The sequence below is a fragment of the Pelophylax lessonae genome (assembly GCF_965119305.1).
Source record: "Pelophylax lessonae genome assembly, chromosome: 10".
NCBI classification, from domain to species: Eukaryota; Metazoa; Chordata; class Amphibia; order Anura; family Ranidae; genus Pelophylax; species Pelophylax lessonae.
In genome coordinates, this window is record NC_138777.1 from 167,295,223 (window position 1) to 167,367,311 (window position 72,089).

General features: G+C 44.9%; 1 protein-coding gene across 1 annotated transcript; it reads right to left on the minus strand.

Moving 5' to 3' along the window:
• Positions 1–2,133: 2,133 nt before the first annotated feature.
• On the minus strand, positions 2,134–51,164 carry ROM1 (retinal outer segment membrane protein 1; the record flags this gene model as incomplete). The annotated part of the gene is made up of 3 exons (XM_082269974.1): positions 2,134–2,635; positions 48,508–48,754; positions 50,584–51,164. The coding sequence occupies 3 exons, from the start codon at positions 51,162–51,164 to the stop codon at positions 2,423–2,425; spliced, it is 1,041 nt and encodes a 346-aa protein (XP_082126100.1). The 3' UTR covers positions 2,134–2,422.
• Positions 51,165–72,089: the final 20,925 nt, after the last annotated feature.

Here is a 72,089-nt window from a genome sequence, read left to right on the forward strand (position 1 = left end):
AAAACTATTTTTTTCACATTCTGCTATATAACATTCTCAAAAAAAATGTAAAAATCAACATTTTTTTAACATTTTCGGCCAATTTGTTTTCTTCTACATATTTTTGTTAAAAAAAAATAGCAAGTGTATTTTGATTGGTTTGCGCAAAAGTTATTGCGTCTACTAACTACGGTTAAGATTTGTCATTTTTATTTTTTTATTTTTTTTTTTTTTACTAGTAATGGCGGTGACCTGCGATTTTTTTTTTTTTTTTTTTGCAGGACTGCAACATCGCTGTGGACACATCGGACCCCTGACTGACACTTTTGGGGGGACCATTGACGTTACTACAGTAATCAGTGCTAAAAATATGCACTGTTACTGTAATAATGACACTGGCAGGGAAGGGGTTAACTCAGTAAGTGATCAAGGAGTCAAATGTGTACCTAGGCGCATGTTTCTAACTGTATGGGGGCGGGGCTTGTGAAATGATCACAGAGACCTGTGATCCTACGTAGAAGGATCACAGGAGCTTTGGGATCATTCCAGAGAGAACGGTCAGCTATGTTTACAACAGCTGACTGTTCTCTCTCAGCGGGGAGTGTTCGGGTTGTCGGGCGGCAATCGGAGCCGCTGGCCCCGTGCATCGGAGTCCCCGCTGATGAGCGTCAGCGGCGCGCACTTGCTTCTTAGCTGCAGGCATGCGCAGGAGGGGGCCACCCTGCCACAGTATAACTGCGGAGGGCGGTCGGGAAGCCGTTAAATGGACTGTAGTGTGTTTCTTCAAAACTGAAAACACGCTAAAAAATGCATAGGTGTGAATCAGGCCTTAAAGGTAATATATTTGCTGAATATAGTTTAATTTAATTCATGGGTTGTTTCTCATAGAAAGTCTAATATTCAAGCAAACGGAAAAGCCATAACAACCTACCTGGAATTCTATGCCATCCTCTTAGCTGCATTATAAACATGGCAGCTCTAATGTGATTGGTTGTGGTAGATTACACCTCTACCTTCTGCTCCAGTTTTTATTAATAGGGCCCTCTTTCTTTACAAAGGATATACTGGCCAAAATATTATTCTTTTTAACTTGTCTTCATTATTTATTTGTAAAGAGCCAGTCCTTTTTATGAAACTCAAATTGTCTCCTTTTTGCAATCATGTGGACTTTGTGTGCGGACTCCTTAAATAAATAATTTACAATACACAATCTTGTAGCTTTTCTTTATTTCAAGCTTGCATTCTATCATGCAAATGTCGCGTAGTAGTTTCCTTCTTTTGCAATGTATTTTTCTGTGTTAAATATGTTGGTCTTCATTATGTGTCACAATTACTTACACCTATAATCTGAAGGAAAGTACATACTTTGTTGCCCATAGTAATATACATAAAGGAAAAGTTCACTATGCCAAAATAGTAAAATAGTGTATTTTTTCAATGCAAAAACCTACAATATCAGAATAGTGGATTTACTTATAAACAATATAAGGAAAAATCGCATAAAATAATATTTTTTATTAATACACATTAAAAAACACCCAATATAAACCTACAGTGAGACCCACTTATTCCTACTACATGTTAAAACATCATGAAATTCCATTAGTAAATACGCTGTATACTGAAATATTGCTAATGTAATACATGACTATTATTGGTTTGATACATCCAAGATTTTAGTATATCCGCTGCAACGGGGTCCCATTGTTGGACTATATTGCGGGTTTTTACACTTTTTAAAATGGGTATCAATAAAGATTTTTCATATTTTGTGACGGTTTGTTTTCCTTACGTTGCTTATGAGCAAATTCCTTAACCTGATATTGCTAAAGCTAGTTTTGCTGCCACAGTAACCGGATTCTGTCTGTAATATTGCTAGTATGAATTAGAATTTGAAAGGGAGATTATGGTCATTGGGAGATGCAGGGATGCAGCCCCTTTCCTCAAGATTTCATAAATGGGGGAGATTTGTTGGAGATTTTGGACTAAAATGGGTGCACATAGAATCTGGTGAAGCTGTGCATAGTAGCCAATCAACTTCTAGGTTTTATTGTCAAAGCTTAATTGAACCGAAGCTGAAGTTAGAAGCTGATTGGTTACTATGCACAGCTTCACCAGATTCTGTGTACATTCGTTTTAGTAAATCTCCCCCCATTGTGTCTTATATGTGTATGTCCCTCCTCATAGTACAAGACATTGAATTGCAGCCTTTTCTTTATTTTCTCTCTGCGGGATCTACATTTTGGCAGCTACAGCTGGAAGAAGATTGCCTCTCATGAAATTACCCCACTCTCCTCATTTCACTGGCAGCTGCAGACACGAGCAGGACCTCAGGGTCTTCCATACAGAGGGCAGTATACAACAAGCAGCCTTGGACTACCTCTACAGACTATATACAATTAATCTCCAGACTGTGTCTCAGTCTCCCCAATCGGTGATGTGCTTAGCTAGAGCTAGCGGGGGCCTCTCCCCCCCCACCCCCGGCTTCCCCAGCACTGGACTTGAAGAGGGCTTTTGTTTTCTCTAGATTACTGCTAATGGTCTCCACTACACCCTGCTCCAGCAGGAATCCTTCGGAGTCGGTCTCAACGTCTTCAACACCAGTAATCTTGTCCATGGAAGTCTGGAGAAAACGCATGCTCACTAGAACCGAGGCCTGCAAAGAATGAAAAAATGACATGTTTATATATAACACCTAAAATTGGAAAAGGGGAAATCCATGTAAAATTGGAGATGTATGGCCAAGGCTATTTTGGCCCTACTTCTTCTATGGATCACAGGAGTGTAGTTAGTGCTGCACTCCTATGATCCGGTTTCAGCCGACAGGGGGCTAAACTCTGCTGTTGGCTGGCATCACTCCACAGGTGCTGGATCAAACCTGACTTTACAGTTGGGATTCACCCAGATACCTGGACCAGCAGCTGGCTCAGCCGCTCAGCGAGCTGCTGGGGGACTGAGCCAGCCACTGCCACACTCTCTACAGCCCAGTGCTCCAGTGAGCTGTGGAGAGACAGAGCTGGTGATTGACAGTCACCACTCTCTGCTCAGAGCGGAGGGGAGAACCGAGCATTCAGCGTTTTTTGATTGCTCAGTTCTTAGTGCAGAGGCAGCGGGGGGACAGATGCAGCATCGGATCAATGCTGCATCCACCTTGGTAAGTATTCTCAACCCAATATTGCTTTTTTAATGTCAGCATTTCATTTGTGTTCCATATATGTTCCACCATGCTTGATTACATTTGTATCAGCCCTCTAAAGAATAATCTATGGTGGATCGCTCTTTAGAGAGCATTTGACTGCTGCGTGGCCAAGGAATTATAAGAAATAGTGTTTTGGGGGACAGAAATGCTAAGAGAAAAAGATTTTAAAAATGCACCCTACAAAAGAAGATTAGAGGCATTGACATTGTACACTTTCAAATGTTTAGTTGTTTTTACTAGGTATTAGTGTGGTTCTATTCTCTGTCATTTACTTGCAATACCTTGTAAACATGGGCTCACATGTTGTGACTGCAGTTTGTAGTGTCATCTGATCGATTCTCTTCTTTCTATGTATTCATTTGCTTAGCTTGTCTCTTTTCACCAAAGGGACTGGCAACTTTTTGGGTCATTCAGCATCCAAACAACGCTTTGATATTTTTTTGTGTTGCATCACAAGTATAGGAATGCTAATGTGATAAAAACACATTTCCCTTCCTTGCTCTGCCTGATTTTTGCTGTTTCAGATCTAATTACTGTTAAAATGTCACCTGCAGAACACTAGATTGAGAGACCCAGGGATTGTGGGATATATAGTTTCTCTTACGTCCTCCGACAGTCGCCGCCTCTTCATATTCGTCACATATGGGGTATTAGACTTTGCTCCGAAGGAGTAGCTAGGCAACAGAATATGTTAACAATAAAGCTTTTAACATATCCCACCCTCAAGGGGTGGTCCCCTCAGTCAATACCCTCCTACTTCCTGCAACCATATCTCAGTTTTAATGTCTAGCTTGTCAGGAGTGGCTGGCTCTCTCTGTGCTGGGACTTTCTGTCCCAGACTCTTTCTTCTTTTTAAAATTTTGTTTGAGTTTTTCTCTCTACCTTTACTTAGCTGTTATTTTGTCAGCGTTAGTTAGTTCTTCGGATGAAGAGGATCATGCGGACTGGGTCTCGGGCTGATCCCCCTGGTCGCAGGTTGTGGGTCAGTGGCTTCCCAGTCTGCCATCGAGCGTTCAGCCAGGTAACGCTCCTGGCACAGTGAACGACCCATCCCTGTTCGGTGCAGGGATGATTGGTGAGGTGGCTACCTCACTGGACGCTGTGCGGTTTCTTAACCCCCCTTGTGTGCGTCTTGAATGCGACTCTCCCTGCCTCATGTGCAGCGGCTTGTTCGCCTGTGCGGGTCCCCCACGCCATGTGAGGTAAGTGTATTTATGTGGGGACCTGTCTGTCTGGGGGGGTGTCAGTCTGGGACTGTGTAACCTGCCTCTATTCACACTGCTTGTCTCCCTATCTCTCGGCTGCATGCTGTGGGCTGCAAGGGGGGGGGGGAGCTGTATGACACTGTGTGTGTCAGACTGGTCAGTGTGAGAAGCTGTGTGCTGTGGGGCATGTTTTTTTGGCATGTTTGGGCATATACAGCGATCGCTGCGGCGATCTGACATGTATTCTGATATTGGAATGTAATGTGTGTTTTAATGCACTGTGGAGCGGCGGTTTCGGCGCCAAACGACGCCATTTTGCCTACACTCGCTCCGGCCGCATGTTTTACATGCATGGCGGCCATTTTCTTGTAGCCTCCATAGGCTTACATAGAGCGCCCTGGCAGCATCACTTCCTCTTCCCAGGAACACCGATCGAGGCAGCAGCAGCGGCGAGGGTCTCCTCAGGTTTTATCCTTCTGTTCTTGCTATCCATTGCCTGTGTTCAGTTTGCATATTCCCTGTGGGGGTCTCATTGTGCTTGAGTGTGGTGCGGTGGGCTGCGCTTGCCGCGCTTGCTTAAAAGGGGCAGTTAACCCTTTGTTGTCTGGCATTACAGGGGCAATGGATTCTCAGGAGGGCAAATTTCCTACAGTATTGGTGGAAAGCCAGGGGACCGCTGTTTCCCCCCCAGGGGGGGATTTAGCCACTATTGTGGCTGGCCTTGCTGCTCAGGTGCAAATGCTGGTGGCTGCTCAATCTACTAAAAGGCCCAGAGTTGCTCTTTCCTCTGATTCTGAGGGTGAAGGTGATGGGGCTGTTATGGCGGGGGCCTCCTTATCGGGGTCCCGCTCCTCTCTTGATCTAGTGGGGTCTGAGGTGGAGGCTGAAGTTGAGGGGGTTGATAATTCTCCCCCTGGCTCGCCTGAAGAGCTTGCAATCATGGATGAGTTGATTGCTTCCATTAAGCAAACGCTGCGTTTGCAGGACGAAGTGTGTCCCCCCGCTGCCTTGGCGGCTTATGGGACGCAGAGGAAACGCAGGACGCCGCAGGTTTTTCCCTGCAATGATGATTTTCAGCGCGCTGTTAAGGATCAATGGCGCAATCTGCGCAAACCTTTTGCGGTACCAAGTAGATTCAAGCTGCGTTATCCTTTTTCGCCTTCCACTGATGAAAGGTGGTGTGTGCCCCCCCCAGTGGATCACGCAATTGCGGTTTTGAACAAAGCCACTGCGATTCCTGCAGAGGATTCCCCTGTTTTCCGTGATGCCACGGATAGGAGACTGGAGTCTCTTGCCCGTCATACTTATTCTGTTACGGGTTCTATGCTTAAGGCTCTGTTTGCTTCTCTCATGGCAGCCCAGGCGATCGCAAGTTGGACGCAGATGCTTAGGCGCGTCCTAGTGGCCGACTCGGCCTCGCCGGCGACCCTGGATATGGTGGATCAAATCCACCAGGGTGTCATGTATCTGTGTGATGCGGACCTGGACCTGGTTCCGTTGGCTGCACGTGTGCACAGCGTGGCGGTGTTGTCTCGCCGCCTGGTTTGGTTAAAATGTTGGTCGGTGGACCAATCTTCACGTAAGACCTTAGCCAATCTACCTTATGATGGGTCTCGCCTTTTTGGGGAGTCCCTGGATGTGTTGATTAAGGGGATCACCGGGGGTAAGAGCACTCTCTTGCCCCATTTCCCCAAGGCTAAGGGGGCTTCTGGGAAGAAGCATGCTAATTTTCGGCCCCCTCAGGGGTCCTTTCGTGCCTTTCGGCCGCACTACAAGGGCAAACCGTTCAAAGGTCAAGGCTCTGAGAAGAAGCCCTGGTCTGGTAAACAGAAGTCCGGCCAATCCGGATCTGCAGCCCATAACAGTTCGGCCTGAAGGGGCGCCCTCACCCAGTTTTGGGGTGGGGGGACGCTTGCTCGGTTTTCTTCAGCCCTGGTTGGCCCGTGTGCGGGACAGATGGGTTCAGGAAATCGTTCGATCTGGTTACAAGATCGAGTTTCTCTCTCGGCCGGAGAGCAGATTTTTTCCCTCAAATCTTCAACTGTCTCCAGAGCGCTTGCGGGACCTGCACCTGGCGGTGCGGGACCTGAGGGCTCAGGGAGTAGTGGTTCCGGTGCCTCATCGGGACAGGTTTCGGGGGTTTTATTCCAATCTGTTCACCGTGCCCAGAAAGGAGGGCAAGGTTCGTCCGATTCTGGACTTGAAGGCTCTGAACCGCTCTGTGCGGGTTCGCAAGTTCCGCATGGAATCCCTGCGGTCGGTGGTGGCTGCCCTGGTTCCGGGGGAATTCATGGCCTCCATCGATTTGAAGGATGCGTACCTTCACATCCCCATATTCGAGGGTCATCAGAGATACCTTCGATTTGCCATTGCGGAGGATCACTACCAGTTCGTGGCGTTGCCCTTTGGTCTCGCCTCGGCTCCGCGGGTCTTCACCAAGGTGCTTGCACCGGTTCTGGCATTATTGAGGGCCCAGGGCGTTTCTGTCCTTGGGTATCTGGACGACATTCTGGTTCGGTCTGCGACCAGCCAGGGTCTGGAGAAGGACCTGTCTGTCACGATGCAAACTCTGCAGGAGTTTGGTTGGACGATAAATTTTCCAAAGTCGACACTGAGTCCGTCGGTTCGTCTCCCCTATCTGGGAATGATTCTGGACTCGGTGCAGGCGAAGGTCTTCCTGCCGAAAGACAAACTCAGGACTCTCCGGGAGGAAGTCAGGTCCCTCAGGGACGTTCCGCACTCGTCTCTGCGGACGTGTATGAGATGTCTGGGATTGATGGTCTCGGCCTTCGAGGCGATTCCATTCGCCCAGTTTCACACGCGGGGTCTCCAAGCGGAGATCCTGTCCAGGTGGGATGGGCGACCTCAATCTCTGGATCTTCAAATCTCGTTGAGTCATCGCACCAGAGGAAACCTTCTGTGGTGGCTCCAGTCCCCGTTGGTGTCCGGGGGCAAGTCGTTTCGTCCGATCTCGTGGACGGTAATCACCACGGATGCCAGCCTGTCGGGCTGGGGTGGAGTTCTGGGCGTTCTGTCCGCCCAGGGGACTTGGTCGGAGGGGGAGTCTTCCCTTCCGATCAACATTCTGGAATTGCGTGCGATAAGTCTCTGTCTTCATCGCTGGACGGACCGGCTGCAGGGTTGCCCGGTTCGGGTGCAGACGGACAATGCCACGGCGGTGGCCTACATCAACCACCAAGGGGGCACCAGGAGTGCCCGAGCGGCTCGAGAAGTGGCCGACATTCTGTCTTGGGCCGAGACTCATGTCCCGGCGATAACGGCGGTTCACATTCCGGGAGTGGAGAACTGGCAGGCGGACTATCTGAGTCGCCAGACCCTGGATCAGGGGGAATGGTCTCTCCACCCGGCTGTCTTCCAGATGTTGTGCGCGAAGTGGGGTCTTCCAGATGTGGACCTGTTCGCGTCTCGTCTCAACAACAAGGTGAAGAGGTTCGTGGCAAGGACGCGCGACCCTCGGGCAGACGCGTCGGACGCGTTAGTGGCCCCGTGGCATCAGTACAGGCTGATGTACGCGTTTCCACCGATTCAGTTGCTGTCCAGGTTCCTTCGCAGGTTACACTCGGAACGCAGCACGGTGATTCTTGTGGCACCGGACTGGTCTCGCAGGTCCTGGTACGCAGACCTCGTGAATCTGGCGGTCGACGCCCCGTGGCGTCTGCCTCTTCGAGACGATCTACTGTCTCAAGGACCGATATACCATCCTGCTTTACAGTCGCTGGCTTTGACGGCCTGGCTGTTGAGACCGAGGTCCTGAAGGAGAGGGGTCTCTCTCCAGAGGTCGTTCATACTTTAATCAACGCGAGGAAGTCTTCCTCAGGGAAGGTTTATTACCGTACTTGGAAGGCCTATTTTGCCTGGTGTGAGTCCAGGGGGTTTTCACCCCGCACGTACTCGGTTTCCCGTGTGCTGTCTTTCCTTCAAACGGGTGTTGATCAGCGTTTGGCGCTGGCTACGATAAAGGGTCAGGTGTCTGCTCTGGCCGTTCTGTTTCAACGTCCCGTGGCTTCCAACTCCTTGGTTGGCACCTTTGTTCAGGGTGTGCGGCATCTGGTCCCCCCTAGGTGGGATCCTCTGCCCCCTTGGGACTTGAATCTCGTTCTATCTGTATTACAACGTGCTCCTTTTGAACAGATCAGGGAGATCTCGTTGTCTATGTTGTCCAAAAAGGTCGCCTTTTTGGTGGCGATCACTTCGGCTCGCAGAGTGTCGGAGCTGGCGGCTTTGTCCTGCAAGTCTCCGTACCTGGTTATTCATTTGGATAAGGTGGTCTTGCGACCTAATCCTTCGTTTCTTCCGAAACGAGTTTCGGAATTCCATCTTAATGAGGATATTGTCTTGCCTTCGTTGTGCGCGAAGCCTAAACATCCGAAGGAGGTGAGATTGCACTCTCTGGATGTTGTTCGGGCGATAAGGGTTTACCTTAAATCGACTGAGTCTTTTCGAAAGACGGACTCCTTGTTTGTTCTTCCAGAGGGTCCTCGGAAGGGCATGGCGGCTTCGGCCTCTACCATCGCCAAATGGATCAGGCAGACCATTGAACAGGCCTATGCTTTGCAGGGGAAGGTTCCCCCTGTGCCTGTGAAGGCGCACTCTACTAGATCTCTGAGTACGTCTTGGGCCTGTCGTCATGGGGCTTCTGTAGCCCAGGTGTGTAAGGCGGCGACCTGGTCGACCGTGCACACTTTCACAAAATTCTACAAAGTAGATGTTCAGGCATCAGTGGATGCTTCCTTTGGCCGCAAGGTTCTTAGTGCGGCTGTTCCCTAGGGTCCCTTGTTGGGGACTCCTGGCTGTTGGGATAAGTTTTATATCCCCTGGTTTTTTGTCTTTTCCTGGGTTGTTGCTCCTGTTGAGCACTTGTTTTTTGCTGTTGCCCAGCTGGTTTCCTTCCTTTTGGTAAGGTTCCTTTCCTTGATGCGGAGACTGCGTTGCCTTTCGGCGCGGATGCGTTTCCCACCCCTCATGTTTGCACTGCTTTGGGACGTCCCCATATGTGACGAATATGAAGAGGCGGCGACTGTCGGAGGACGTAAGAGAAAACGGAATTTTTGTAAAATCTTACCTGTAAAATTCCTTTCTCTGAGTCCTCCGACAGTCGCCGCCCCCGCCCCTCTTTTGGGGTTTGGTTGTATACTCTACTGCTATTCCACTAAAACTGAGATATGGTTGCAGGAAGTAGGAGGGTATTGACTGAGGGGACCACCCCTTGAGGGTGGGATATGTTAAAAGCTTTATTGTTAACATATTCTGTTGCCTAGCTACTCCTTCGGAGCAAAGTCTAATACCCCATATGTGACGAATATGAAGAGGCGGCGACTGTCGGAGGACTCAGAGAAAGGAATTTTACAGGTAAGATTTTACAAAAATTCCGTTTTCTTCACAGGAAGTGTCTTTTCAGACTACAGACAGAGTTCATGCATTAACCTGTGCAGTGCTATGCTGCATGTCTTATGTTTTAACACAAAGAGAAATTGCTGACAAAGGAATGAAAAGATTTACTCTAAGCTGTTTGTACAGGTCAACTAATGACACCCTGAAACTACATGATAAATGCACATCTTATGTGGTTAAAAAAAAAACACAAGGTGCAGATAGGAAAGTTTTTTTATTCCTTTAATAATATTTACCAATCTGGCGCCAAAATTTTATGTATCTGCCATACTTTCAGGTGCATTTTGGTTTCACCTCTCAGCCAATCCATCACTACTGTATCATGTAGTGACATAGCACCCAGCAGGTGGAGCTAAAGCACCCAGAAGTACACTACATTACCAAAAGTATTGGGACGCCTGCCTTTACATGCACATGAACTTTAATGGCATCCCAGTCTTCGTCTGTAGGGTTCAATATTGAGATGGCTCAACCTTTGCAGCTATAATAGCTTCAACACTCCTGGGAAAGCTGTCCACAAGGTTTAGGACTGTGTCTATGGGTATGTTTGACCATTCTTCCAGAAGCGCATTTGTAAGGTCAGGCACTGATGTAGGTCTCGCAGTCTCTGCTCTAATTCATCCCAGAAGTTTTCTATCAGGTTGAGGTCAGGACTCTGTCCAGGGCAGTCAGGTTCCTCCACCCAAACTTGCTCATCCATGTCTTTATGGACCTTGTTTTGTGCACTGGTCCACATAATTTGGTGGAGGGGGGATTATGGTGTGGGGTTGTTTTTCAGGGGTTGGGCTCCAGTGAAGGGAACGCTTAAGGTGTCAGCATACCAAGACATTTTGTGGGAACAGACCAACCCCCAGATGACATCACGTATGACGAAACATGTAGGGCGTGGTCTACGGCGATGAGGCTATCACACTGCTCGATTCTGGTTGAAGGTTTGCCAGTATTCCTTCAGAAGCTGGGTTAGTGGAGTGAAGCCCGCAGGAACGCCACAACAACATCACTCCTTGTATGCCTGCTTATGTCCAGTTTGCTGTAAGTGCAATTGATCTCTTTTGAATATATGTTATATCTTTTAATACACTATGGGAGCATCTTCTCTTTTCCATGATCCATGAATGTGAGGATTACTAACCACCTTTAGAGTTCATGGATGGAGGTCTGTTTTCTTATTTCATTTTATTACCTACTATCTAATGATCCATCTGAGGTATTGGAGGACAGATGACCATTCCTTATGGATAGATGTTGTACCTGGGTTGACCACCTATAATTTAATGGTCTATTTGATCTGGTAAGGAGATTACCTTATCACATAGGATGTGAAGTTTCCTTCCTGGTTTTCTAGTCACCCTTTCCTAATATCCATCTGTGGTTCCTTTGAGATCGGTGGTGTCATCTACCTCTTTTTTTTTTTTTTTTTTGGATCTAATCACTTTTTATGGACGTTTTAAGAACTTGATTATTTATTATCCTTATTTATCAACATTAATAAAATCACCTTCATTATTATGTTAAACTAATGTTCCTTTTTATTGTCATTAGTGCTACACTATTTGTTTATTTTGTGGGAACAGTTTGGGGATGACCCCTTCCTGTTCCAACATGACTGTGCACCAGTGCACAAAGCAAGGTCCATAAAGACATCGATGAGCGAGTTTGGGGTGGAGGAACTTGACTGGCCTGCACAGAGTCCTGACCTAAACCCGGTAGAACACCTTTGGGATAAACTGGAGTGGATACTACAAGCCAGGTCTTCTTAGCCACATCAGTGTCTAACCTCACAAATGCACTTCTGGGAGAATGGTCAAAATTTTCCCATAGACACACTCCTAAATCTTAGGGAAAGCCTTCCCAGAAGAGTTTAAGATGTTATAGCTGCAAACGGTGGGCCAACTCAATATTGAACCCTATGGACTAAGACTGGGATGCCATTAAAGTTCATGTGCATGTAAAGGCAGGCATCCCAATACTTTTTAGAATATAGTGTATGTTGAATGCTGAAGATTGTTTGGGTGCCATAGTTCTGCAAGAAAGTGAGGTATCTTAAGGCCCGTACACACGTGCAGATTGTCGGCCGAATCTTTTCGTCTTGTTAGTATGATGCTTCTGACAGCCGACAGCGCACTTTCGGCCGAAAAGAATCTGTCGTGCAAGCATTAAAATTTTTGTATGCCGACACCAGAGCGGTCGATTGTTCGCCAGTCAATACAGAATTCAATACAGACAGCAGATTTGCAAGACTGGGCATGCTCAGAGAAGAAAAAACACAGGGAAAGTTAACCATCACATGACATCACTTCTGCAGTCGGCTGTAGTCGGCGGACAAAATTCTTGTGCAGTCTTTTGCACTTTTCAACAGACACGACAGCCCGGGGACAAAAGACGGCCGATCGTTCGGCCGATGATCTGCACGTGTGTATGGGGCATTAGCCGGCTGGACCAGTAAGTATCTTTTATCAAAGTGATAGTAAACCTTTTCATATGCCCACTGAAGTGATTGCATTCCTCTCTTTTCTACAGCTGTTCAAAGTGCACAGTTTACACCACATCTCTGAGCTTCAGGGGGAAATCCAAGGTCACATACTGCACAGCACAAAGCTTAGTGTAATCTGAGACCTGAGTGAAGGGAATAGACACCCCTCCCTTCTACACAGTTTCACTGGAAACATACACATCTGAGGCTGTCAATCACTTCTGCGCTAGGGGGGAGGTAGGGCGGGCTGTCATCATGGATTGTCTGATGTCAAGGAAAACTGTCAGAAAGTGACTCATGGAGATAGCAGAAGAAAGGCAGAGCAGACACTCTCATTTAAAAAATGAAATATGATGAAGCTGCCGGTAGGTATATATTGTGCTAGCACTTACAGATGCATGTATATACCTGGAGCAGGTTTCACTGTCGTTATAGAAAGAGTAAGTTAAACACTGATCCTAATAAGAGTGCTGTTTATAATTTTAAACAAGCTTCATGTAGAGCTGAAATCTGCTAGTAGCTTGCTTAAACTGATAGTCAGCAATTCCACTAAAATCTATCATTAACCTCCCCATTAACCTCCTTATAGTGGAGCTGAAACGTGTATTAAAGGCTTCAACAAAGCTGCTCAAAGTGTGCTGAAAGCTTTGCACAGGCACTGCTCGTATACAAGCTGTATCCCATAGCCTTAAGAGCCGGTTCACACTACTCAAGTCGCCCCAAGTCTCTTGTCATTACAAATTCAATGTAAATGAATAAGAGCCATCTTAATATGCACTACTGAAGTCGCTCCAACTTCAGAAAAGGTTCCTGTACTACTTCAAGGCGACCTCTATCCGACTTGTGCACATAGACTTCAATGGGAGTCGCCTCTAAGTCAGATCCTTATTTATTTTCAAGCGACTGTGATCAGACTTTCCAGGAAGAAGAAAAAGATTCCCCAGGCATTCCCCACAGACAAAGTCGCCTATCATTTAAGTCTCTTCAAAGTCTCTTCAAAGTCGCGCTAAAGTCGGCGCTAAAAAGTCGCTCCTTCATGGGGTGACTTTGAGTCTGAGTAGTGTGAACCGGCTCTAAGGCAATATAAAACCCAAAAGAAAATATTTATTATCCGGAAAGAAAAAAAAAAACAGTTGCTGTAACTGCTTACAGAGTGTTAGCTGGAGTTTTACTTTAATTTGTTTAGTGTATTTAAATCTACTAGTGCATCTAATACTCTGCTCCCCAAACTGACAATGCTGCTGTCCAAAGGTGTTTCTGTTTCTCCTTCATCCAGAGTGTAGACACTCTAATAGGGGAGGTATGTTACTGGCCAGATCACCAGATGAAAACTGATGGAAGAAAGCCGAATGCAGCCACCGCATCCTTCCAACCTGTTGTAATGCCTCCCTTGAGAGGCAGCAAATGACATTCTGTGCAGCTGCTTGCTCTCATTGACAGTCATGAACCAATCAGAGTGGTCGATGATCATGTGATCCCCATGTTAGCCATGACATAAATATTGCATGCAGGGTGGAGGCTTAATTGATAAAAATAAGCCTGCAGATGAGCATTAATACCTTTGAGCAGCTACACTATCAATTTAATAGTGTAATTGTCAGATGCAATTACATTAGTACAAAAATAAATTAAAACCACTGTCATTTTTTTGCTCTATAGGTCTCATTGGATATATTTCCTTATTTCCTGTCCTGTAGACACAATAGGAAGTGATTGATGCAGCCTCCATCAGAACTGTATAAAATATATGTAGCATCAGTTAAATACAGAAGTCAGTGCTGTGTTCCGGCAGCAGTACAGTGACTTCCCATCTGCTGCTGGAACAAAATCAAGTTGGGTTGAGTGCTGCTCATCCTTTCTCAAGAAACCTTGTATTTTTATCAGTGAATGCAAGGCTTCCTCTGATTGAGGTGGAGATCCTGATGTCATCCCGCCCACCTCTCTACCTCAGCCAATTAGAGAAAGCTCTGTATTCATTATTAAAAATACTCAACTTTTCCATTAAATATGCTTTACAGCCTTCATTATGGAAGAACTATTTTAAAATAGTCAGCAACTAGGCAGTAAGTTGATGACAACTTTGTAGCCTTTTCATTAGGAGTTCCCCCTTACATCAGAGTCTGCTTTTACATCAGATTCCCCCATTTATTCAGAGTCCCCTATTAATAAAGTCCCCCCTTCATATCAAAGTCTTCCCTTTTCATGCCAGAATCCCACCTTCACATTAGAACCCCCCTTCATATCGGAGTACCCCCATTACGTTAGAGTCCCCTTCACATCAGAGCCAGCCCCATCACATCAGAATCCCCCCTTTACATTACAGTCCCCATATCACATCAGAGCCCCGCTATTTACTTTACAGGACCCCCTTCACATCAGAGTTCCCCTCTCGCATCAAAGCCATCCCCATCACATTATCAACCCCCCCTCCTTATCACACAAGTCACCACCTTCACATTGGATTCCCTCATCACACACCCTCATTTTACATTATAGTCATGCAATCACACCAGACCTCCCACTTGACAACATTACAATTCCTCCATCACACCAGAATGCCCCCTTCACGCTTGATTCCTCCAATCACACCAGAGCCCCCCTTCACATTATATGTTGTGCGAGCTGGTCACCCCTTCTGCCACGCCATGGGAACAACAGATACTGTGTAGCTGATTAAAATTGGGCACTGTGCAGGCATGCCAACTTGGCATCACTGAGCTGCGCAGTGTCCCCTGGCCCCTCCAATTCCTGATACCAACATATCAGTAGGAGGGAGAAGCAGATACCACAGCAGCACTTGCTGATAGGAATCCTGTATGTGTGCAGTGTGTGAGAGCACAGAAGCCCTCAAACCCTTTGGCCTGTGTGCCCAGCAAACTCAGAACACACTAAGGATATGTCTTTGTTAGGCCTACACAAGTTAGGCCTATTGTACCTAATAAAAAATGACCCTCTGCTGGCCATTATTACACCGGTGTATCCTCTGTGGTCTCCTAATTCCTGTAACAAAATCCTAGCCTGTGCTTTTTGTCTGTAGTAATGACTAAATTTACTACAGACAAAGAGCACATGCTAGGATTTTACTCCAAGTGTCCTAAATTACCGATCTGGTGTCCTACTAAGAAAAGGGGGTGCAGGCATCTGAGAATGTTTCGTGATGGTGGATGAAAACGACCTCAGCTCCTCCTTGACCATACCCACTGATGCTTTTGGCCCCGCCCATGAGGCTTAATTGTAGAGGCCTCAATAATTAAAGTGATACTAAAGTGCCATTTTCCTTTTTTAGTTAAAAATAACAAACGTGATACTTACCTGCCCTGTGTAGTGGTTTTGCACAGAGCAGCCCAGATCATCCTCTTCTCCGGTCCCTCTTTGGTGCTCCTGGCCCCTCCCTCCTGTTGAGTGCCCCCAGAGTAAGCAGCTTGCTCTGGGGGGCTCCTGAGCCAAGCCACTGCTCTCTTTGTCTATTCAGACAAATGGCGCTGCGCTGCTGTCTCAGCCAATGAGGAGGGGAATCCCAGGCAGCCGGAGACACTCCAGCAATATTGCTGGATCTAGATAGGGCTCAGGTAAGTATTAGAGGGACTGAGGGAGGCTGCTGCACACAGAAGGCTTTTTATCTTAATGTATAGAATGCATTAAGATAAAAAAAAACATTCCGCCTTTACAATCACTTTAAGCCTTGGGGGTGAGGCACTTTCCATCCACCATCACACACTGAGCTGTCAGTTCCTATATTGTATGGCTACTTTGTTCTCAGTACTAAATTTAGGCCCAAACTTGCTATTTAAAATGTCCTGCTGATAGCCTCTTTTACAATGCCATATCCCCTACAGTCTCCTAAATCCAGTAGTACTAATCCAGCCTGTGTTCCTTATCTGTAAGAACATTTGGAACTAAAACAGCTATTTAAAATTGTCCCGCTGCTTACCAATATTACACCGCTGTTCCAGCTGCAGTCAAGACCTTATTTGGTCAATGATATCACCCAGAATCCCCAGATCCATTTTGAGATTACTGCATCATCAGGGATCTGTTATTTTGCAACGGGAGTGTGAGGGGTAAACAACAGTGGGCATCAGGTTGTCATGACTGGTGAAGATTACATGGCTGTCTGCAGTGACCAACGCTGATTTATATCACTAGATATAGTGACTGACGCTGGATTACATTGGGTGACATGCAAACATTTTTTAAACATGTATGTTTCTTGTAATGCTGTCAAAGGACTTTTTAAGGTGTGTGTTTATTTGCCTCTTTGTCTGAATGGGTAGGGTTACTAATAAACCCCTATACTCATTCCCTTGGTAGGAGGTGGATATCTGAAACCTTATTATGGGGCTTCCAGATTTAACTCTAAGTCCCCCCCCCCTTATGTTACCCCCATCTCCTTCTTTGGACATCAGAGGTGGGGAAGGGACCGTTGAGCCTCAAAATCGGGACATGGTTTCCTTGCAAGAAGGGGCAGGCTTTGCGGGCCAGTCTTGCAAGGAATCTGCCCCATCAATGTTGTCTGGTCTGGTACAGAAAGGAAAGGGGACCACACGCTCTCTGCCCTCCCTTTCCGGGCCACTCATAAATGTTGTATGTATACCAGCACATGCAGCATTAGGGCTGCCCCCAAGCATGTTATTTAAACAATAACCTAACTTTTAGCTGTAAAAATGAGCAGGAAAAATAATTATTTTTTCCTCCATAGACTTTAATGGGCGGCAGGTTTGGGTTTTTGGACTTCATGCTGGATTCGCCAAACCTTCCACAATTGGAAACAAAGCACACTCATCCATGGTAGTTATCATAAGAATGTATGGTTATTTAATTTAAATTGTCATTCCATTAAGAATCAATTTATTCTTTGGTAGATGCCAGGAAGTATAGCCAAATGATTCTTGTATCTTTCAGGGACTGCAGCGAGAGTTTCCAGGCCTTCCCCCCCCCCCCCCTGCTGTGGCCATTATGAGTAGTAGGTGCCAACTTTTCCTGTTGGACTGTCAAATTATTTTAGGTTGTTAAAAAGGCAATCAGGAGGTTAAAACACCAAAAGTTTCATAGGGGGCTCTTGCCATTGCAGTCACCAAGAGATATAATAAGCCTGAGGATTGATTATGTTCTATTTATATATGAAATGTCAAGCACACTTTTCTATCAGAACTAAGGCTGGCCATACACTATACAATTTTCTTGTTCAACTTTCCTTTAGATTTACCAAAACCATGTAATATAGGGTCAAACCTAAACACTTTCAATTTGTATGCAGTCAGGCAGGCCCTTACACTACATAGTTTAAGGTAAATCTAAAGTAAATTGAATAAGAAAATTGTATAGTGTATGGCCAGCCTAATGCATTTGTAGGATGTTCACAGCCCATGTATACTTGGGCTAGAGTGCACTTTCCACCAAGTAAAAAAAAAAATCCCCAAATGCATAGTGAGGTGTGAACCATTGTTTTTAATTATTTAGTCCACCTTTACACATTTCTGTGTAGAACTTTATTTTTCTCAAATGTCCTGCATGCTACAGTTTGACATACTTTGCTACAAGCATGCCTCTTATATAGAACAACAGTACATTCAAATTCACATTTTCAAGAAGTACCCTTCCACCATCTTCTCTCTCTCTTAATTGCATATAAAAAAATGCTTTACATATTAAATGCAATGCATGGCAAAACACGCAGAACAAATTAGCTTGGGAGTTAGGGTGATAAACCTTTGTTGTGTTAATGGAGTAGATTATATGCTAGAGCAGCAGGGTTAATGCTTGCAAATGCAGGCATCTAAATGCTTCTTGGTTGCCTATATAAAATAAAAATTAAACAAAGTGCATCATTTTACTATAATTGTTTTAAATTGGTGCATACATGTATATTAATTAAAACAACTATGATAAAATAGCTTTTTGAATTGTTTACAGTGAAATGACTCGTAGTATGTATATAACGTGTCTAGTTTTAAACGGCTTACAATACACAAAGTACTAATTACAATGGCACTTTATAATGTCAGTACTAAATAATGACATGTAGCGACAGTTCTTCTGTTTTATATGTTTTCGATGTACATGTCAATCCTGTGTGGCAGATGGATTTTTTGCAAGATGAGCTAATGTTTATTGTATGATTTACCTGGAACTTGGTAACATCGCAAGGTGCCCCATTTCACAGTACTAGATTCTTTCTAAAGCCCCGTACACACGATCAGATTATCGAATGATCTGTCGTTCGTTTTTTTGTGGTATGCTAGTCTGATGTGGAAGGTGAAGAGGTTATTTTCATACGAATTTTCCCGTACGACAGAATTCTACTTCAGAAGTGATGTCATGTGTTGGATTGCTTTCTATGTGTTCTTTCGTCTCTTAAGATTTTTTTCCGTCGAAATCTGTACTAATGAGACGAAAATCGGACGTTGTATTACGGACGACAAAAATTTTATAGCCTGCACATCAGGATTTTTTCGGTCGAAAAAGTCGGAGTCGGCTGTCAAAAGCACCATACTAACAATCCGAAAATCGGCAGATCTGTCGTAAGAACAAATTTTCCCTTCAGATTTTCTTATCATGTGTACGGGCCTTTAGGGTCCTTTCAAACGGTGAGTTCAGTTTTTTTATCCGTTCAGTCACTTTTTTTTTTAAACGGACACGGATGCATTTTTGAAGGGTCCGTTCCGTATGCCCGTTTTTCATCCATCCGTTTGTTGATGAAAAACTGACATAATGTATGTCTTTGGGATTGCGGACGTTAGCGGATGACATCCACTGCCATCCGTTTTTGCGTCCGTTCCGTTTTTTAAACAGAAGAAAAATAGGGTTCTCTTCCGTCTCAAAAAAGAGAACTGAATGTAATGGATGCAAAACGGATGTCAGCCGATAGTCATCCGCTAACGTCCGCAATCCCATAGACATACATTATCCAACGCAAACGGATGGGAGGAAAAACGGACAAACGGTGCGCCCGTGTGAAAGGACCCTTAGCTGGATTACTATTTCCTCTGTGGGAGACAGGCAAGTATCACTGGACTTAACTGGTGGTAGGAAGTCACCTGAAATCAATACATAAAAAATATTGCTGCGCCAAGTGAGCATAAGTAAATGAAGATAAATCAGTGTTGGTAATGAAAAATTACCCCCGCTGACGAAGTTCATTACGTAACGCGTACGGGGGAGGAGCCTGTGCGTCATCACGCCGATACCCGTAAGAATACAGGCAGATAGAGAGTGATTTGATGTGCTGACAGCCCGCACTGCTTTCAGTGCCAACGAATGTAAGTGCATTTCTTATGTATCTGCTGCCTAAATAAATCCTTTCCAAGCGGAGAGCACTAGATCCCCTGTTTTTTATTTCCTATCTTGTTGCTGTACATATCTGGAGAAAGAAGCAGGAGGTTGGGACAGGAAGACCAGGCTGCTGGAATATATTTTACATATGCGTGTTTTGGCTCTGTGGAGTCTCTCCTTGAGGTGAGCTGCTAGTTTGTCACCAGTCACTTGGAGCACTGTTGGAGTGGAGCATGCAGCACCCTTAATCACCAATAATTTGGATGAAGAATTTAGTCACCTTGGCACTATTCTTTATTATATGATTTTGGGACTTTAATACCAGTATTATTTATTTCTAGTGATTTGTACCACCTGATTGGGACTTTTTCTCACTGGATTTATTTGTATATTCACATGTATAATAATATAATAATTTTCATTACCAACACTGATTTATCTTCATGTACTTATGCTCACTTGGCGCAGCAATATTTTTTATGTATTGATTTCACAGGTGTTTTGTGTTTGGCACTAATTGTTTGCAGCCTAGTGCACTTGATTGCATATTGATTTATTCACTTTGGTTTGCGCTGATTATACTTTTTTCACATAAGTCACCTGAAAGGCCCACTTTGGAGCACCATTAGAGGTTCTGGATGGTTTTGATACCTTCCTCAATCCCCTATGCAGAACTAAACATAGGAATTTGATTCTCCTGTCTCATCCCCTTTTACTACTAGATGGATTTATTGTGCATCTAGAAAGTATTCACAGCGCTTCAATTTTTCCACATTTTGTTATGTTACAGCCTTATTCCAAAATGCACTAAATTCATTTTTTTCCTTACAATTCTACAAATAATACCCCATTAAGACAGGGCTCGACAAACCCCGGGCGCCAGGTCACATTGGCGACTAGAATTAGCGACCTGGCGCCCCCCCCACCCACTCACCGAGTGCACGGACTACCGCGCCATCCGATGATTAAGGCCGCGGCTTTTTGGCCTTCTTCAGTGAGAGAACGGGGAACTGGCGCCCTCTTGTGGTGGTCGGGAGTTTGACAAGCCGTCCCCTGCCTGTCCTCAATGCCTGTCCATCTCCTTCCCAAGAGGAGATGAGATGGAAGTTTTTGCAGGCTTCATCTCCCTGTCCACTTACCTTTTGCTTAAAGGTAAGTGGACAGGGAGTGTGATTATTATTATTATTGTTATTATTATTTATTTATTTTCTAAATTATTAAAAAAAATAATAATTATTTTTCTTTTTTTTGAAATTATTATAAAAAATATTTTTTTTTCAATTATTATTATTAAAAAAATAATTATATATACATATATATATATATATATATATATATATTTTCTTTTTCCTCATCGCCATGCCACAGCCACACAGCCGAAGGCCCCTTTCACCCGGGCTATCTGTCAGTTTTTCAGGCAGACCTGATTGGACCCTTCAGTCCCCTCTATGGAGCAGTAATCTGCCGCCATCTGATTCTGTCCGCCAAAAACAGACGGATGGTGGTTCTATTTTCTATCCATTCCGTGGATCGGATCAGATGGCATTGGATGGAGAGAGACAGACAGTCTGTTTCCATCCGATTGCGCTATAGAGGAGAGTGGGGTTCTAGTCGTCTTTATGTGTAAATTTAATATGTTATTTTTTTGGAAATAAAGCTTGGTTGTTTGTTTAAAAAAAAAAAAAACTGGCTCCTAACTTTTTTAGCTGGCTCCTAGATTTCAGGCAAATTTGTCAAGCCCTGCATTAAGACAGCGTGAAAGAAAGTTGATTGAAATATTTGCACATTTATTAAAAATTTAAAAAAGGAAAAAAATCACATGTACATAGGTATTTACAGCCTTTTCCATGACACTCAAAATTGAGCTCAGGTGCATCCTGTTTCCACTGATCATCCTTGAGATGTTTCTACAACTTGACTGGAGTCCACCTGTGGTAAATTCAGTTGATTGGACATGATTTGGAAAGGCCCACACCTGTCTATATAAGGTCCTACAGTTAACAGTGCATGTCAGAGCACAAACCAAGCCATGAAGTTCAAGGAATTGTCTGTAGACCTCAGAGGCAGGATTGTATTGAGGCACAGATCTGGGGAAGGGTACAGAAAAAATTCTGCAGCATTGAAGGTTCCAATGAGCACAGTGGCCTCCATCATCTGTAAATGGAAGAAGTTTGGAACCACCAGGACTCTTACTAGTGCGGGTGGTCAGGCCAGACTGAGCAATCAGGGAAGAAGGGCCTTAGTCAGGGAGTTGACCAAGAACCCTATTGTCAATCAGACATAGCTCCAGCATTTCTCTATGGAGAGAGGAGAACCTTCCAAAAGAAGGACCATCTCTGCAGCACTCCACTAATCAGGCCTGTTTGTGTCACGGAACCATGAACCAGACGTACAACAACAGATAAGTGAAAATAAGAAGGCTTTATTGAAAATCAAGCTGTAAAGCAAAAGTCCAAACGGATGGCAAAACCGAAGCAGAGTCTTTGCGAAGCCAGAGGTCAGGAGCCAGGAGGGTAGTCAGACGAAGCCGGGATCAGGAACCAGCAGGGTAGTCAGACGAAGCCAGGATCAGGAACCAGCAGGGTAGTCAGACAAAGCCAGGATCAGGAACCAGAAGGAGCAGCAGTCTTAGAAGCATGTGAACACAGGAGGACCAAGCAAGGAACTGAAGCCACAGACCTCCTATATATATGAGCTAGGCATCCAGCTCCTCCCAGTGGGAAGGAGGAGCCGCAGGGTGGGAGGCTACAAGAAACCCAGAAACCAAGATGGCCGCCAGCACATGTCAAATGAAGGAGAACAGCAAGAAGGTAAGACCATGACAGTACCTCCCCCTCAAGGGCCCCTCCTCCGCGGAGTAAAGAACGGTTTCTGAGGGAAGCGTGCGTGGAAGGCTCGGAGCAAGGCAGGAGCATGGACATCTGCGGAGGGAACCCAGGAACGCTCCTCTGGACCATAACCACGCCAATGAACCAAAAACTGCACCCGACCACGGACCAGGCGTGAGTCCAGGATATTGCTCACCTCATACTCCTCACGATTGCCCACTTGGACCGGACGAGGCCGGGGAACCGAGGAAGTGAAACGATTACACACCAGTGGCTTCAACAGGGAGACATGAAACACGTTGGAGATCCGCATGCCAGGAGGAAGCGCAAGGGCATAGGCTACCGGGTTCACCCTGCGAAGCACTCGGAAGGGACCAACAAAGCGAGGCGCCAGCTTGGGAGTGGGCACTCGAAGGTTGAGGTTGCGGGTGGACAACCATACACGGTCTCCGGCCTGGTAGGAAGGAGCAGGCGCTCGTCTGCGATCAGCCTGGAGTCTCTGGCGCTGCGCAGAGACCTAAAGGGACTTCTGGATCTGTACCCAAGAAGCACGTAGGACGGAAAGGTGATCCTCCACAGCCGGAATATCCTGGGGAGAGAATACCTCCGGTAACACGGCAGGTTGGAACCCATAATTGGCCATGAAGGGAGACGTCCCAGAGGAAGAGTTCACCGCCGTGTTCCTGGCAAACTCAGCCCAAGGCAGGAGGTCAACCCAATTGTCTTGGTGATCGGAGACATAGCAACGAAGGAATTGCTCCAAGGCCTGATTGGATCGTTCTGTGGCCCCATTGGACTGAGGGTGGTAGGCCGAGGAGAAGGAGAGATGAATCCCCAACTGGGAGCAAAAGGCGCGCCAGAACCTGGACACAAACTGACTCCCCCGATCCGACACAATCTCCTTGGGCAAACCGTGCAACCGGAAGACCTCCCTGGCAAAAATCGTGGCCAACTCCTGTGCAGAGGGTAACTTCTTGAGAGGAACACAGTGGCACATTTTGGAAAATCGATCCACAATCATGAGAATGACCGTATGGCCTCGGGATGCAGGGAGGTCCACAATGAAATCCATCCCCAGGTGTGACCATGGGCGCTCCCCGGTGGCTATGGGTTGCAGAAGGCCCAACGGAAGGTGCCGAGGGGACTTACTCTGGGCACAAACGGAGCATGCCGCTACATATGCGGCGATGTCGGAACGTAGGGAAGGCCACCAGAACAGACGTGAAACAGCCCAGGACAGCTGATTCTTTCCAGGATGCCCCGCGGTCTTGGAGTTATGGTAGGTTCGCAACAACCGAGTGCGCAACTCCTCAGGCACAAAACATCTGCCGTTGGGTCTCCCAGAGGGAGCACCAGATTGAGCCGCCAAAATCTGCTCACCCAGGGGAGAGGTCAGGCTGGTGCGAATGGCGGCCAGGATCTGATTCGGAGGTATGACCGAAGTCGGAATCGACTCCTCCCTGGACAGGTCGGAGTACTGCCGTGATAAGGCATCCGCCCTGATGTTCTTGGAACCGGGTAGGTAGGAGACCACGTAATTAAAACGTGACAAGAACAGAGCCCATCTGGCCTGACGTGGTGTCATCTCTTGGCCTCAGAAAGGTAGGTCAGATTCTTGTGGTCCGTCAGGATGAGGACCGGAACCACCGAACCCTCGAGCAAGTGCCTCCATTCTTTAAGGGCCTGCACGATGGCCAATAACTCCCTGTCACCAATCTTATAGTTGCACTCCGCGGAAGACAGTTTCCGGGAGTAAAACCCACAAGGAAGCAGAGGACCCTCTGGTGTTCTACGCTGAGACAGAAGGGCGCCTACTCCCGTCTCAGACGCGTCCACCTCGAGGACAAAGGGCAACCCAGGGTTGGGATGCGACAGAATAGGAGCCGACACAAAGGCGGACTTTAGAGCCTCAAAAGCTCGGATGGCCTCGAGCGGCCAGACCTGGGAATTACTGCCCTTCCTGGTCAGATCCGTGAGAGGCTTGGCTAGCATGGAAAAGTCCCTGATGAACTTCCGATAATAATTGGCGAAGCCCAAAAAGCGCTGCAGGGAGCGAAGACCACTGGGCTGGGGCCACTGTAAGACAGCCGAAACCTTCTCAGGATCCATGGAGAACCCCTCAGCGGAAATGATGTAACCTAAGAAGGTTACCTGGGATCGGTGAAATTCGCATTTCTCAAGCTTACCGAACAGGTTGTTCTCTCGTAACCGTTGCAACACTCGTCTGACATCCAGAATGTGGGTCTCCATGGATTCAGAATATACCAAGATGTCATCCAAATAGACCACCACACACTGCTGCAACAGGTCACGGAAAACATCATTGATGAATTCCTGAAAGACTGCGGGCGCATTGCACAACCCAAAGGGCATAACCAAGGATTCATAATGACCGGTCCTGGTGTTAAACGCGGTCTTCCACTCATCGCCCGCCTTGATCCTTACGAGGTTATATGCCGCCCTCAGGTCGAGTTTGGTAAAGACCGTGGCCCCTTTAAGGCGATCGAACAGCTCGGAAATCAAGGGTATCGGGTAAGCGTTCTTGATCGTGATGCGATTGAGACCCCTGTAATCGATGCAAGGCCTCAACTCACCGCCCTTCTTTTTCACAAAGAAAAATCCAGCCCCTGCCGGGGACGAGGATTTGCGAATGTGTCCGCGTGAAAGCGCCTCCTTCACGTACTCCTCCATGGCCTCATTCTCCGCTACCGACAGTGGATAGACCTTGCCACGAGGAGGAACGACACCAGGTTGTAACTCGATGGCACAATCGTATGGGCGGTGCGGAGGTAGGGCAACCGCGCGCACCTTATCGAATACATCCCGGTACTCCTCGTATTCAGGAGGCAACAGAGAGTCCGAGGAAGTACACAGCAACTTGACAGGCCCATGGATGCAACTAGCCCCACACTGTGGTGACCACGAGAGGATCTCGGACGATCTCCAATCGAAAGTCGGATTATGCTTCTGGAGCCAGGGGTACCCCAAGACCACCGAGTAGTGTGGAGACGAAATAACCTGGAAGCAGACCGATTTTCTGTGAACGGCACCAATGGCTATCCCCACTGGAAGGGTCTCATGAGTCACGTGTGGCGGCAGAAGGGGTCTGCCGTCTATCGCCTCAAGAGCCAGTGGAGAACCTCGGGCCTGCAGAGGAATGGAATTGGCGGCAGCGAACACACTATCAATGAACAAACCACCAGCACCAGAGTCCACCAACGCCTGGGTCGTCACTGAGCCCCAGACCCAGGAGAGGACAACAGCGATCAGTGGTTTGTCAACACGGGAAACCGGGGACGAGGAGACTCCACCCAAGATCTGTCCCCGACAGGATCTCAGGTGCGAGCGTTTCCCGGACGGTTCGGACATGCCAACCGAAAATGCCCACCGAGACCACAGTACATGCATCGGCCCTCGCGTCTCCGGAGTACCCTCTCCCCCTCGGACAGGCGAGCAAAGCCCAGCTGCATGGGTTCATCCCCAGCCAAGTCATCCCCAGGAGGCGTGGGAGGAGAGGGAGGCACGGGTGGGACAGCAAAGGTAGGCGCCAATCTGTTAGGAGGCCTCCGCAGACTCTCCTTAAAGGAAGGTCTCTCCCTGAGTCTGGTGTCAATCAAAATCAGGAAAGAAATAAGAGACTCGAGCTCCACTGGTAGGTCCTTAGCTGCAACCTCATCCTTCAAGGCATCCGAGAGACCATGAGAGAAAGCAGCGACCAGAGCCTCATTATTCCAGCCCACCTCTGCTGCCAGGGTACGAAACTCAATGGCGTATTCAGCTACGGATCGTGAACCCTGTCTGATGGACATAAGGAGCTTCGCAGCAGAGGCAGCACGAGCCGGCACATCGAATACCCTCCGAAGAGAAGCAACAAAACCGGAAAACTCGGCAACCACCGGATTGTTGTTCTCCCATAAAGGGCTGGCCCAGGCCAAGGCCTTGTCCGAGAGCAGCGAAATTAAGAAGCCCACCTTTGATCACTCAGTAGGAAAGGCATGTGGCAGCAACTCGAAATAAATGCCCACCTGGTTAAGGAAACCTCGGCACTGAGTTGGCTCTCCCCCAAAGCGCTGTGGAAGGGGGGCAGAACCGGACATACCCCGAAACACCGCAGGCGCAACAACAGGTGTCGGGGTAGACTCTGGCGCAACAACCGGAGCGGCAGTAGGAGCGGGCCCAGGAGCAACAACCGACCCATCGGCAACGGGAGCGAAATGAGCCGTGCGTTCAAGCAGGATTTGCAACGCCACGGCGAACTGACCCAACAGGTGATCCTGCTGATCAAGTCTGGCAACCAACGTGGGTAGCGAGGATGGCCCTGTACCGTCAGAATTCATGGCTTGGTCCTAATGTCACGGAACCATGAACCAGACGTACAACAACAGATAAGTGAAAATAAGAAGGCTTTATTGAAAATCAAGCTGTAAAGCAAAAGTCCAAACGGATGGCAAAACCGAAGCAGAGTCTTTGCGAAGCCAGAGGTCAGGAGCCAGGAGGGTAGTCAGACGAAGCCGGGATCAGGAACCAGCAGGGTAGTCAGACGAAGCCAGGATCAGGAACCAGCAGGGTAGTCAGACGAAGCCAGGATCAGGAACCAGAAGCAGCAGCAGTCTTAGAAGCATGTGAACACAGGAGGACCAAGCAAGGAACTGAAGCCACAGACCTCCTATATATATGAGCTAGGCATCCAGCTCCTCCCAGTGGGAAGGAGGAGCCGCAGGGTGGGAGGCTACAAGAAACCCAGAAACCAAGATGGCCGCCAGCACATGTCAAACGAAGGAGAACAGCAAGAAGGTAAGACCATGACAGTTTGGTAGAGTGGCCAGACGGAAGCCACTCCTCAATAAAAGGCAAATGACAGCCCGCCTAGAGTTTGCCAAAAGGCACCTAAAGGATTCTCAGACCATGAAAAAAAATTACAATCAAGGGGGGAATCCTGCGCTAAATAATGATAAAGGTAGAAGATCAAATAATGTTAGCAGCTATAACACTGGACCTATAGAAATCCAAACAATAATGCGTATCAAATAGTGCAGCGCTAAAAAATAACTATGATAAATATATTGCAAAAATCATTAGTGCAGTTGAAGTCAAACAAGACCAACATATGAAAGTCCATGAGAATCATAAATCCCAGACATGGATCTGAGGTAGAGAGAAAAAAGTCCAAAAAGAAGGTGAGGTCCCAAGGTATGGTGAGCAGGAGGAAAACACCCGTGGTGAATAGGTAAAGATGGCTGCTTACCAAAGGGAATGGGCCCCCAACTTAATGGACAGGCCACTCAGGCTTGAGACAAAACCACTCAGGATAGACTCTTTCCTCCACATAAATGGACATGGATCACCTCCAAACACTTCTTAGCTTCTCCAAGGTATAACACACAGCCGTGGTGAAGCTTATGAATAGCTCCGGTGTTAATGGTAAACCAAATAGGAAGGAAGAAGGAAGGAAACCATAGCGTAATCCAGCATTGATGATCACTCGAATTTATTAAAGGTTCTACTTACATTACACAAAACAAGTACAGGCAGACATCATAAAATCGCGGCGTCCCGCGGTAGTGAGGTGAGCCGGCGTCAAGAGGGGCGTGACAAACGCCAATCAAGCTCCATGGTGCCAGGCAGTGAGCACAGGGCCCACTAGAGGACATTGAGCCCTCAGGCCACCCTCATGAAGTCTGTTTCTGATTCATATCATTGTCCTGCTGGACGTAATTTTGTAGTGCTCTAGCGGTGCTCATCCTGTTCCTTCTTGCACAAAGGAGCAGATGCCAGTCCTGCTGGTGGGTTAAGGACCTTCTTTGGCCCTGTCCAGCTCTCCTAGAGTAACTGCCTGTTTCCTGGAATCTCCTCCATGCTCTTGAGACTGTGCTGGGAGACACAGTAAACCTTCTGGCAATGGCACGTATTGATGTGCCATCCTGGAGGAGTTGGACTGACTGTGCAACCTCTATAGCAGGGGTACTGGCTGGTAACATTTTCTTTCTGCAGAGGTCCGAATCTAATTTGTCTGCTATGACTTTCACGTCACAGCCCCCTTTAAATGAATGTCCTCAGTCCCCCTTTTCCTATCACAGCCCCCCTTACATCACAACCCCCTTTCACATTAGAGCCCCCAACATTAGCAACCCGCTTACATCACAGCCCCCCTTGCAATCACCCCCCCAACATCACAGCTCACCCCCGCCTGACATCACAGCCCTTCACCTCACATCACAAACCCTCCATATCACAGCCTCCTTCTCATATCACAGCCCCCCATATCATAGCCCCCAATATCACAGCTCCCCCATATCACAGCCCCCTCTCGCATCACAGCCCCCCATATCATAGCCAGAGAGCATGGAGGGGATGAAAAGCACTGTGGGGAGCTGAAGGGCACCGGGGGGGGGGGGGCTTAAGGGCACTGAGGGGGGTTAAGAGCACTGGGGGTTAAGAGCACTGGTGGGGGGTTAAGAACACTGGCGGGGGTAAGAGCACGGGGGGTTAAGAGCACTGAGGGGGTTAAGAGCACTGGGGGGGGGGGTTAAGAGCACTGGAGGTGGTTAAGAGCACTTAGGGGGGGTTAAGAGCATGGGGGGGGGCTGGAGAGCACTGGGGGCCAGCAAAAGAAGTTGTATAGAAGGGGGATAGGGCAGCTGCATATAGAGGAATTGATCTTTCCTATTTTTCCTGGAGCCACTGAATGCCTGCAGAAAGGAGAGGAGGAGCATCAGGCATTCAGCGGCTGCAGGAGGAATAGGGAAAGATCAATTCCTCTATATGCAGTTGCCCCATTCCCCTTTTATCCAGCACACACACTCGGGCACTCACCTTCTGCCCACTGCGGCTGTGCCCCCCCAGTGCGTGGCTCCCGGGGGGGGGGACAGCTGCTGTGGTCCAGATTTAGGCGCATCTGGGTCCGGACGCGACCCGGAGTCTGCCTATTGAGGACCCCGGTTCTATCTGAACCCGTTTTTAGGATACTAAGTGTAAGGGTGGTAGTAGTAGAAAAGGTCAGCCAGTCATAGACTGCCTAATGCCTTAGTGGTGTAGAAGATTGTTTTTATTGATTGCTCCCTCCAAATAAACCTCAAAAGTTGCTATTGAAAATATTTCAGATTTGTACACTACTGCCTAATTTGTATGCTAGCATTGAAATATAACAGAACAACCTTGCAGCACCTATGTGGCTAATGTTCCATTTAAACATGATCAGCATGGTCCAAGTTGTTTACAACCAGCCCCCCAGGTCTTCTCACTCAGTACTCCATCACAACTTTTCTTTAGTCCATCAAATAGGTAATGGTCTTGAAATTATAAACTAGAAGCAAAAGGTACAATCTGATGGAGTATTGGACATGTGGTCCACAACTTTCAGCCTGTAACAGCATTTGAGGAACCTTTTTTTAGTTGAAGGCACTTTAATAAAATCTTGACTGGCAAAGGGTCTCTATAGCCTACGTTCTGGACTTTCTACAGCAGGGAATAGAGAGAAGGCCTTCTATCCCCCTAAAAGGTGTCACCGCCAAGTACCATGTTTCCTCTTAATCTTGACAATCACTGAGATGCTCACTGTTTGATCAAGCCATCCAACATATGTGTCTACCTCCATGCAGCTTTATTTGGAACCTCCTCAACATTTAAGCTTTCCACTTTGCAAAAGTTAGAAATCCTGTAATGTCTTAGTAGTTGTCAGTTATGGTGAGATTCCGATTTGATTGCAATATCATTCAAAATAGGTTTCCTAAACCCTTCATGTCAAAAAGAAAATTAACTTTACTCGCTCTGTAAATGTTTCTTTCAAAAGTGGTGGATACTAATGTTGGGCGAAAGGTTCGGCCTTGTATGAGTTTGGGCCAAACATTGGCTGTTCGCCCATTCGGCAAACATCATCAGGGTGTTTGACCGTTTGTTCGGCCCGCTGATTTACCACAATGCACTGCGCCACCGCACAGTGTATGGGAAGCTCTAATTGGCTGAAGCAATGAAAGGTTTGCCCAATCAGGGCACAAAGCACTGTCAGAGCCATGATTGGACACTGTCATGATGACTATATCCAATCATGGCTCATTGCTCTTGGTCTCACCCCACACTATAAAAATATTCTCCTCATAGCGGCCAGTGTGATATTGGTGAAGAGAGAGATAGAACAGGGCTCTGTTCAGTGCTACTAGCGACTTAGTATGCTATATTGGGCTATTGTGATTCTATTGTGAGTGTAAAATATGAGTTTAGTGTGAATCTAGTGATAGTGCACTGTGAGTGCAGCGCAATCATTCATTTTTAGTTTAGTGTGAATCTAGTTATAGTACAGCGTGAGTGTAGTGCAACTATTCATTTTTACTTTAACTGTCTATACCCATTCTACACAGGTAAGTGGTGGAGAAGGATCTGTGTGTTCTGGTAGATCGTAAGCTAAATAATGGCATGCAATGCCAAGCTGCGGATTCCAAAGTAATCGTAAGCAAAAAAGTAAAAAAAGTAAGCAAAATAATTTCTTGTATTAAGAGACGTATGGACTCCAGAGAAAGAGATATAATGTTGCCCCTGTGCAAATCATCAATAAGACCACATCTGGAATATGAAGTTCAGTTTTGGGCACCGGGCAACTGGAGAAAGTGCAGAGAAGGGCAACCAAACTGATAAGAGGAACAGAGGAGCTAAATGTATTCTCTTTTGAGAAGAGGAGGCTCAGGGGGGATATGATCATCATGTATAAATACATAAGAGGTCCATATAGTGAACTTGGTGTTGTTATTCACTTTAAGGTCAGCACAGAGGACAAGGGGGAACTCTTTACATCTGGAGGAAAAGAGATTGAATCTCCAAATCCAAGTGAAATAGACTCCCTCCAGAGGTGGTTCTGTCCAGGTCAGTAGATTGCTTTAAAAAAAGGCCTGGATTCTTTCCAAAATGTACAGTATCTCACAAAAGTGAGTACACCCCTCACAATTTTGTAAATTTTTTTATTATTACTTTTCAAATGACAACACTGAAGAAATTACACTTTGCTACAATGTAAAGTAAGGAGTGTACAGCTTGTATAACAGTGTAAATTTGCTTTCCTGACAGACTCCATGGCAGCATACGTTCGGGTAGGCCCCACCTCCTCTCCTACCCTATAGGACCCCACTCCCATAAATCTTTGCTCCTTTTCAGCATCCATGTTCCTTTTTTGTCCTCCTCAGGTTGCACATACCTGTGTGTTTCCTATCCTTCGTTTGGACGTTTTTTGGATTGTGGATTTGGTTCAACATGGTCCTGCCTCCGATAAGCCCTTGCTATTAGCCGGGTATGGAGGGGGCAACCGAAGATTCATCTGGTGACCAAAAGCCCATGCTCCTGCGGGTGGTCCTGTGTTGCCCGAAGCCCGGTGTACTGCGCCTGACCGTGTCTGAACTGAAACCGCAGAAAGTACTTTTTATTTCCATTGAATTGTTTCTCCCTGATGCTAGTGTGTTTTCCTGTACCTTGTGCCTCATATTTGCTGCGGAGGGGGTCGGGTGTCCTTCCTGTCTGTTTTCGGTGCTTCCTGTGTCACGATCGCCGGTGTTGTGGTCTTCTGCCCATGCGCGGCCGGGTCCGAAAGCGAGGCTTGGTTAGCGCATGCGCGGTACCGTACTCAGCGGCCATTTTGCGCATGCGCAGTTGCCGCGTTCGGCGATGGCGTCATTTTGGCGCTAGATTTAAACAGGAAATTGCCTCTGCAAACTGGGAATGTCATTTCTGTTGGCAGCAGGCTTTCCCGGAGTCTGGATTCCTATACTAACAGGTTAGTGATTGGATTTTTGCCTTCCCCCCCCTCCTTGGCAGCTTAAGCACAAATACCTATGTCTATCTCCTTCTGTCTCCAGCGAAACGCTTCAGCCAGTATGGAGTCATCACCGCCCCTAAGTGATCAGCCCGCTCATGGCAGGTACTTTAGTGGGGTAGTTTTTGTTTGTGGTATCACGGATCTAATGTTTCCCGTGCTATCTTCTTATCATTTGTGTTTTTAGTTCCAGATGCGATCCGCAGCATATTGCCCGCAAGGAAGATCATCAATCCAAGTCGCAGCACCGGCATTCCTCGTCCAGAACAAGGCGCAAATCCACTTCCAGCTCTAGGCACCATGGTGAAGAGAGGTCATCCCCTTCCAAAGGCCACGGTCGCTCGGGTCAACCCCATAAAAATAAATGCTGGGGGTGTGGTCAGCGGGTCCCAGACGGAAAGTCTCTCTGCGACCATTGCTATGCTCAAGCCGCAGGGGAAAGACAGAACTCAGATCAGCATCTGGAGTCAGTGGTAAAACGGGTTCTGAAGGACTCTTTAAAAGATTTGGGAGTCTCTCACCAAAATACAACTTGTGCACAGCCACGTTCTCCAGATTTGGAGTCGCAAGGCCAGGACTATCTGGATTCTTCCCAACCAAGTCGTCCTTTCCTCCTTCTATCAGACAGTGGTTCTGATTCGGATGATCCCTGTGCAGGCTTTAACTTTGGGCTAGTTCCCCCTTTGGTGAAGGCTGTAAGGGAAGCCCTTGAGTGGGAGGAGTCACCAGTTCCCCCTCAAAAACAGAAAAAGTTTTTTAAACAATTAAATAAAGAACGTCTCAATTTTCCATTCCTAGGAGAACTAGGGGAAATAATCACTGAGGAGTGGGGCAAGGTGGAGAGGAAAAATTCTATGTTTTCCAAGATGGCAAAATTATATCCTTTCAAACAAGAAGAGGTTAAACATCGTGAATCTCCTCCACTCGTTGATGCTGCAGTGATGAGACTTGTAAAGCATGTGATTCTCCCTCTGGAGGATACAGCCTCCTTTAAAGATCCATTGGAAAGGAGAATTGACTCTCATCTGAAGCGAGTCTATCTCACAGCAGGCATGGCCTGCAAGCCAGCCTTAGCTCTAGCTGCTACATCTAAAGCTATGGAGATCTGGTCTGAAGATATTGAGGAGACTCTCAAGAATGTCTCTGAAGATGTCGCCAAGAGCTCTCCTATCCAAGAGTTAAAGATGGCATCCGCCTTCCTGGGGGAGGCCTCTATTGACATGATCCGTCTTTTGGCCCGTGTGATGCTATCTTCTGTCACCGCCAAACGGGCGCTTTGGCTTCGGCCTTGGGTAGCTGATGCCGCTTCAAAACAAATATGGTGTCGGATACCATTTGAGGGGTCTTCCCTCTTTGGCAATAAATTGGAGAGTGCCATCTCTAAGGCCACTGGCGGTAGGTCGGGGTTCCTCCCTCAGGACAGGCGCCAAAGTAATTCCAAGAGAGCTTCTCCTAGAAAGCAAAGCGCTGGCCGTTCCAGAGACGCACGCAGCTATAAGCCAGGCAAAAGCTATAATAGAGGCTGGAAGTCTAGACAGTCCTCCTTTCAAAAGTCATCCAAGAGTGATTCGTTTGGTGATCGGGAGGCCACTAAGTCGTTTTGAGGGTGGGCCCGCTCAGGCATGCCAGGTAGGGGCCCATCTGTTCCACTTTCGGCATGTCTGGGCGGCCTCAGTTCGAAACGCTTGGGTTGTCGACACAGTTTCGGTTGGTCACTCTTGGACTTTCAATCGCACCCCGAGGCTCAGGTTTGTCCCAACCTCCATCCCTGCCTCAGAAGAAAAAAAACGGATTCTGTTCTCCTACATAGAGTCCCTGCTACTTCAAGGTGCAGCGATTCCCGTTCCAGACATCGAAAGGGGTCAAGGAATCTACTCCCCTTTGTTTATGGTACGGAAGAAGAACGGCTCTTGGAGACCCGTCATAGATCTAACACATCTAAATCGGTATATTCTCAGAGAAAGGTTACAGATGGAGTCTCTCCAAACAATCCAACTCTCAGTACAGCCAAAAGACTGGCTGATATCTATAGACCTGAAAGACGCGTACTTTCATGTTCCCATCGCAGAAAACCTTCAGCGATTTCTTCGCTTCGCCATAGGAGAAAGTCACTTCCAGTTTGTTTGTCTTCCCTTTGGACTCTCCACGTCGCCTCGCACATTCTCAAAAGTCTTGCTGGCAGTAGTGGCATTGATCAGAGTGTAAGGCATCAGATTATATCATTACCTGGACGATCTGCTCCTCTTATCTCAGGACAAGTCGCAGCTCCTCAGACACAGAGACCGTTTCATCGAGGTCCTTCAAGAGTTCGGTTGGATCCTGAACCTCGAAAAAAGTCATCTGGTTCCCACCCAATCTCTCATCTTTCTGGGAGTTTTATTCAACACAGAGAAGAATACTATTTCTCTTCCAGTGGAGAAAATTCCAGTGATCAGGGAGAGGATCTCTCTAGCTCTCTCCTCCTCTCATCTCACGGCTCGTCAATGTCTGAAAGTGATTGGGACTCTGGTAGCGACAGTTCCCATGGTAAAGTGGGCTCTCTGGAAACTGAGACCATTCCAGAGAGGCTTTCTCCAGCAATGGCAGTCAGACGATCTGGCCCAGCGGATTGTATTGACGGCAGTCATGAAGAGGTGTCTTCCATGGTGGTTGGTAAGAGAAAACCTTCTGAACTGTCACTCCATAGCCCCCATCTCCTGGATCACAGTGACATCGGATGCCAGCTCCACGGGTTGGGGAGCCCACTGCCTATCCGAAACAGCTCAGGGCAAGTGGGGCTTCTCTACCGTCGGAATTGTCTCCAACATCCTAGAACTCAGGGCAGTCTTCAAGGCGCTCCAGGCCTTTCAACATTTGATTCAGGTGCATCTGTAATCCTCAGATTAGACAACACTACAGCGGTGGCCTATGTAAAGAGGCAGGGCGGAACACGCAGTTGGTCTCTACTGCAGGAAGTGAAGCCAATTATGCTCTGGGCTCAGAGGTACCTAACCAACCTGTCAGCGGTTTATGTTCCGGGGATACAGAACCTGCAGGCAGATTTTCTTTCTCGAGTGACACTCGACAACAACGAGTGGTCCCTCAACATGGACGTTTTCAAGTGGATTCAGTCCCTAGATTTTCTTCCGTAGGTCGACCTATTTGCAGCTCCAGGCAACAAGAAACTTGCAAAATACTACACAAGGTTCTGAGACCCCCGAGCCATTGGGGTAGACGCTCTCACGGACCGTTGCAAGTTTCGCAGGGCCTACGCCTTCCCTCCAACTCCGATTATTCTCCAGTTCCTGCGGAGACTCAGGACGGAGGTGGTGGAAGTCTTAGCTGTGATCCCATACTGGCCCAACAGGCCATGGTTTCCCCTATTAACCCTGCTCAGTTACCAGACGCCTGTAACTCTACCTCTCAGGCCGGATCTTCTGTCGCAAGGCCCTACCTTTCATCTGTGCCCAGCTCGACTACACCTCAAGGTGTGGTTCTTGAGAGGGGGAGATTGGAGGCACTAGGATGTCCGGCAGAAGCCATCCCTACCCTTTTGAGTGCTAGACGAAGCAGCACCAATAGGGTTTACGAAAGAATCTGGGCGAAGTTCTCCAGTTTTTTGATCCTGATGTGATTCCTACCATACAAGACGTTCTGGGGTTCCTACAATCAGGCCTAGACCTATCTTTATCTGTCAGTTCATTACGGGTCCAGGTGTCAGCAATTTCAGCCTTCACAGGAGTTTCCTGGGCAAGACATACATTGATTTGTCAATTTTTCAGAGGTGCTATGAGGTTAAAACCCCAGAGGAAGCCGAGATTCCCAAAATGGGATCTCTCGTTAGTCTTGGAGTTCTTCTCCTCACTAGAATCATCTCTAGGTAGACCTCTGTCAGTCAGAGAGCTTACACTTAAAACTGTGTTCCTGGTGGCAATTACGTCAGCGAAACGAGTCTCTGAGCTACAAAGTCTGGGGGTAAAAGAACCATTCCTAGCCTTTTTCCCTGACCGAGTAGTTCTTATACCTATGTTGGGTTCAACCCCAAAAGTAACCTCAGTATTCCACGAGAATCAGGAGATTGTTCTTCCCGTCTTTAGAACAGATGAAGGTTCTCAACATCATCCGCTTGATGTGGGCAATTCCTTACAACAATACCTAACAGCCACAGCTGGCTTTCGTCAAACAGACTTTCTTTTTGTTCTTCTTCACAGAAAAAAGAAGGGAATGCGGGCCTCTTCGAGAGCTATTGCTGCATGGATCGTTCAAGCCATACAATGGGCATACAAATCCAGGGGCTTGGATCCTCCAGAAGTGGTGACCGCACACTCAACCCGGAGTGTCTCAAACATCTTGGGCAGCTTCCAGGCATGTCGCCCCCGAAGTAGTTTGCAGGGCAGCATCCTGGTCTTCGATCAATACGTTCATGTCTCACTATTGTATTGAACCAGCTGCCTTATCTTCTGTAAAGTTTGGTATTCAAGTACTATCGGTTGATGGTACCAATTAAAGTTTACTTTTGTTCAGCATCTTCCCACCCGGGAGTGTATTGCGAGTTATTTCCCGAACGTATGCTGCCATGGAGTCTGTCAGGAAAACGGAAAATTGATATCAAATACTTACCGTAATTTTCCTTTCCTGATGGACTCCATGGCAGCAGGAGTTCCCTCCCAGTTCCTGAGTAGGCTAGTTACAGAACATGGATTCTGAAAAGGAGCAAAGATTTATGGGAGTGGGGTCCTATAGGGTAGGAGAGGAGGCGGGGCCTACCCGAACGTATGCTGCCATGGAGTCCATCAGGAAAGGAAAATTATGGTAAGTATTTGATATCAATTTTCCGTTTTTTCCTCAAAATGACTCAACACACAGCCATTAATGTCTAAACTGCTGGCAACAAAAGTGAGTACACCTCTAAGTGGAAATGTCCAAATTGGGCCCAATTAGCTATTTTCCCCGGTGTCATGTGACTTGTTAGTGTTACAAGGTCTAAGGTGTGAATGGGGATCAGGTGTTTTAAATGTGGTGTTATCGCTCTCACTCACTGGCCAGTCCTGTAGATTTCTTAAAAAAAGGCCTCAATTCTTTCCTAAATGTACATAATATACCTGAATACTAACATTTATAGGTAAAGTTGATCCAGAGAATATCTGATTGCCTCTTGGGGATCAGGAAGGAATTTTTTCCCCTGCTGGAGCAAATTGGATTATGCTATGCTGGGGTTTTTAGCCTTCCTCTGGATCAACAGTAGGTATAGGTTTGTGAATATATGATTGTATAATTTCTATTTATTTTTTCCCTTTTATTGGTTGAACTAGATGCACCTGTGTCTTTTTTTAACCAGACTAACTATGTAACTATGTAAGTGGAACACAATATAGACTACAAGATAAAAATGTTAGGCATGTGCTTATCTTCCTAATACCTGTTTAAAGCCACCAATCTGTGATTGTTTTCAGTAAATACTCAACACCAACATAAGATTAAAGGTTCCCCTAGGAACTGGGAATATTTGCATTGCATAATACCCCACCCTGTGATACAATGACATCTGGTAAAGCAAACTAAAATGATAAAACCAAAACCAGGGTAAACTGATGTACTGTATACCTACCCAGGTTTGAGATTTGTTTTTTTTATTTTAGACTTTGTGATAGTTAAACTATGTATTGTTTTTTAATTTATTTTGGGATATCTAGTTTAGGAGTAGGTGTAAAGCTTGTTTTTTTTTCACTAAAATAATAAACATTTTATACTTACCTAACTGCCTTACCTCCTCTTCTGGAACACAATCCACTCCGCCTCTTCTCCGAGTGCCCTCTCAGCAAGCCAGCTCATAAGGAGGCACTCGTGCGGGCAAACTCACCAGCCAGGCTGTGTGCAACCATAGACACATACAGAGCAGCTCGGCCACGCCCCCCACTCCTTCTTCACAGTCTTCATAGTCATTTGACTGACAGCAGCAGGAGCCTATGGCTACCACTGCTCTCAGTGACTCTTGGAGGAACAGCGGGACAGTGCTGCACCAGATTTTGCACTCTTTCGTTTTAGTAAATCAACCCCAATGTGCTCCCTCTAACTACCACTTTTGCTTTATCTGTTATAGGAAGTTGAAAATAACAGTTACTGGTGAAAATAAGGAAAAGCCTAAATAAGCAAAAATAATGCAGCTACCACCATCAAGCTTTGGTAAGGTGCAATATATACAGTAGGGGAACGAACAAAGCCTGTATATATATATATATATAAAACCAGCAAGTATGATAAATCTTGTATATGTATAATTACATTTTTTTTAACACTGCCAAGGTTAACGGTTATGTTAGGTCAATTGGTTTCACAATAAAAAAAAAAAAAAAAGAAGAAAAATATATAGTTGTTCTGTAAACTTTTTGGAGAATTCCAGCAATGACTACATTCTTATAAGTATTTAAAACATATCTGTCAATGATAAAATTAGTAAGTAAATTGCCACCAGGGCTAATATGCAAGTGCTACATACAGTATGTTTAGAAGTCTTCTTGGGTACCTCAAGTGATCTGAATCCCAGGGCATTATATTATACAAATGTCAACACTTTCTGACTGTGCCTAGAGCTGTGAAAGAAGAAAATGGTCGCACACCACCACGGAATCCAATGAAGAAAAGTTCACGTAGCAGTAGTGAACAAGAACGTAGCAGTCGTGTGAAACGCGTCTACTGTCCTACCCTGCTGTACCTTGTACCACTCATGTGAATAAAGAACTTTTCTTCATTTTCGTGGTGGTGTGCGACCATTTTCTACTTTCATGCTTCTCCTGCTGGCGAGCCAAGGTTCAGCACCCACCTTGAATCATGGACGTTTACTAGCCTGAGCGGTGTTATCTCTCTTCATTGTGCCTAGAGCTGGCCTACTCCTTCTGCTTCCTGGTTCTTCCTGATGATCAGTAAGGTTATACATTACAATATCGGGATCATAAGAAAATGCAACTCTACCGGGAAGTGTTGCAATTTAAAGAGTGCTCTTGGATTTGGGGGCACCTTAACCACTTGCCGACCGCCGCAAGTACATATACTGCGGCGGTCAGCCCCTCACAGGCAAAGTGACGTACCGGTACGTCACTAGCCTGTGAGACTCTGGGGAGCGAGCGCGCGCTGCCGGAGGCGCGCTCCCGTGCGGTCACGGACCCCCCCCCCCCGCGCGTGTGAGCAGCGGACCCGATGTCCGCCGCTCACTCACGATCGTCCGTGGCAGTGGGAGGAAGGCAGGCGGCTAGTGTAAACAAGCCGCCTGTCATTCTCCCCTGTGTAGAAACAGTGATCATACGGTTCTACTATGTAGGACCGTTGATCATTGTTCCTACACTTCAAGCCACAGCCAATCACAGTTAGAATCACGCCCCTAGGGACACACACAGCCCCTCCCTCTCAAATAAAGTTAATCCCTTCACTACCAGTGTATTTTTACAGTAACAGTGCATATGTATAGCACTGATTACTGCAGTGATGTCACTGGTAACCCCAAAAGTGTCAAAAATGTCAGTCAAGGGTCCGATCTGTCCGCCCCAATGTCACAGTACCGCAAAAAAAATCGCAGATCGCCGCCATTACGCGTTAAAAAAAATAACAAAAATTACAAAAATCTTTCCCTTTGTTAGTAAACGCGATAACTTTTGCGCAAACCAATCAAAATACGCTTTTTGCGATTTTTTTTTACCAAACATATGTAGCATAAAACAAATTGGCTGAAAATGTTAAAAAATTTTGATTTTTACATTTTTTTTTGGGAATTTCATATAAAAAAATGTGAAAAATATTGTTATTTTTGCAAAATTGACGCTATTTTTGTTTATAGCCCATGATCAAAAAATCGCACAGGTGATCAAATACCACCAAAAGAAAGCTCTGTTTGTGGGAAAAAAAGGACGTCAAATTTGTTTAGGTACAGCTTAGCATGACCGCGCAATTGTCCGTTAAAGTCACGCAGTGCCGAATCGCAAAATACCCCCTGGTCAGGAAGGGGGTAAAATCTTCCAGGGCTTAAGTGGTTAAAGCAGTATTAAACCCCAAAACAAAAATGTATTTTCACAGCAGGAGAGTCTATTGTTTTCAGTCAAAGTCTTTCTAAATTCCCTAATGACATCAAATGCCCACAATATACTAAATTGTTATGGCTTGTGTTAAATGCAGGTTGCTTCTGAGAACATTTAGAATGCATTGCAGGTGTAGTTGTCATTCTTTTGACCTGCCTCAGCTGCTCTGGCATTCTCATAGGCTTGTATGGGGAGGGAAGCAGTTCTTAAGAAAAAAAGAAGTCTGTAGACCCTGGCCCTTAGCCAGCAAATAGATGATCTAGACTGCTTAGGCTTAAAACTGGCCACATTATAGCATGATTGTATAATCTCCTTTGGATTTACCAACACCTATGTAGTATGAGAGCCTACTTGACCAGATATAAATTAAACTGATATTTAAGCAGGCCCTCACACTACATAAATGTTGGTAATTCTGGAGGAGATTGTGTAGAAAATGCATGATCTGTGTTTCCAGCATTAAATCACGTAAGGCAGAATGATTTATTCATGAAAAGAAAAGGTTAGTATTTGGTTTTTTAAATAATGTGATTTAGTAATGCTGACACGTGCTCCACCATTAGATATTCATTTTCCAGCCAACTTTAAAAGCGCTGCATTTCATGATATAAATATAAAGAATCACAAATCTTTTGTTGGGAGTGCTGGAAGAATAGCAGAAGCTATCAAACATGCAGCATCCTAGTAGGTGGTATACACCTCATTACACTTAACTATTTGTAACCCTGTGCAACCCACATTTGTGGGTGTGTGCAGGGCAATGTGAGTTACGTTTTTTCTTTAAATTATTATTTTATTTTTTTTTAACGTCATTGCTATCACAAGGGGGCTAGCAAACCCCCATATGATAGCATTGGGCAGGTACTCTGTGTGGAGGCATTGGGGATCTTTTTCTCCCCTGCCCACCAAAGCAGCTAACCAAACACAGATTGTGTTTGCTTAGTTGCTTCCCTGGCTGCAACAGCCAGGAAATGACAGCTCTGAAACCAAAGTGACAAAAATGCCATCACTTCCGGCTTCATTTACTGTAGAGGAGTTGGAGGAATGGATGTTCCTTGGTCTCCTCCCACTTGCTATCCTGAATCCCTCCAATTTGGTTTTGGGCTCCCGGGATAAGCAGACATGGACTTGTACTTTCTGGATGCACTACATACGTAAATAGAGCTGAAGTGGTTAAGGCACAATACACTTCCTGTGTTAAGGAAGAGGATTGTCAACCTAGAGTGCTCTCCTGATTTGACTGCAAACACCCTCCCCCCTGCCCTCAATCCCATAACATAAAAAGTAGAGGTTGTGTAGTTCACAGATGATAGCCGGGAAAGCTGATGGCATTGTTTGAGATATCTATCAGTCCAGTACACTGGGGGTTTTACTGGATTTCTGTCAGGATCAACAGGTATACTTCTGCAGAAAATATGCATAACCTAAAAAATGAAAACTCATGCAACCTCTAAATCATAGGATTTTTAAGCTGCAATATATTACAACTGTTCTTAGTTTTAGATATCATTTAGGTTATCATTTTACATGTCAAAAATGCATGATGATTACACAACTTGATTGTATTTGACACATTTGTCCAAAAACTTTGCTAAACCACCTGAAAATGTTTCTAAAATAATCCTAATATCAATACCTGCTTCTTTATTCATTAAAAAAAAGCCTGCAAAAATAGCAACTTCCATGGGACTTTTAAGGCAAACACATATGTGCATTTGGAGCATCCCTGGGAATGGTCCTTTTGGGTTTGGAGGGACCAGAAGAGAAGCACCTGAATCTTTCCTTAAAGTATAGGCTAATGTATTAGTTGGCATCATGGAGATGTAAGTGTAAATTAAAAGCCAAATAATATATTTATATATTGTAAACACATATGTCTGATAATGTGTTATTATTCTGTTGTAGAACTGACATGCCCTTACACCTGATGAAGATACAAAAAGAGTTTTTGAAATGCGTTGGGTCACCTCAGGTGTACGGTATACTTCAGTGGATTGAAGGAACTATTGTATTCATTTAGAAAGGGGACTCCAACTTTCTATACAAAGGGCCAGTTTTTTGCTCTTCAGACATAAGGGGAGCCGGAATTTGGCCAGCAGAAGTGGACATTTTCCTGGCATCAGTGGGAGTAAACATCGCAACATTTGGTATTAAGGGGAGAAATAGTGCCCCAATGTTGTATCATGGGGATGATAAAGACGGAACACTCATGGTGCAGCAACTTCCAAACAAGTTTAATAAAAAATGGTAATGCACTTACAAAGCTATCCCTTGAGAAAGTCACGTGCGTAGTGACGCAACGCGTCTGGAGGAGTCGGTGACGTCACTTCCGTGTTCACGGCCGTAACCGGATGTTCGGCATTATACCGCTCTGGCGGTTACTGCTCGTTTTTTATCCCTCTTTGTAAGTGCATTACCATTTTTTATTAAACTTGTTTGGAAGTTACTGCACCATGAGTGTTCCTTCTTTATCATCCCCATGAGATACGCTTGAGACACGCCTGCACAGCGGAGAGCTTATATGTGGCCAGGAATTGGAAGAAATTAATCACTGCTCGCTTTTGGGATCCCACCATCCATCCACTCTGGAATATTGTTAAAGAGCTTGGATTACACACACTTTGTTTGGTGTGTATTGAGGTAAGCGGCCACCACACACCTGTTTGTCTTGAGTGATAAGAGGAACATTTTGCAAGTATTTAATTTGATCACCAAGATTGATGTCATATTGGAAGATTTTTTTACACACTCAGGATTGCTGTTAACACGATTTATTTGGACATTTATTTGGACTCTTTTTCTGCACTGTAATTAATTCATCAATAATTTTTATTTGCACTGGATATATCTATGGATTTTGTCACCATTATTATTGCAGTATATTTTGTTCACATGTAGCACAATATATTTGAGACACTTTCATTTGAATTAGCGCCGTTTTTTTGTTTATTAGCACATTGTTAGTCACGGTGGGGACACCGATTAAGATTGGCAGCTTTTTCTGGTATATTCTATATACACTATTTACCATTTGATTTATATCACTGATTTTATTTAGAGTCAGACCCCTCAGGTAGCGCATTGGTCCTCGTTTTTCAGTGTAATATTGTTACTGATTTCCTCATCGTAAATTGGTGAGCTGAAGAAGTGTAGCTTAGATTCACAAAGTTTAGGTGTGTTTATTGGTGAGGTATTGTAATATATTGAGCAAATCTGAGGACGCTGGGTTGTGGCAAATTTTAGGGCTGTTGTAGAGATTAGTGTAGAAATCGCTGAACATTTGGGCTATTTGAGAGGGACGGGAATGAAGAGTGCCTGTTTTAACCTGTAGTGTGGTTTTACTTATTTAGTTTCAGTTTCCTCATGAGGAGTGTATGTGCCTTATTCATAACTTCCAACTTTGTAATCTAAGAATGAGGAACACCTTGAAATGGAGCAAACATGTGGCACGCAGAGCACGCCATGAGAAAAATGAGTTTGGCCACAATTTGTACCAGATATTGGGCATGACATTAAGGGATATGGTTAAATAGAGTCTAAGAATACATTTGGTATATACTCCTGTCACATATGTACACAGAGATTCAGAGTGACAGACTACAGTGCATGTCCTGCCACTTAGTATACACAGATACTGTCAGGATCTGAGGAACACTTGCCATTAAGAAGGTTTGTTGTGTAGTGTGTAAAGCTTGCTTACTTCCCCATCTGTTCCTGCATTCTGTGCCTCCTCCTCCTCCTCCAGTTCTTTCTCTCACCAGGTTTGCAGGGTTGTTGTGTTTAGTCTGCAGCTGTTTCCATGAATCAGTTAAACAGCACCAGCCAGCTGTTTAGTAATTGTACTCCATCATTCTAACTTGCATTCATTCAGAAGTTATGGAACTGCAGCCAATTGGGAAAAAGCTTCCACTGCCACATGACAGCATCAGAACCTCCTGATGGACCGCAGTTCCGAATTTTTGAATGGTTACAAGTAAGGCCCCTTTCACACATGTTGTCCGTTTGTCCGTTTTTCATCCATCCGTTGACGGATGAAAAACGGACATCAATGTATCTCTATGTAAAAAACGGATGACAACGGATGATCATCAGTTAACATCCGTTTCCATCCGCTTCCGTCAATGTCTGTTTTTTTGAATGGATGAATGCCCTATTTTTCATCCGTCAAAAAAAACGGATCGGACGAAAAACGGATGACAACGGATGAAAAACGGATGAAAAATGGATGAAAAATGGATGGAAACGGATACATTTTGACGTGACTCAACTGATGAACTGAACGGACTGTATGTGTGAAAGGGGCCTTAGAATGACAATTACTAAATTGCTAGCTGGTGCTCAGTAAATTATGTTGGCTATCATTTTTTCTGCCCTGCACAGCTGTGTGAAATAGAGATGCTGAGCAGGTGAGTGTATCAGGACACTGCTTGGATCTGTGGGACTGCTGAGTTTGTATTAAAATATGGGTCAGTTCCCCAGAATCCGGGACTGTTGGGAAGTATGCCTTTTGCCTTTGCCATACAAAATTTGCTTGTGCCGAAGTAGTGTTTTGCCATTAGACAGACACAAGGGATAAAAAAAAAAAAAAAATAACCAGAGCTCGGTTTTATAGCAGAACTCTAGCTTTTAGGATTTAAATTATCTAAACCAGTGGATTGTGAGGGAGTCCCATCCTTGAGCTAATCACTTCTTTATATAACCCATGCACCAATGCTTACAATTCCTCTCTATAGCAATGCCTCTAATGAAGCTTCCAGGTGTGCAACAATAGCATCACACACCAATTTCCATTCTTATCTCCCTGTCATTTACACATCCCTTGCAGTCCTCCAGGAAACATGGGAGAAATTGTTAGTATCACAAGACAACAAAACAAACAAGGGCAATGTGTTATGAGACCTGTGGTTCCAATGCAGGTACAGGTATGACACAAACATGACTGCTCTCCATCCATACACTAAAACGTAAAGAAATAATGATCTGAGCAATCATGTTATTGCACTTATAAAAGCTAAAAAAGATATTATGAACTGCGTGTAGGGGGTCTGATATCCTCTACTGTAATTGTAGATAGCTGCTTATGATAGAATTTATTATGTATAGTACTTTCTGTCTCTGGGTGGTTGAGTTGAAAACCCCAGAAGGTGGAAGTAAAGAGAAAGAGAAGAGTATGAGATACATTTCCTTTCAATGGGAAATCTGCCGCTAAATACAGACCAGATAGTATTATTAGGCAAATGCTCCTATGGTTAATAACTTGCCCATAATTTTAACTGCAACTGAACTTTGCCGCAACATTTATCTGGAGGTATCTTCATTAATAACTATAAATACCCGGGCATATGTGCATAATTCCACTCGGACTCTTGTTGGGTTCTTTGCTGATAATACCTGTTTGTATGTTGGATGCATGTGCTACTATTAATCTTTTGTTATATAAAGCTTGTATCATTTCCACATTGGTGTCCATCTGTATACTTATGGTTAACGTTATATGTTGGTTGCAGTAGTTCCTTTGCTTCCAATTACTTTGATTAGATTACTGGTTAATTTACCAGGTAGGAAAATCCCTCTGTTCACAGAGGCCCTGTCTTGGGTGGAGGCACTGACAACTTTATTTTCAATCCCACACTTCCACTTAAGTTGGCCATAGATTGTTTGAATCTCAACTAGTTCAGTAGGGACCGGACAAGATTCTATGAATGTACGGGTTCCAGCTCATACCATGAACCTTCTTATTTTGGAAAATGTATGGATGTCATTTTATCCTATAGTGGTATTCTCTATTTTGCTGCCAAACAAGCCAATATCTGCTGCTTTTGGGTTTCTTTATGCATATGGAAACTACTACTACTGACTCTGCTTGAAATTACATGACTTGTCACTGTATGTTTGAATACCTTTCCATTTTTTTTGCTCTGTATTGTGCGCCGCTCAAGCGGCGGTTGTGTTTACGATTAAAATTGAATATAAAAGACCTGATTAAAAAAGAAAATCCATCAATCAACCTAGGTATAACCAGCATGTCGGATTTCTAGCATGTAAATATTGCCAGTGTCTATAGCCACTAGCAAAAATCATTGTGTTCTCCCGGCAGAGATGGCTCCCCGCACCCAACAACCCCCCCCCCCCCCCCAAGCAGGGAAAACACAATAGCTCTAAAGGAGGGATTCCCCCATCAACACCGACTTCATACTTGTTTCACATTATTGACTCAAAATATATTAAAAACAGTGGATTAACATAACAGCCAGACAACTAGTGATTACAAACTGTCAGCAAATGGCAGCCCCCTAGGGAAGGATTATTTGAAATGAACATACAGAATAGTAAAAGAAATTGCATTAGTAGACTACTAATATTCTACTATATTTATGAGTAAAAAAGGAAGCCTTGTAATATTTAAAGCCCCATGGAAGTCTCACTCCTTTATTTTCATGTAACTCACAAACAGCTGGTCTCATACAGCTAAGCAAGAACATTTGTACAGAACATTTTTAGCAATTGCTCAGTTAATGGGGCAGGGCCATGCCAAGTTTGTTTGATTGGCAGGTGGCTCTTCCTTTCCACATGCAGTTGAGATTGATTGCCTGAGTCTGTTTATGGTTTTGCAGGCTTTGGATTTGATTGTTTTCCCCTGCTTCTGTATAGAGCCTGCCAGTGCTTAGGGTGGGAATTTCAAATGCCCAGACTAAATGTTTATTATGCTTTGGCCAATCCCTGGGGATGTGTGCCCAGTAGGTGGTCAGAGAGGCATTAAATAGGCTGGAGCCTGTGCAGACTTGTCTTTCCCCAAGAGAGAACTGATCTGCGAGCTTCAGGGGGCTGTTTGCCCTTGAAGCGCTCCTGGACTGACTGCTGGACTGCTCTCCTACAGACGAGGCCTATGGACTTGTCCTGCTCTGGGGTCTGTGAGTAGAGTCTAATCCTTGTGCCACAGTCTATTCATGCTCCTCAGTTGTGGATGTGTGGACTGTTCCAGTCTGCATATTTGTGCTACCAATTTACCTTATGGTACCCAGCTGCAAGGACTTGGACTGTTCCAATTTTTCTTATTTGTGCTACCAATTTAACTTTTAGTCCCAAGTCGTAAGGACTCAGACTGTTTTAGTCCATTATTGTCTGTGCTGAACTTTTTCTCATGGTCCCCAGCTGTGAAAGTGTTACTGCTGCTTTGAGCGAGCAGTGTCCTCTGTAGAATTGTGCTCAAGTGTTTTGGAATATCTCATTTCCCATCGTCTTACTCCTTTTACATGTTTCTTCAGAAATAAATACTAAAAAGGTATCCCCTAGACTCTTTACTTAGGCAGAGTGAAAGGACTATTGTTGCATGCATGGCTGCCTCTGCACTGTTTTCAGAAAGAACCTGTTATCTTCAGCGGCCTCTCCGGGGTAGCGCTACATTAAAGTGGAGTTCCGGCCACGAAAATGTTTTTTCAATAAAAATACCCCGGGACAGTCAGGGCTAGTACATTCCACAGTGGATAGCCTCTGATCTGTCCCAGGTCGCACTTACCTTTTAGAAGAAATACTTACCTTGAAAATTTCTTCTCCAGCGCTGCCATCTCAGGTGTGGGCAGCTAAAGCCAGCGCGTCCTCGCCTCCTCCGTGTCCTCTTCGGTCCCACAATGCACTGCATCGGCCCCGCCGTCACTTCCAGGGCAGGCGCGTAATCCATGCACAGCTTCTGGGCATGCCTGGGCCGGTCCAGGAGCATTGATTCCTGGGAGCAATGACATTCAGCTCCCAGGAATCAATGCAAGCAGGAAGTGACGGCGCGGGGCGCAGCCGCAAAGGGAGGAAGTGGAAAGAAGATAAGTATATTTTCTTCAATAACAAGGTAAGTAAACAAAACAAAAAAAATCGTGACTATCCATTTCTTTTACAGGTGACACTGAGCAAGTGGATGGCCCAAAGTGCATTTTGTGGCCGGAACTCCGCTTTATGTTTGCTGATTTATGAGCTAAGCCCTGCCTCCTGGGACTAGGCCCACCTGCCTGCCCTGACACTATCCAATTACAGTGCCATAGTTACTAATAATAGCACTCTTGCTGGAGGGTAGAGCAGCATGAAGACAGCTCCAGAGGCAGGGCTTAGACACTGAAGTTGGAGAAGCCAACTCCTTTGTAGTGGAATACACCCAGGGTCAAGGGGCTACATGAAAGGAGGCTTTAAGGCTAGAAAAAAAGCAAGCACTTTAAGGTTCTTGTTCTTAGGCAGGCCATTTATAGTCTGAAAAAGCAGTACATTTCCTTCAACTATTAAGTCTAACAGTAGGAAAGCAGTGCCTATTTTTCTCACCTGTAGAAGGAAGAACAAAGTGACAGCAGCCCCATTTGTAGCCATAATTCCAGTGTAATAACTCAGTAAGGCCTCCCGGCAGCCTCGGACCCAGATGTTTAGCTCATCTGTCTGGTAGCTGTAGCTGTAATGGGCTGAGTTATTGGTGATCTGGTTCTGGATGCAAGGCCTAGGAGAGCTGGGGTTACAGCAGCTGAATGGAACACTGTCCATTAGGTATTTGCCATCCACATTGCTTTTTATACGACTGCAGATAAAAGAATAATAGGAATTATTGAAAAATAGGGCAGCAAAGAAAACATTACAGACGAAACAGGGCAGACTGTAAAACATCAAAGAAGTGTGCACTATTTCAGCTATAGCTACTATAGCAACCGCCAGTAAATGTCACATTGCACAATATGTGAGCTTTCCTGGGAGGTAGGAATAACCACTTTCTACTTCCTCATTTACAATTTCAGTAACATAGGCAGTAAAGACATTATAGAGCATCCAAGCAACAATGTTTGTTTTTCCTACTGATTTTCTTATCAGAAGGGCTAAATTTACATCTGCGATGCCTATCTCTAAACACCAAGCATCTTTGGTTTTCCAAGAATTACACATATTGTAATCAGATATAGGGGAGGATGTAATGGACCAATAAGTCATATAATAATACAATGTTGTAAAACTATAATTGGTTTACTAGTGAAAGAAGTGGATGACTAGACTAGTGTGCTTTTCTTTTGGATTACCCAAGAACAAAAAGGTAAAATGTTGCAGCTTAGAAGTCAGAAGATGTAGTGGGTTCATTAATTTTCTTTTTTTCAGGTACATTTTTGGCACTTTTCCACTGCAAGTACCGGCTCGGCTCTACTCGGCCCTGCTTGGCCCAGTTTGCTTTTCCACTGCTGGTACCGCATGGTATAGTGTCGGAACGGTTCGGTACGGTACGGTATAGGTTTGCTTTTCCACTAAAGTAGTACTAAAGTTAAGTGGGTGGGATAACAACGGGGTGGGTGGGATTCTCTGACCAATCAGTGGCTAGTAGTGACTGCATGCAAAGGATTATGGGATATGGTACCAGTTTGGTACCTGTTGGAACCACAATCGAATAGGTACTGTTTTTTCAGAGCCGTACCATACCGTTCGGTTCCATGCAGTGGAAAAGCAAACCTATACCGTACCGTACCGTTCCGAACCTATACCATGCGGTACCAGCAGTGGAAAAGCACAAAAGCGTGCCGAACCGGTACGGTTCCATGCAGTGGAAAAGCGCCATTTGTATAGGTGCAAAAAAAAGTACCTGTTGATCTTGCCAGAATTCTGAACTGATACCTCAAACAATGTCATACACTTTCCCAGCTATCTTCTTTGAAGTACGGAACACCTCCTCTCTATGTATTGGAGATGAGAAAAGGGGGAGATTGTTGTAGTCCAAATCAGAAAAGCAGCCTACGGTAACAATGCTGCTCCTCCATAGATACAGTGTGGTGGGTGAGTGTTTTCATCCTATGACAGGAAATTTGTTACTGGATTTTCACGTAAATAAAGGTAAAAACATCTGAAAAAAAAGAAATGAGTGTAGCCACCACAGATAAGTAAGGTAAGCTGCAATATATTACATTTTTGTTTTTTGCTTCACATTAACATTTTATTTCCCAATTTGTGATTCAATGTCTCAGTGCAGGGACATCCAGAGGTTGGCATGGGTGCTGCACTGTGACACATTTAACTAATAAGATAGCGATATTGATGTCTACTGGAAGATAAATGGGTCAGCACCTGAGCTGTCGCAGACATCAAATTATTATTCTTTCTTCATTTTGCCATTTAAAGAGTCATAGAGTATGCAATGGTTAACCTTTCCTTCTTATTGAGAGCAAATAAAATAAGTTAGAGCTTGCAGTGTATATTAGCCTACTAATCCAGATGCTAGAGACAAGCCTAATTTTATGATAATAATTGTAACAGGTTTCACCAACATAGCTATACAGGGAAACCTGGCTGCCTGATTGCATTAAAATTGCCCTAAACATTTTTTTTTACTAATTTCTTCTAGAGAAGGACATAATATTTTAATTCAAAACTCACTCTTTTACTTCTTTGGAGGAGAAGTCCAGGTAACGGTTGCTGATCCATTGAACCTCAAACCAGTCTTTGTAGTGGTTGTTCCCACAGCACTGGAAGTCCATTTGCAACTTGTCCATGGTTCTTTTCTGGTAACAACGACCTGGGGTGTCAGTATCTTTGTAAAACCTAATGCCGTTCTTCAAGCCAACCTTCAAGGATTCCTCCAGACTCCCTCTCAATACAATACTAAGGAAAAGAGCAGTAAAGCAGAGCAGACAGCTCAGAATGGAAAAGAAAAAATAAGGAAGCATGAAAGACTTCCAGCGAGGATATTTGGCCATATCAAGTGAGTCCTGGCTGGATTTGCTTGCAAACAGGCCAAGCAGGACTCCCACAAGTCCAGCAGTAATCACGGTGTTAGGGACAGCATGGGCCACAGTGTTGTCCATCACTTCATTGTGTATCCATAGTTGAACCTTTAGGAAGATCCCCAAGCCAAAGGTCAGACATCCCACTAGGACACTGACCCAAGAGAGAAGCCATAGAGTTTGAGCAAGTTTTACCCTCTTCTGAAAAGTAAATTTGGTCTTGAATAGAACCATCTTGGTGGGGGAGACAGGGTAAGGGGATCTAAAAACCCCTTTGTTAACCCTAATGGGGTGGGATTTTGGGGGTGAGAGAGAGAGAGAGACCCAAAGCTTTTCCGCGTAGGACAAGGGAGTAGAGAGAGTCCGAGGTAGAAAGAGAATCGGATTAGCTAGTGAATAATCCAACACTCAGCTGTTTCTACTGACAATCGCTTATTAACACTATCCCCGCCTGTCCTGCTGTGCCTTTGTCAACCTGTATTCTATTTAACCTCCTGACTATCTCTAACTATCAGCGGGTTCTTCTTGTCTCCCACAATATATTTAAACAGCAAATACCTAAGCTCTATAGGCTACACATGCCATTATCATATTAGTTTTCATTACTATTCATAACATACCATTTCTCATTTAAACATAGATCTTAAATTCAACTCTTGTTTATGGCTCCTAATAATTTCTTGTTCAAACATTTTATTGAAGAATAAATGATTATACATAGATAAAGGGCTCTAAATAATTTTAATGACCAGTTTCCCTGACTTGAGTAACTGTCTATATATAGCTTTTCCGACTGATCTTGGACATTTTTCACATTAAAAGGTACGTTATAAACGGTTGTACTGTCTTAGCTAACTGCATGTCATAAAGGCTTTAGGCTCTTACTATAGAAAATGTCTATCATGCTGAAATGACTTTCAGCCACGCTATAGATTCTAATCTATAATTGCTTGTTTGAAAAGTATTGCTTTTTTGAAAGTACTGGGAGCAAAAAATATTTTTAGGACTCGCCATGTTTTGAATCAATTTAAAAAATGTCTCTTCTTTTAACCGGGTGATACCTATTTTTTTTTAAAAAATGGTAGGAAGATAATTCCCATAGTAGTCTCCAAAAGGAAAAGAGAAATGGACTATCTCGGTACCTTAGACACAATACACGTAAATTAAATTAGGGTTTTTTTTATCTATACAAAGGATAAAAACAAGATATCCAAATAAAGGAAAAAGCACAAATTTCAAATACAAAAAGGTGTACTAAAACCCAGTCTGTCTATACATGTGTTTCACTAATACTTAGTGTACTCCATAATGGAGACAAGAGCTTTAGTGGGTCCTCAATTGACAAAACTTGTCTATTGAATACACACTAAACCTCTTGTCTCCATTCTGCTATTAGTGAAGTATTAGTGAAACACATGTATAGACAGACTGTATTTTAATACACATTTCTGTTTTTGAAATTTGTGCTTTTTCCTGTATTTGGATATCTTGATTTTATCCTTTTGTATAAATAAAAAACCTTAATTTTACTTTACGTGTATTGTGTCCAAGGTACAGAGATAATCTATTTCTCTTTTCCTTTTGGAGACTACTAGGGTAATTGTCTCCTTTCCAATTTTTCAACCATGACTTGGATGATGGTACATCTATTTAGTATTAGAGCAGGGTTGTCAAACACAATTTCATTGTGGGCCGCATCAGCATTATGCTTTCCCTCAATGAGCCGGTCGTATCTGCCATGGTGTTCTGTCTGAGCAGTCTCCAATAAAGTTTCTTGTGGATCATACCAGCGGTGTGCGACCCTCCTTGTCAACTGGCATTGACTGTTGTTGTTCTCATAATTATAAGCAGATGTCCAGAACACCTTCCCCCTTACATCAGATGTCAAGAGCCCCCCCCCCCCCCACCATCAGATGTCAAGAGTCCCCCACCCTCTTATAGATCACATTGCACCCCCTTTACCAAGTGCTGCTGCAAGGAAGAAGCTGGGGACAGAGCTGGAAAGCTGAAAGTGCAAGGTCTGGAGGAGGACCAGAGGGGGGCTGAAGTCAGTGGCAACACTCTGCTGAGACCAGGGGAGGTGGAGATGTGGAGGTGCTGTGGCTGCACAGAGATGTGCAGTATCTGTAGGAGTTCTGTCATCCTCTCTGCTGCCGCCTGCTGAGAGGAGCCTCCCTGCGGCTGCACAGAGAAGCAAAGGAGTTCTGTCCTCCTCTTGAGACAAGGTAGGGGCAGAGACGAGGGAGGGGGGGGGGGTGCTGCAGGATAGGTGCGAGGGCCACATGAAATTGGCTGACGGGCCGGATTTGGCCCACGGGCTTTGTGTATCACACTTGTTAGAGTGTCATTTTGCTAGAGGCCCTCCCTTGGCCTATTTTTTTTGTCAATTATCATCATTATTAAACAAGAAAAATATAGGAGGAGTCCCTTGTAGTGCATTAGCACATCTTTCCCAGCAAGGAGTGTTGTCTCCAAGGGTTAGAGAGGCTGGATTCACCCCTTTTTTATGGATAGTGTAGGACCCACTGATAATGGGGTACTTTGACGCAGTGGTGGGCTTGAGCACTATATGGTCATATGGTGGGACCAAATCCCCATTTTTATTTATGGATTGTCTCCATATTTGATAGTCATTTCTTTTGCATGTGTGCGCTATTCTTTTTTAATATATCATCATTATTACCATCTTTTCCTATACATAAGGGTATAGGAAAATATACACACACTGTCAACAATACAGAACATAGCAATTTAATAATGATAAGAAGTATGAGGACCTGTTTTTAGGTTTTACAATCTAAAATGGAACAGGAAGTATAAAACAATCTTAAGGAAGAAGAACCAACCATGTATTATTCTACAATAGATAAGAAATGAATATATACTCTGCGGTCAGGCATAGACTTGCTGTGCAGCTTATATAAATTGCCCAGGGGAGCCTGGTGTAACATATTAATAATGGGTTTGAAGAAAAAAGACATGACAATAAATATACTAGAAAGTTTCAGAAATAATATAGGGCTGTTTATTATTTGCATTAGGCTTTATTATATATACAGTCATCCACTAGCTTTTTCAAGCCTTAGTCATCCTATTATAAATATCTTGTCTGACAGGTATCTCCTCCCTGATTACAGCAGACACAATCTTGTTAACAGCTGCCAGCTCAATAATTCCATAATGACCCTGTTAACAGCTTGCTTGTTTCTCACCCATGTCTTCCACACCCTGTGGCGGCCACTTTCTCTCTTAAAGTGTCACTTTCACTGTACCCTGCTAGCTGTGTTTTCATTGCCAAAACATGGCCACATTTTAGTCTCATGACTTGGTTAACAGATTTAAATATATATCTGTAGATTTGTTTTCTGTCCAAGACAATGACGTCTAGAGGTAAGCTATCCGTGTATGTTGGGATGAGCAAACACAAGCACCAACTGAGGCTGCAGGACCTCCTGAGAAAGGGGGCTCACCAAGGGTAGCCATTAATAGTAAAGGGTACCAAATCATCAAAGGCTGTCAGACACTCTGTGATCATTAAAAAAGCACACTTCATTAACCACTTTACCACCGGAGGATTTTGCTGTCTTACGTCCAGGCCACTTTTTGCGATTCAGCGCTGTGCGACTTTAACTGACAATTGCGCGGTCGTGCGATGCCGTACCCAAACTAAATTTACGTCCTTTTTTTCCCACAAACAGAGCTTTCTTTTGGTGGTATTTGATTACCTGTGCGATTTTTACTTTTTGCGCTATAAACAAAAAAAGAGCGTTTATTTTGAAAAAAATAACAATACTTTTAACATTTTTTTTATATGAAATTCCTCCCAAAAAATATGTAAAAATCAATTTTTTTTTAAAATTTTTGGCCAATTTGTTTTCTGCTACCTATGTTTGGTAAAAAAAATCACAATAAGCGTATTTTGATTGGTTTGCGCAAAAGTTATTGCGTTTACTAACTAAGGGAAAGATTTCTGTCATTTTTGGTGTTTTTTTTTTTAACGAGTAATGGCGGCGATCTGCGATTTTTTTTGCGGGACTGCGACATTGCGGCGGACAGATCGGACCCTTGACTGACATTTTTGACACTTTTGGGGATACCAGTGACATTACTGCAGTAATCAGTGCTATATATATGCACTGTTACTGTAAAAATGACACTGGCAGGGAAGGGGTTAATTTTATTGGAGAGGGAGGGGTTAATGTATGCCTGGTGCTTACTAACGTGTGGGGGAGGAGGTGACTGTGTGACACAGGGACAGATCGGATGTTCAGCTATGCTGAACACTCCGATCTGTCACTCCCTGTCACTTAGGAGATCCGCCCGCTCTGTTTACACAGGCGGGCGGATCTCCAAACTAGATTCCCCGACCATCGGGGAAGAGCGGCGGCGATTGCCGCCGCTCCTCCCCCAGCCCGACTCCCGCTGTGAATGAAAACAGCGGGAGCGCGCCTACAGGGGGAGGAGTCCAGCGACATAGGTCTACGTCGCTGGACGATAACGAGCCACTGTGCCGCAGTAGAGGCACAGTGGCCGGAGCTAAAGTGGTTAAGAGATTATGATTGTTAGGCCATTCTGAATGCCCCCTTTTTGACACGACAACACAAAACCTTAGGTCATGCTTAGACATAAGGGAATAATCCAGCCAGGATAAATGTCAGTTCAGAAAAGCTTGAATTGTGTGATGAATTCCGTACTGTGCATGAATTGATAAGCTTTACAATACACATATTTTTTCTTAGTTAATTGAAGTTCTTATCACACAGTTCAGCTCAACCTACCACATCATGTACATTATTATTGATTGTTAAGACCTTGGTTACACGTGCGGGCAAGGTTAAGTAAAAAAAAAGGCAGTTGAGCCACAGTTTTTCCACCACCCTACCACTCCACCCACACATTAACATGGTCAGGGCCATGTTGGTACACCCTACTGTGGCTGAAGTGTGGCAAAATCTACATCACAGCTTGTGTTCAGTAGGCAGTACAGCCTCTGAATGCAACCCATTCAATTAATGAGGTCATGCCACATCTGTTCTGCAACTGTGTGTATGGTTGTGGCGTGGTACGGTGGTATTTCAATGGTTAATACACGTGGTGAGGAGGCAAAATATCGCCTCCAGGCTGCCTGTCAAATACTTCTGAAATGTGATTCAATGCAGATTGCTTTTCAGAGGCAATGATGGCAACACGTGTAAACCAGCCCCTAACATTTTCTGTAAGAAAAAGTAAACTCACAAAGATAACTGCAAGGGTTTTTGTGCCTTAACCACTTAAGCCCCTGAATATTTTACCCCCATTCAGACCAGGGTTTTTTTTGCGATTCGGCACTGCGTGAATTTAACGGACAATTGCGCGGTCGTGCGACGCTGTACATAAACGAATTTGACGTCCTTTTTTCCCACAAACAGAGCTTTCTTTTGGTGGTATTTGATCACCTGTGCGATTTTTAGTTTTTGCGCTATAAACAAAAAAAGAGCGTCAATTTTGCAAAAATAACAATATTTTTCACATTTTTTATATGAAATTCCCCAAAAAAAATGTAAAAATCTAAATTTTTTAACATTTTAGGCCAATTTGTTTTATGCTACATATGTTTGGTAAAAAAAATTGCAAAAAGCGTATTTTGATTGGTTTGCGCAAAAGTTATTGCGTTTACTAAGGGAAAGATTTCTGTCATTTTTGGTGTTTTTTTTTTTTAACACGTAATGGTGGCGATCTGCGATTTTTTTTGCGGTACTGCGACATTGCGGCGGACAGATCGGACCCTTGACTGACATTTTTGACACTTTTGGGGTTACCAGTGACATTACTACAGTAATCAGTGCTATATATATGCACTGTTACTGCAAAATGACACTGGCAGGGAAGGGGTTAACTTTATTGGGGAAGGAGCGGTTAAGTGTGTCCCTAGGGGCATGCTTCTAACTGTGATTGGACATGGCTACTGGTGTAGGAACAGTGATCAACGGTCCTACATAGTAGAGCCGTATGATCACTATTCCTACACAGGGGAGAATGACAGGCGGCTTGTTTACATTAGCTGCCTGCCTTTCTCCCTTCACGGTGGACGATCGCGAGTGACCGGCGGACATCGGGTCCACCGGTCACACGCACGGACTTCCCAGGGAACGAGCCGAGGCTGGCGCGCGCCTCCGCGGGCGCGCGCTCGCCCGCTATTGGCTCACAAGCAAGTGACAGGCGAGTGACGTACCGGTACGTCACTTTGCCTGGCCGGGGCTGACCGCCGCAGTATATGTACTTGCGGCGGTCGGCAACCGGTTAAAATACAGTGCACCTGGAAAGTATTCACATCGCTTCACTTCTCTTCCCACATTTTGTTATGTTACAGCCTTTTTTCAAAATGGAATAAATTAATTATTTTCCTCTAAATTCTACAAACAATACCCAATAATGACAATGTGAAAGAAGTTTGTTTGAAATCTTTGCAAATTTATTAAAAATAAAACACGAAACAAAATTACATGTACATAAATATTCAAAGACTTTGCCATGACACTCAAAATTGAGCTCAGGTGCATCCTGATTCCACTGTTCATCCTTGAGATGTTTGTACAACTTGATGGGAGACCACCTGTGGTAAATTTAGTTGACTGGACATGATTTGAAAAGGCACACACCTGTCTATATAAGGTCCCACAGTTAACAGTGCATGTCAGAGCACAAACCAAGCCATGAAGTCCAAGGAATTTTCTGTAGACCTCTGAGACAGGATTGTATCAAGGCACAGATCTGGGGAAGGGTATACAAAAATCTGAAGCATTGAAGGTCACAATGAGCACAGTGGCCTTCATCATCCGTAAATGGAAGAAGTTTGAAACCACCAGGACTCTTCCTAGAGTGGGCAAGACCTTACACCAGGGGTCCTCAAACTTTTTAAACAGGGGGCCAGTTTACTGTTCCTCAGACTGTTGGAGGGCTATAGTTTGAAAAAAGTGTGAATGAATTTCTATGCACACTGCACATATCTTAATATGCAGAATGCAGGGTCCGTAAGTGCATTGCACTCAAAATGCAGGGTTCAGGAGTGTGTTCCACTCAGAATGCAGAGTGCATAAGTGCCTTGCACTCAGAATGCAGGGTTCAGGGGTGCACTGCGCTAAGAATGTTAGGGATCAGGAGTGCACTGCGCTAAGAATGAAGGGATCAGGAGTGCACTGTGCTAAGAATGTAGGGTTCAGGAGTGCACTGCGCTAAGAATGTTAGGGATCAGGAGTGCACTGCGCTAAGAATGTAGGGATCAGGAGTGCACTGCGCTAAGAATGTAGGGATCAGGAGTGCACTGCGCTAGGAATGTTGGAATCAGTAGTGCGTTGCACTCAGAATGCAGGGTTCAGGAGTGTGTTACACTCAGAATGTAGGGTTTAGGAGTGCGTTACACTCAGAATGCAGGGATCAGAAGTGCGTTAGCCTAAGAATTCAGGGATCAGGAGTGCTTTAGGCTCTGAATGCAGGCATTAGGAGTCCGTTAGGCTCAGAATACACAGATCAAGTGTGCGTTAGGCTCAGAATGCAGGGATCAGGAGTGCGTTAGGCTCAGAATGCAGGGATCAGGAGTGTGTTAGGTCCAGAATGCTGGGATTAGGAGTGAGTTAGGCTCAGAATGCAGGGATCAGGAGTGCGTTAGGCTCAGAATGCAGGGATCAGGAGTGTGTTAGGTCCAGAATGCTGGGATTAGGAGTGAGTTAGGCTCAGAATGCAGGGATCAGGAGTGCGTTAGGCTCAGAATGAAGGGACAGGGGGGAATGTGAAGGGTGGTAGAGGACACTGCTATGGGAGTGGCCCTGCCCATAACAGTGTTCTCTGCCCCTTCACATCAACTCCTCCCCCCCCCCACACACACACATTGGTGTCCTATGCCCTCCTTTTACCTATGGCAGTGACCTCTGCCCCCTCCTTTCCCTCCCATAGCATTTTCCTACCTCACAGCCGAGAGCAGAAGGCAGCACAGTTCTGGACGGAGGCCAGGAGTGGGAGCCAGCAGAGTGACTTTCCATATTAGCAAGCTGGTGATTGTTTGCTTAGGACTGCCCTGTGTCCTAGCAACCAATCACCTGCTGTTTAACTTCAAAAGTTAATTTGGGCAGCTCCTCCTCCTGCCTTCCATCCTGAGCTAAGCTGCATCCTGCTCTCCACTGTTCACTGATGAGAAGGCTTGCGAGGTTGGAGGCTAACGGGTCAGTCCCTTTTAGCTACTGAAGCCGTATAACTAATTTTCTCCTCGCCCTTGCGTGGTCAAAACCTCCTGTGTGTTCCTACTTGTGTTCCTGAGTAGGACTTGGCCTGGTTGACTTTATTTTTTTGTTTCTTTATTTGACTGTTATTTTTGAGGTTTCAATGAAGGTGCGATTATAACTGCATTTTCTGTCTCTGCCTGGTTTATGGTCTCTGACAGTGCCCCAAAGCCCTACGACTTTGATCCTGGTACTTTGCAATGATTTCTCCTGCACGCAATCCCTAAAAGCATTTCTGCATAAATCGATCTCTTCTTTAACTATAGCCCAGAGGAAGCTGGTGAGGTTTGTGTTCCTGGCAGCCCAGCAGACCCTGGCCAGAGCTTGGCACCAATCATTTTATAATTTCGCTGAAGTTAAGCAGCGGCTCCTGGGAACCATGGTTCAGGAGAAGCTCACATCTATATTTATTGACACCCACACCAGATTTCTGAAGATTCGGGAACCATGGATAATCTACAACAACCATTTAAATTTGGACCGTTCTTTACTCTCCATTTGACTGTTTGGATGAACCTACCGTATCTATATCGTCTATCTGTTTCGGTGAACCTATCTATACCGTTTTTACTTGCCTCAGTAAACCCACCATTCTTTTCTTTATGTGACATACCTTGTACTAATACTTAAAAGCCCAATAAAAATGTTGTGAAGTAAAATCTACCCAGCATATATGTTATAAAAGTTTATCTTTTGATGGATGATTTATCTTTTATTTTGTTTTATAATCTATTATTAATTGCCCTAATGCACATAAGGTTACAACAGTTTGTTAAAGTGACATTATAGGCTTGTTTTTTTTTTTAAATAATAAACATGTTATACTTACATTACCTGCTCTGTGCAGTGGTTTTGCACAGAACCGCTCTGATCCTTTTCTTTTTGGATCCTCTGCTTGCACTCCTGGCTCCTTCCCTTGAGCAGTGTTCCCAGAGAAAGTCACTTTCCCTGAGGGCACCACTGCATGCTCACTCCCGAGCCGCTGCTGTATGCGTCCATTAGAAACACAGAACTGCGGCTTAGCCTTGCCCCCATTCTCTCCTCATTGGCTCACTGGCTGTGATTGACAGCAGTGAGAGCCAATCGGTTCCCGCTGTTGTCTTAGCCAATGAGGAGGAAGAGTCTCGGGACAGCTGAGGCTGATGTGATTATCGCTGGATCAAAGGGAGCTCAGGTAAGAATTAGGGGTGATGAGTGTAGGGGGGAGGGGGTTGCTGCGTACAGAAAGTTTTATACCTTCATGCATAGAATGCAAGAAGATAAAAAACCTTCAGCTTTTAGAACCACTTTAGGTTTTTTGAAAGACTATTTATCTTTATACTTTTAGTTTTTAATTATGTATGTCCTGAGTGGTAATTGTATGTGCACATTATATAATTATGTTGTCCCTTCTGCTTGGGACAAATTGTATAATTGTCATGCCTGATGCTTCCCATTGCAGCAAAAGTCTATGAGTACCAAAACAGTGCCTGTGTACGGCTCACTACACTTATTTAGACTACTCTCTTTCAATCTTGATTTTCACACTTGATTTACCAATTAATGCCCCATACACACGTGCAGATTATCTGCAGACTTTTGTCTGCAGACTTACCAAAACCATATAATATGAGGTCAAACCTAAACACTTTCAATTTGTATGCAATCTGGCAGGCCCTTGCACTACATAGAAAAGGTAAGTCTGCAGACAAAAGTCTGCAGATAATCTGCACGTGTGTATGGGGCATAACTCTAAACAGGAGTCTCCCCTGCTGGCTGTTGTATTAAGAAAGCCACAGCACCAGCAGCTGTCTGAATACCTAAACAGTGAGTGCATCTGATTGGATTCTGTCATTGCTTGGCCAACACTTTTCCACCCAGGTCCCTCCATGTTTTTATTCGAAGTGTGGTGAGCAGGGTGGTCTCAATAAGGACACCCACAGTTTGACATCTGCCAAATTCAGCAGGAATTGGCTAAAAATTGAGTTTTACTTTTCAGTACAGGGTACACATGAAAAAGTTAAGCCCCGTACACACGTACCGATCGTCGGACGAACGATTGGCCGTCTTTTGTCCGAGGGCTGTCGTGTCTGTTGAAAAGTGCAAAAGACTACACACGAATTTTGTCGGCCAACAACAGCCGACTGCAGAAGTGATGTCATGTGATGGTTAACGTTCCTTGTCTTTTTTCTTTTCTGAGCATGCCCAGTCTTGCAAATCTGCTGTTTATCGGCCGAAATCTGTATTGACTGGCGAACAATCGGCCGTTCTGGTGTCGGCATACAAAAATGTTAATGCTTGCACGACAGATTCTGTTCGGCCGAAAGTGCGCTGTCGGCTGTCGGAAGCATCATACTAACAAGCCGAAAATCGGCCGATCGTTCGGTGGCCGAACATTTTCGGCCGACAATCGGTACGTGTGTACGGGCCTTTACTCTCTTCAGATAGTTTGTCTTACCCTATTTTTCCACAGCATTTGTTTATTACGTAAATAGGTATTCCCTCTACTAGCTACAGTTGTAGGTATAGAATATGAATATTACAAACATGACCCTAGGCTTCTTTTATGCAATCTCATATTTTCCCCCCAGCCCCTCTCTCTCTACCTACACCCAAATACTACTCCTGCAACAACATCTCACCCTCCTGCACTATATGTCCTCTCTTTTACCCCCGCAATCTCATCTTGAATCTTTTCAGCCACATACACCCCCACCTTTCAGTTACCTAGCCCCCATTGACACAGTTGAGAACTGTCAATTACACTTCTTTTATTTGTTACAGTTACATTTTCAGGAAAAGTTTTTGGCGCTTCCCCCTTCTTCTAAGAGCCGAGCACTAGCCCTCATTGTAATCTTATCACCATAACCGATTCCTTCCCTGTTTCAGCTGTACCAAAACAGTACAGCCAAGGGAAAGCTCCAGTATTTGTATTTGTAACCTTAAAGGAGAAGCATAGCCAAAGTTTGTTTGGCTGTACTTCTATGGATCACAGGAGTACAGTTTGTTCTGCGCTCCTGTGATCTGTTTTTAGCAGACAGTGGGCTGAAGCCCGTTGTTGGCTGATGTCACAGAGCCGTCAGGTTCCGCCCACATGCCTGGATTGGCACCCGGCTCAGTCTCTCAGGGAGCCGCTGAGAGCCTGAGCCGGCTGCTTCAGCTCCCTCCACAGCCCAGTGCTCCAGTGAGCACTGGAGGGGCAAAGCAGACAGCGGTGACTGACAGCCACCAGCGCTCTGCTCAGGGAGCTCTGAGAACAAAGCGATCGGCGGTATTTTATTGCTCGGTTCCCAGCTCTAGGACCAGCAGGGGACAGATGCAGCATCAGACCGATGCTGCTTCCACATAGGTAAGTATGATTCTAAGATAATAAAAAATTCCTATACTTCTCTTTTAATCTTTTTCACCAGTGGCAACAATTATATTCATTCTTTACTTCTAGTATTTTTTTAAGGATGACCAAGAGATATCTCTGCATCATTTGGGGTATGAGGTGATCAATGTAATATACAGAGGAAGTACACTATATGGGATGCCTGCTTTTACAGGCACATGAACTTTAATGGCATCCTAGTCTTAAGCCTAGTACACACGCAACGAATTTCCGCCGACCGGTCATTCGTCTTTTGTCCAGAGTGGTGTCTGTTGGTTGGAATGTGCTCTAGACTGCACACAAATTTTGTTGTCCGACAGAATTATACTTCAGAAGTGATGTCATGTGTTGGATTGCTTTCTTTGTGTTCTTTCATCTCTGAGCATGCCCAGTCTTGCTCATAAGATTTTTCCCTGTCGAAATCTGTACTGACTGCACGAAAATCGGACGTGTTTTGACGGTGGACAAAAAATTTATAGCCTGCACACCAGAATTTTGTCGGCCGAAAAGTCGATTGTCGAGAGCACCATACTAACTAAGTTTGCCCACTTACAAAGAAATTAAGGATCTAAAATGTTTATCATAGGTGTATTTTAAATGATAGAGACAGAATATCAACCAAAAATCTGGAAAAAAAAAACATGATACAAATGTTATATATTGAGTTGCAGTTCAGTGAGTAAAATAAGTATTTGATTCCATACCAACCAACAATAATTCCGGCTCCAACAGCCTGGCTACAGTATGTGCTCATGTGGGACACAGATTAGTCCAGTCAATTTAAGAAGGTGCTCCAAATGACAACTCATTATGTGCATAAAAGACACCTGTCCACAGAATCTCTTTCTTATATTAAAACTCACCATCATGGGCAAGACCAAAGAGCTGTCAAAGGACTTCAGGGACAAGATTGTAGACCTGCACAAGGCTGGAATGGGCTACAAGACCATCAGCAAGAAGCTTGGTGAGAAGGAGACAACTATAAAAAGAGAAAACAGGTCAGTGCAAATAAAAACACCAATACTTTATTACAATATCCACTTACATCTGAATAACTTGCAGGCTGCATGTAGAGGTGCTGTGGTATCCTGTGGTAATCCAAGACGGTAGACAGGGTGGGCTGGAGGGCTGCTGAAGATGTCATGTTGAAGATGACAACTGGGGCTAATCACATTAGCAAACTCCAAGGCTCCCACCGCCAAGTGACCGAAGATAAAATGGCCCGACAGAGAGACAGTCGCTCACACAAGTCCAGACCCGTCACATAAGAGAGCAGGAGGATGGCGTCACAGGCTTTCATGCACCACTACTGGCTGCAACATGACAGGGCACACAAACTGGGGAGGGCTGCAACTAGTTTCCAAGGCCCAGCCGCCTCCTTCAGGCTTCTACTCCTGAAGAAGGAAGCTGGGCCTCAGAAACCAGTTGCGACCCTCCCAAGCTTGTGTGCCCTGTCTTGTGAGAGCCTGTGACGCCGCCATCCTCGTGCTCTCTTATGCAGCGAGTCTGGACTTGTGTGAGCGGTGGTCTCTCTGTCGGGCTGTTTTATCTTTGGTCACTTGGCGGTCATCAATAGTAAGTACACCTTTCATCCCCAATGTTTTTATTAGATCTGGTATACAGGTTTAGTTAATAATACTTTAATATACATACTTTCTGTATTCACAATTATGCACAATTTTAATGTTTTTTAATGTTTTTTATTCAGCTTGATTGTTGTTTATCCAATGTGACTGTTTTACAATTATTTTATGCATTATTACTTTCCAGTATTTGTAGTACTAGCTACCTTAATTTATATTATTATTCTCAGTTTGTCATTGCCCAGTCTAAGATGCATTGTTTTAGTACAGCAGCACCATTATTAGTCTCCATCTTTTTGTCTTGTCGCCATGGTGCTGTCCTGACACTCCCATTGGCCTCAGCTCGGTATTTACTATACCGCTTCCAAGATGGCCCCATTGATTGCCTAATGAAGGAGCACGCATGCTCCGAACGCGTGCACCCCCACTCCCCCCCCCCCCCCCCCGCTCCAGTCTGAACTCGGATGTGACGTCAGTGGCTCACTCTAAGTTGCCGAGGATCCAGGAAGCACTGGGCAACAAAAGCACAGCTAAGACCAGTGGCGGCTCTCCGGTCCCCATACCCCACGTCCTTCCTTCTGAGCGGAAGAACTACATTCCTACCACTTGTGTTGTTGCATCTGACACACCGTGAGTTGCCATACTCATTTTCTGGAATAAAATGTTTTACTACTGCACATAGATGGTGCTGCTCTTTCCTTTCGCTTTTTGGTCCAGACATCTTCAGCAGCCCTCCAGCCCACCCTGTCTACCGTCTTGGATTACCACACAGGATACCACAGCACCTCTACATGCAGTCTTCAAGTTATTCAGATGTAAGTGGATATTGGAATAAAGTAATGTTGTTTTTACTTGCACTGACCTGGCGCCCTGTTTTCTCTTTTTATTTTTGTTCTAGAGGGAATCCCATACCTCAACAAGGAGCTGCCGTCTTGTGAGTGTTCTGTCCACTGCCATTTTTCCCATTGGCCTTGTTATCCTATGGTTCTCAGATATTTGTGGACTACATGGACTTAAAACACCATAATATTATTTAATTCTATGTTCCTATCAGTCTGCATATTTTTATGTAGCACCCTCCTAGGTAGGTGCCAGTGAGGGAGTATAGTTTTTGGCTCCATCTGCCTACCAGAGGAGCAGCAGGCAAATCTATATTGCTTTCTGTCTAGCAAAGAGTAGGATCTGTTAGTGAGGTCTGCTCAGTGTGCTCAGTATGTGATTCATTAAGTCTAGAGAGTGTTTCACACTGGTCCAATAGGGAGGCATGTTGGACAGTGGGAGGAAACCTGACCAATGTATACATAGGCTTTGATACAGTCCTGGTGATTGCAAGGGACAAGCTGTCTCCGTGCATTCTGGGATACTGTATAAAAGCCAGGAGCACATGTGCTGCGGGGTCTTTGGCTGGTGAGCAGAGTCCCGGAGGAAGGGTGATGACTGCCTCCTCCTCTGTAGCAGTGGCATGTGGCATCAGGAGGTTGTCCTGAGGGCCAGAGGTCCAGGAAAGCTGACTGAGGGGAGACACTGGAGACCCTGGAAAAACAGTATAGTGAGTACAGGGGATCGTATCAAGGGGCCTGACCTGAGGGGGGCCACCCCGGAGTAGGATAGTCAGTGGACGGGTGTCAGTGGTCAAGAAAGAGGATAATAGGAGAGTGTCCTGAAGATATCTTTAGTTCATCAAGTCATCTGGAAAGAGACTTAACCATAAATCCACCTAAGTAGCAAGGTGGATCAACAGCCTGGCTGTATCAACAGATAGATGTCCTCCAAACGTTTGTGCATAGTTAATCTGGAGTATCCCACTAATCCCTTCTACTATCCCTAATTTATAAAATAAAAACAAAACAACTACATACCCCTGGACTAATTATTGACTGAGCCAATAAGTAAAGTGATAGATTTGAATGCCAAAGTTGCTAATGGTAACTCAGGGGGACCCGAAAGTTGAAGATCCAGCAGTCCTCAAGGGGGCAGTGCTACATTTACTTTTATTTCCATTTAATCACATATAGCTCTCATCTAATGTCTGTGAGCGCTGACTCACTTACTTTCAGTTGGTGAATTGTTTGCAGAAGGAGACAACTGTTGGAGCGATTATTCGCAAATGGAAGAAATACAAAATAACCATCAATTGCCCTCGGTCTGGAGCTCCATGCAAGATTTAGCCTCATGGGTTAAGGATGATCATAAAAAGTGAGAGATCAGCCCAGAACTACATGGGAAGAGCTTTTAAATCATCTGAAAGCAGTTGGGACCACAGTCACCAAACAAACCATTGGTAACAATATGCCACCATTGACTGAAATCCTGCAGTGCCCGCAAGGTCCCCATCCTCAAGAAGCCACGTAACAGGCCCATCAATTAACATCTAAATGATTCAGAGAAGGATTGGGAGAAAATGCTGTGGTCAGATGAGACCAAAATTGAGCTCTTTGGCATTAACTCAACTTGCCGTGTTTGGAGGAAGAAAAATGCTGACTAGGACCCTAAAAACACCATCCCTACAGTCAAACAAAGAGGTGGAAACATTATACTTTGGGGCTGTTTCTTTGCTAAAAAGACAGGCCGACTTTGCCACATTGAGGGGCCAGTAGATTGGGCCATGTATTGTAAAATCTTGGATGGGAGCCTTCTTCCCTCAGCCAGAACACTGAAGATAGGTCGTAGATGGATCTTCCAGCATGACAATGGCCCAAAACATACTGCCAAGGCAACAAAGGAGTGGCTCAAGAAGAAGCACATTAAGGTCATGGAGTGGCCTAGCCAGTCTCCAGACCTTAATCTTATAGAAAATTTATGGAGGGAGCTGAAACTTCAAGTTGCCACCGACAGCCAAGAAAACATAAGGATTTAGAGACGATCGGTAAAGAAGAGTGAACCAAAATCCCTCCTTAGATGTTTGCAAACCTGGTCACCAACTACAAGACACATCTTAGGTCTGTGCTATCCAACATGGGTTTCTCCACAAAGTACTAAGTCATGTTTTGCTTGAGGATCAAATAATTATTTTACTCACTGAACTGCAATTCAGTTTATAACATTTGTATCATGTGTTTTTTCTGGATTTTTTGTTAATATTCTGTCTCCGTCATTTAAAAAACACCTATGATAAAAATGATAGACCCTTCATTTCTGTGTAAGTGGGTAAACTTACAAAATCTGTAGAGGATCAAATAATTATTTTCTCCACTATATGTACAGTATATAACTTGTTTTTTAACTGCGTCTAGAACGTCCGTATGGACACTTCGCTCCCAGTATCACTGTGCTTCCTCCTCTCCGCTGCAATTGTCAGACTGGGAGTTTTGTACTTGGAGGATGGAGAGTAATAGGGATTCACAGGCACTAGTTCCTCATCAGGTCTGCTTACCTTGTGATTGACAGCAGGAAGTGGGCGGATCCTTACCTAATAAAAAGAGTGCTGTTGGCTAAAGAATCCGTCAACTGCCTGCTGTCAATTATAAGGTGAGAGTGGACCTGATGGGGAACTAATCTCATAGCTTTCCCACCCGGTTCTGCTCACTGCAGCATCACTGCAGTGAGGAGAGCTCTGAGAGCTGATTGGAGGGAAGGAACACACCCCCTTCACACAGCACACTGGAACAGAGCTGAGGCTGTCAATCACAGCGTGTGTACTGGAGCTCCCTCCCTTGTTACCTTTTTTTTCTCTTGGTGTCAGTAAAACTTGTCAGAAGTGACTAATGCTGAAAGCAGAGAACCAGGGCAGCAGACAGAAATGACATTTAGTTCTCTGGATTGAGACACGTATGCACTATAAAGGAATATGCTTTGTTCATATTTTATGTCAGAGTTTTACCACTACTTTAATATGAGGTTAGAATCCTCATACACAGAAAACTTTGTTCTTAACCTTTGTTATCAGCATGCAAATAGGCTGTACTTAACACAAAGGACTGAAATATTACCGCCTGAATGTGAAAAGCTAGAAATGAAAAGCAGCCATACACCAGCTATATATATATATATATATATATATATATATATATATATATATAGGTCTTGTAGGTCTGTAGGAGGTGCCTGCAGCATTTGGGGCACTTTCTCCCACCATAGTGTAAAATTAGGTCTTGTTTTGTAAAGGATATCTTCCTACAATCAGGAGAAAGAACATTAGGTACAGGAAACCTATGTAACCATAGATTTCGGCCCTTTCCATGTGTCTTTTCTCTTGGCAAATAGTATACGCTTCGTGATACGAGAGATTTCATCTGTGGGAGACTGTATTGTAATATTTGCACCAGATAGAGACTAATGACAAATTATGAATGATGATGTTTTTTTTTTTGTAGCTCCATGTTGCTTTGTTTAGCCAAGTTTGAAGGATAACTAAAGGCAAAACGTTTTTTAGTTTGGGATTAAACCATCTGTTTTTATTGTAATTATTTTATTAGAACACAGGTTTTTGTTGTTCTCTGTGCCCCTGTTAGGAACATTCACTGTCTCCCTTGTCCTAGTGATCACTATCACAAAGAGAATATTTTAAAGAATATCACTATAATTTAAAGAATATTTTAAAGAATCCAAAATATTAGGCTGTCACCAGAACGAGAATAAAGGGGAAATCATCTGTAGCAGGTTTTCCAGGCCGGTGGCCTTATGTGGGTCTGCCATTGTCACCGGTTACCTTTTCAGCCCATGTGAGCTGCGACCCTGGGTGTGAAGACTGAGACATGAATGACTCCGGCATCTTTGTTTGGTTGCTTTATTGTAGAAAAAGGGGATGGGAGAAGGGAATAAGTGGGATACTCCTTTAGGCTTCAACTTTATACACTTGGGACTTTGTTCCTGAAAAATGCCTGTTGGCGCTTCCTTGACGCCAGCCAGCGCTCACTAACTCTGAGAACACTCTGTAACTTAATAAAAGTGCTGAATCCTTGACTTGTAGTCCAGAAGATCTAGGACTGTGAAATTGTAGAACCACTGACACTGTTATACTGCAACAAGTCACTGAATAGTTCCCTTCCGCCTTGCTCTGGCTTGAGGTAATATGTTGTAGAATCCTGTAAAGCTGTAAATCCCAACTGACACACTCTATACAATTCAGGGCCCATTAACAGGTGCCCCCTTTAACCTTGAACTCTTCGGGGGTTCACTGTCTATGCACCCCCCTCTGTAACTTCAGGGTCCTCAACCTAGGTACCCCCTTTCAGCTAGCTGGCACTGGATCCCAGAACCTCTTCCAGAGTGGTCCCCTTTAACTCTGGCAGACCCCCAGGGGCAATCCTCAGTACTCACGACCTGTGTAGGCTTTCCTGGGACTGGACCCCTCTCTCTCGCTCTCGGTAGGCTCTCGGCACACCGGATCCCCTCAGCTCAACTCAGCACTCTCTGGACTCTCAGGCGACACCCCAAGACATCCGCTTTCCTCAGACAGGAGGAGAGACAGCCGCACTCTCCATCCTGGGACTCTACTCCCGCCAAAGACACCGTGTCATGCACTTCCCCCCAAACTTATACCCACTCCCAGAATCCTTAGCAGCATAAACTGCCTTCTGGGGTAGTTACAAGCTGGGATGGGTCCCCTAATTGGGCTTCCCACACTGCCCTATGAGAAGCCTCTCACAGGAGCCAGTGGGGATACTTCTCCCCTCAGCAGGCACATCTGGAAGCCCTGACACCCTAGCTAAATAAATCACAGCCCTGCTATTAGGCAGACAAGGCCCACTATACATTTACCTAGCACCTGCCTGTTGGGTGCTACACTTCCAATGGGTACGTTAGTTCTGCTGACAACCAAAGATTTCCCTCACTTTGGAAGGCTTTCCTCCCACTTCCTGTTGTGGCTGTAGGACAGGAAGCAAAGGGAATTTTCCCCAGTGGGACATGGCAAAATACCTGACAAGGGTTAATGGAAATTAAAAAAGGTTTTCCTTTAGTTCTACTTCTACTATAAGCTTATGTCTTATCTCTGAATCAGCGTGTCATTCTTAACCGGTTCCCGCCTGCTATATAGTCAAATGATGGCCGGGGGAACTGCTCTCGTTGTGGGAGGACGTCATATCACACCCTCCCACAACGAGAGCGGTCCAGTCCAGCCATCATTTGACTATGACGTCATTTGGCACAGTGATTGGTGGCAAGCTGTGTCCCTAAAACACAGTGCATCACTGATCGGGGTAAAGAGCCAAGGACAGCGGCTTTTTATCAGGTGATCGACTGTGTCCAATCACAGCCAGTCACAAATGTAAACAATGATCGGTAACTCACTATTATCAGCTTTTTCTCCTAACGCACAGATCGGTGTGAGGAGAAGAGCCAGAGAACCTTGGGTTACCAGTCTAGAGGACATTTATTCTGCACAACACCCCACTGCCCCACAATAGAGTACCTGTCTGCCCACCAGCAGTGTATCTGTCGCCCATCAGTGCCCTTATCAGTGTATGTGTCACCCATCAGTGCTCATGAGGGCACCTGTCATCCATCAGCAGTGTACCTGTCGCCCATCAGTACCCATCAGTGTCCATTAGAAACTGTCCACAGGACAACTATTAGTCGTGCATTGTATGTGGTCAGGCTGTGAAAAAGTCTCACACATGTGGTATCGCCATACTCAGGAAGAGTAGCAGAATGTGTTCTGGGGTGTAATTGCAAGTATGCCTATGCCGTGTGTGAGAAATAGTTTGTTAATAGTTATTGTCAGTATATGTCATTCAAAGTATATTAGCACTGAAAGCTGAAAATTGATCTGGGCAGGAAGAGGGTAAAAGTACCCTGTATTGAAGTGGTTAAATATGTTCAATCAAGCAAAAGCAGTTGTGCCCTCCATGTATCCAGCACTGTTATGAGAACATTTTTGTGAAGGGGGGTGAAAAGAGTATTGCACAGAGAAGATGGTGCGAGACAGTCAATCCCCTGACATGGCAGGATGACTATCCAGAAGGAGGTAAGGGAATAGATCTACCGTGATCTACACTGCATTGAATTTAGCTGTACTTCAGTGACTAATACTTTTAAAGTGATTGTAAATTCTTGTTTTTTTTTTTTTTTAAATAACAAACATGTTATACTTACGTCCTCTATGCAGTTGGTTTTGCACAGAGCAGCCTTGATTCTCCTCTTCTCTGGTCCCTCGTTGCTGTTTCTAGCCCCTCCCTCCTATTGAGTGCCCCACAGCAAGCAGCTTGCTATGGGGGCGGGTTTCCCTGCATACAATTCGTATGTCGGGAGACTGTGACTGGCTTTCAATGGAGCCGGTTCACACAGCTCCGGGACAGCTACAGAGTGTTTGGCAGAAGGGTCCTGTGCATCTTCTGGTCTTTTTCAGGTCTGAATTCAGTCAAAAATTCGGACCTGAAATAGTGAACAGGGATGCACCAGACCCCTACTGCACACATGTCACAAAGGTTGCAGCTGTCTGTTTGGACATTGAAACTTCTGGTAGCCATATTTGGAGTGAGATTCTATAAATTAGGATGCACGTGCCATTGGGGCACACCTGGAGTGAGAAGTTAGGTGAGGGACAGAGACTCCATTTGTTATGGAGAGTAGGTAGAGGTTCCTGGCTGAGTAGGGACAGTGTAGGGACACCTCTGGTCTCTCCACAGGCACTTCAGGTATCCTGTCAAAATGTGGGGATCTCATCAGCATAATAGAGTGCCACCTCTGGTAAATCAGGCTAAGCCTGAAATACTGCCTTATTGCAATTCTGTGCCATTGCTGAGTGAAATACAACTGCTAAACTGAGTCATTGTTAAGTAATCTGCTCTTTTAATACTGTGCCATTTATGTAAATTCTTTGAATATTTTATTAAACCAAACAATAAATGTTAAATTGAAAAGAAAAAAGATCTGGCAGGTCTTATTGTGTGAGCATTAGGCATTAGGATTAAGCAGGGGGGGTCTTCTTTGGATTTTTTGATAATCATGGATATTAATAAAAATAAAAAAAATAGACTTTCATTGAATGTACTACTGTTGCAGGCAATTTGCAATGATCTGGCTTCCATAT